Source organism: Prosopis cineraria, unplaced genomic scaffold (assembly GCF_029017545.1).
Source record: "Prosopis cineraria cultivar Desert tree isolate PC_DT_omini unplaced genomic scaffold, ASM2901754v1 PC12, whole genome shotgun sequence".
NCBI classification, from domain to species: domain Eukaryota; kingdom Viridiplantae; phylum Streptophyta; class Magnoliopsida; order Fabales; family Fabaceae; genus Prosopis; species Prosopis cineraria.
The window spans coordinates 8,966,373-9,038,461 of NW_026555343.1; the positions used below are offsets into that span (position 1 = coordinate 8,966,373).

Sequence of the window (72,089 nt, forward strand, 5' to 3'; positions counted from 1 at the left end):
CATTTTTAATTATAAATTTCATATTAACAATTTATTTTTCGTAGGTCTCACATGTATCTCTTTTACTACAAGACACACATTATTCTTGTTCTTTTTTATTTACTATATTATATTAAAAAAATTAAAAAATAAAAGAAAAAATAAGATGCACAGTACCCATCCAATTTTTTTTTAAATTTTTTTCTTCGTTTCTGATTGTATTTTAATGCGGGTTGATCTATTTTTCTTATTTAGGACAAAAAAAAAATCTATTGGTTTTAATTTTAGTTTACACTTTTTTTCTTTTTAAATCATTTTTATTTTAATTTTTTTAAAAATACTTGCTGTTGATTTTGAAATATGTTACCCGTTCCTTTTTTTTTCTTTGTTTCTAGATTGTATTTTGATTTGGTTGATCTATTTTTTTTTATCTAATTCCGATTTGATATTGATTTTGATTTATCTAATTTAATTCCTTGGCTATGATTTATTTTTATTCCTTTCTTTTACTTTTTCTTCATTTTTAATTTTTAATTTTTTAAAATTATTTATATGGTTGTCACTTACGAAGGACAAAAAAGAAAAAATACTGTTCAAACAATTGTTCATCTACAACATCACCAATGCACTTTACAATATAAGTAGATAGACTTCTTTTAAAAGAAGGTGTTGTGACAATTACAAATACTCCCTTCAATTTTATTTATAAGTCATTTTTACTAACATCATTAATATCAATATAATAAAAGTATAAGGAATAAAAATAAGTAAAATTTTAAATATAACCCTCTAGTAAAAAGAAAAAAGTAAAAAAAATATAATAATATTTTTTATTTTCTCTCTCTTACTTTTCAAGGGTAGTTTGAAAATTTTAATTTAAAATAAAACAATCCCATCAATTAACGACTTATAAAGTGGATCATATTATGCTTCTAAATATGACTAATATACAAGATGGAAGGAGTAATCACTAAGTGCTGACACTTCTAAATCTGGTTAAAAAAAAGTAAAGGCCGAGCTACAACAATCAATCATAAATTCATTTCTTATTTAAACAAAAAGAAAAAATCTCCAATACACATACATACACATATATATAATAAAAAATAACTAAAATGTTTTAGTGAATGTAATAATTTTTTCTAATATATAATAAAAAATAAAAAAAATCCAAATCCTTTCCGTGGTAGTCCCAGTTCCTCGCACCTTGTTATTTCTTTATTCCCAAATTGTTATTTGTCTCTGATTTTGTTTTGGTAATGTGCTCCATGATCTCGGCTGATTTATGAAAGGGGGTGCTAAACGATGCTCGTGAGTAGTTGACTGTATTATTCTGAGTTAAAGACTTGGGGGTACATGATTGAAAAAAAAAAATCATATCAAAATTTCATTTACATACCAAATAATAATATACTTTAACAACTCAATTCCAATTTTGATTTGGATTCCTTCAAAATATCTTTCACCATGCAAAATATTATTTATGTTGTTCCTAAATGTGAACGTTGGTGGTTTGTGCTCATCAGGCTCACACTTGGTTCTTCCGGTGCATTTGGTATATGTCATATTCATTATTTATTGAGGATATTATGGTTGGCTGCAAGAGAAGCATGAAGCATGTTTAAACCGTACTATGATTTTATTTATAAATTATTTTTAACATATTTTATTGAAATCAAAAAAACTTTTATTTTCAATAATTTTCTTAAAATTTAATATAGGTATAAAAGAAAAGATAAATATAAAAAAATAAAAATGTTTTATAAATAAAATTAAAATTAATATTTTTTCTATATTTACATACAGAATCAAGGAATAAAGCAATGTATCTTCATTAATAGGAGAGACATTCAGTTGGTTGAAGATGTCAGATAATGCTATGAAAAACCTAATTTTTGAGGTGAATCTCTAAGTCTCATGATAAAGTTGTGGGACAGATGTACGTAGCTAGCTAGAAGCCACATCATGTGGGGAGCCAACAAATAAAAATCACAGGAAAAACATCCTTAAATTTTTTTTTCAAAAAAGGAGGAAAACATTATCACAAGTTTGTGCGGATTCTAAAAGGAGCCAATTGGCTACGGATTAGATGGTTAAAGCTCCATTTTTAGGATATGTATCCTTGTGGTTTGGTGACTTGGCCACCTTTTAAATGGTATTTGGTTTTGCATTTACAAAATTGATGCATTGTTATAAAATATAATTTTTACACTTATTTTTAATATTTATAAAAAGGTGACCAATGACAATTCGATAAATAAATCCTTTGGATGAGTCACTTTTTACATTAAAAAAAAAAACCGGTCTAGAAAGTATCTACTACACCAGTTTTAAAAACAGAACTGGTGTAGTATGTTATCTTTTAAATAAAAATTAATTTTTTCTACATTTGTTGACAGACAAATTAGTGTAATGAGTTATTTATATTTGGTTTAAGAGTAAAATATTCCAATCACCCTATTAGTTTGTTTTAATTATGTAGACCTTCTCTCTATTTTAAAACCATACCATTTAGTCCAATACGTTAACTTCATTAAGAATATTCTGAAAAGATTTTTAAAACTCATTTTTAATTTAAATTTATATTAAAATAGATTTTATTTATTAATTTACCCTTTGCTCTAGTAAATTATTAAATTATGTTATCATTTTTCCTGTTAAAACTTAAATGAATTTCATTTAGTAAAGCAAATAAAAGAATTAAAGAGTTTTCTTTTCTTTCTTTTATTTTTTTCCTTTTTTCTTAATGCTTTTGGCAAATTAGGACAAATGTTTAAGTGTCTTTTCGTTGAAGTAGACATAAAAATTTGATCGAAAATTCAATTTAAATTTTAAATAAATATATTTTAAACTAAATATGTTTGTAAATTTTAAATTATAAATTTAAATGATTTATATTATCTCTCAAACTTCTATTATTTATACCCTAGAACAAAATTGGGTAAAAATGATGGTTATTTTTGCCTATATATATATATATATATATATTGGTTAGAAACCGTTATATATTAAGCAATGTTATAAATATAACCAACATATAAAAAGTAGAGAAGAACAATGCAAGATAAAAGGAGGGAAAGAAAACAATGGAGGAAAATTTCTTATTCACTTGGGTACATATATTTTACACATGACCTCTATTTATAGATTTTCAACCATTAAAGTCCTATCCTAATATTATAAAGAAATAAATAGGCAGATGATGATGCATTATGTAACATTTGAAGTTATAGGGTATTAACTACAATAAACTCCTTCCAAGTTATTCATTATAACATGAATCCTAGGAAAATTATTAGTTTAAGACAATAAGGATAAAATAATCTTAAAATAATCTTAAAGGTATGATTTATGAATATCCATAATATAATATTTATAATACTCTCCCTTAGATGTGTAATAATGCTTTAGATGTATAATACTCCTCCTTAGATGTCTAATAACGCCCTTGTTTCCCTAGTTATATAGCCAAAACCATTAAGATAATCATGGAATTAGTCCAACTGGATTACCAAAACTTTCTATTATAACACCGTTATCTATGAATAAAAGTAAGTCTCAAAAGATATGAAAATGGGATCCCAAGATTTTCAATCCTTAAAACATGGTTAAGACAAAAAGAACAAGTACAAATCATAATCTAAATGTTTTGCGGAAACATGGGATATCAATTTACACTTAAATAATCAAAAGTGGGTTAAAAATATCAAGAAAAGCAAAACAGAGGAGTACGTCACGGCATGTTGAAACGCGCTGCTGCTTGTCCTTGTTGTGCCTTACATCACTGTGCATTGCACAAAATTTGATAACAAGAGTTATCATTTGACAACACAGGGGCTAACTTTAGACATGCCCCAATTCCCTATCCAAATTCCGATTGAGGTGGTCTAAATGTTTGTAGAAAGCTCATTCAAAGCTCTAGCTAATGGTACTAGTTTCAATTCAAATTTATATCTCCATCAAAAATTAGACACTCAAAATGCAATTTCACACATTCTTGCACTTTCAACAACAACTTTGGTGTTCAAAACCTTAACCAAGTGCCAAAAGCTTACAATCACCTACAGATCACATTCAATAGACTTTATAACACCTGTGTAATACACCACAACATCAAGGATACATAGATATCACATTTTCAACCATCAAATCCTTTGTGAACACTGTATTTTGTCCGAACATATTTTACAAAAATAAGTTTAACTAATATATATATATATATATATAAATACAAAAATAAAATTTAATCTTTCTTAAGATTATATTTTCAAAATAAAAAAATTTAACTAATAGGATTTAATATTATAATTAGGATTTTATTTCTTTTAGTTCACTAAAATAACTAAATATATATATGTATATATATAAATACAAAAATGAAATTTGATCCTTTTCAGGATTACATGTTTTTTTAAAAAAATATAGTAATCTAATAAAATTTTAAAAAAATATCTTGCTTAAATCTTGAAAAATCTCTCTCAAATTATTTCAACAATCAGAAAATTATGAGAATCAAATTTTTAAAAATTAAGTATTTTTAAATTCTTGTAGATCTGATTGTCTCCCTTATATGTACATATATAATAATAATAATAATAATAATAATAATAATTAAAAACTAAAAAAAAGAGTTAGGGCTTTTTAAAAAAATATGAACTAAGGGTTAAACGCTGGAAAATCCAGCGTTTAATTAACAGTTCGGTCCTTCATCCAGACGCATAGAAAACACTAGAGAAAGAAAAAAATAGAGATGAAAGCATGCACACGAAACACACAATAGAGAGACGCGGAGAGTAGCTGCAAAAGGCACTTTCCTCGGTACAAAAGACACACACTTACATGAAAGGCACAGAGAAAAGAAACCAAGAGTAGTAGACAGCAGACCTGAATGTTTAGCCACGCGTAAAGTGAAACGCAGAAGAAAAGAAAAACAGAGTAGAAATGCAGCCATGCAAAGACACAACTCACACAAATGCAGAGAAAGAGCACCACACTTTTCAGTCGAAAATGAGGAAGGCAGAAAAGAAGAGAAACATAGAGAGCTAATCTTTCAACCACACAACAAAGACGCACGAGCAGAAGAGAAACATAGAGAGCGAAGGACACAGAGGAAAACACAAAAATATATATATATAGAGAGAGAGAGAGTAGAGAGCAGGTGCATACAAAAAAAGTTAGCCACATAAAACCACAAGAAAAAACAGAGAGAGCAGCTTCACGTACACACACGTGCACAGCAAGAGGAAGAGGGAGCTTTAGCCATAAAACAGAGTAGTCATGCAAAGAGAAAAGAGGACGACGACGAGAGGCAGAGGAGGAGAAGTTTCTCTACGCAAAAAATGAAGGCTACGTCTTGCACGTAGGAAAGATCAGCACTTCGGTTCAAAAGTGGGTCTGGGGCGCTAACTGTGAGCTGAACATTCAAACTCCCCTTTCAATTATTGGTTCTCCATTCTCTTTCACTCCTACGCATTTTCTTTGTGTATGCTAGAGTTGTTTCCATCATTGCAAGAAGTTTGATTTGATGGTTCTTTCTCCCTTCTCTGCTCTACTATTGGTATGCTTTACTCATTTTTGTTTTGTCTCATCCCTATTCTAAATTCTTGCAATAGATATGTGTGTAGGTTTCTATCATGAAACTGAAGTATGATGGTAATTCCTTATATTTAAAATAAGGAGATTTGGAAGTTTTGAAAGTTTAAGTATTGATAAGGAATATTTAGGAAAATATTTGAAGAGGAAGTAACTTTGTATCATTGTGTTTTCTTTCTCTAAATTATGTTGCATATCTTAAATATACTCTAACACGTGTTTATTTGCTTTCACAAATAAGGTTGATTTAGTTGTAATACTTTTCATGATGTTTTCGATTCTAATATTTGAAAAATTATTGTTGAGCTAAGTGATAAGTTAGATTCAAGTTTGTCTTTTAGCATGAAGGAGTATTAATCAACCTAAGTTTGATTTCTATTTCTTTGTTTCTTAAAGTCATACACTATTTTGTGTTTAATTTTTATTTGAGATTAATTGAGTAATTGTTGAAGATAATTTTGATTTTAAATGACATCATTTTCATATGGAGATTTTAAATGTGTGGTTAAATGAACAAATTGTTCTTATTATTTCACAAATATAATCAATTAAAACATTTGAATGGTATCGTGAGAGATTTAAAGAATCTCCATAGATATTCAGCTTAATCTCCTCATTGTGAAGGATAATAAGTCCTCGCAGATGTTGTGGTTATTAATTTATATAATAAATAAATGGATATTATAAATAATAATATAATAAACACTTATTTTTTTAATTATAGTCCTCGTCAGCACATTAAATAAATTTTCAATATATAAAAAAATATTAAAATAAAAAATTGTGTAAATAATCTAAGATTGCATATTGTAAGGAAAATATAAAATTTTAAAAGGCATTAAGGTCATTTGAATGTCCATAAGTGACAATAAGTCTTCGTAGGCATATTAGAAACTTTTTCTTTTAAATTACTTTTCTATATTGACAAAGTAAATCTTTAAAATAAGAGAAAGAATAATAACTACAATATTTTCAAAATATAAAATGGGAGTAAGAAAGTGAAACTAAATTATCTTTGTAAATTAAAACACAGCACATCTTAAAAAATTGTTTTGTTTGCAATTGATAAGTTATTTTCATTTAAACTTCTCTTTTTATGGAAATTATAAATAAAGAAAATCATTGACACTAGTCTTTATCCCGAACTACATAGACTTTGATCCCCATTGCAGTGTACATAGGCCTTAGAGTCTGATTCTAAATCAAGTCCTCCCTCATAAATAAATAAATATTTCTCATTTAATTATTATCATCTTTTATACTAAACATTGAAATAAGAAAGGGATAATTAAAATAACTTTAAAGCCATATTAATTTAGCATAATAAATTTTAGGTAATTGTTTTTATGAACGGGTGTTGTGGGATGCCTAATACCTTTTCCACACTCAATCGACTTCCGAACTTATTTTTTGATTTCGCAGACTATTCTTATCTCCTTTAAACGGTTTTTCAAGATTTTCTTCAAAATTTTGGTGACAACTCCCATTTCTTTGGTCTTCTTTCCGAAGGCCAAAACCTCCACTCTCACGCGCCGTCCACGTCGCATTTTTTAGTGTGACATCTTTAATTTTAAAAACAGAAGGGGAAGACCAATTGCATTTCAATACTTAAGATAATCAAATATTTTCATTGCACAACCATTCACATAACTATGATCACACTTGCACCAGTATTTTGGCTCTATCTAAATCAACCCAGTCATAACACATGCAACTCAGGGCCCAAAATACTATCAAATCTCATGTAACGCAATGGTGCAAGTATAATAAAAAAAATACTCCTAGTTGGCAATATCAATAATTATGCCTTTAGAGCCTTTTCATTATCTTGTCCCGAGCTAATGCATATCAAATGTTAAGAGAGGAGTAAGTACAACTACTTAATAACCAAGGTACATCTATTCTATGCAAATGCGTGTCAATGAATATTAAAACTTATAAGAGATATGGATAAGCATACCATCCATAATATAGCTAAATGTAATTCATAAAACAATTATCACAAAACATCTTAAACTATCCTCTATTATCTTAGTCATTAGTCACCAAATTATCGACTAGGTGACATTTGCATTTGATAGGAGTACATGATTGTTAGAATTGTAACCCCATATGTGTTTCGATATTTATAATTGATGTGAATTTTGTTATATGTTGGCGCCCTGCCACATGGTTGTTAATATTATGGTCGTAGCAACTTTTGAAAAGCTAATAAACTTGTGAAAATAGTAAAATTTCTATTTGCATATATAATTAATTGTTATGCATTTGTATAGGTTAGATTGACTTTGGTTACTAAGTGGTTGTACTCACCTCTCTTTTTTTACTATTACAGAGACTAGCTCATCAAAACAAGATCAGGGAAAATGACCAAAGACATAGGATTTAGCTATGATCCTAATAGTACGCCTTGTAGTTATAATAATGTATATTGTGTTGATAATTTTTTAACTAGTTATCATGTGATTTATTTTGTCTACTTATACTAATTGTGAAATGATTTGAATGTGTATTTTGTGCCCTATATGTGATGAGGTTGTAAAGCATAAATAGGGCTAAAATACTAATAGAAGTAGGGAGATGTATAAATAAATGGGCATTATATATTATTTGATGGTTAAGAAGGATTTGGCTCCCCTTTATGTTTTCGTGATTAAGGGATTTAGCATTGAAAATATGATATATGTGTGAATGATTGACTATGGTGTGTTGTACGAGTTCGTTATAGTCCATTGAGTATAGTCTAAGGGTTAGTGTGAGTTCTTGGAACTTGAATTGTGTAATAGACACCTAAATTGTGTATTATTGCAAAAAGAAGTGAGTTTGAAAATGGGTTCCCAACTTTTGATTGAAAAACAATTTGATTACAAGATTGGTGCCATTGCTAGATCTTAAAGAAAGTTTTCTATAGACACCTAAATTACCTTAATTAGACATTGGATAGAGAAATAGGGCAGGTTGAAAGTTCTCCCTAGGAGATATCATTTGACAACAAGTTGCTATTAAGTTTGTGCAATGCGTTGCAACACATAACATAGAGGCAGATGATTCATGGTATGTCTACAACATGCCACAGCATACCTGTGTTATTTTGCTAAAATGATGTTTTCCTACTTTCTTTGAAAATGCTACAATACAAATTGGATTCCTATGCTCCAGTAAAGTTGTATGACTCTAATTTTTAAAAAATATAAGTGTATTGGAGTGTTTTGAATTGTGAAAACTTAAGATTCCATTCTTGTAAATTTATAAACTTAGTAATTCTTTTAGATTATTTCCACAATTACCTTAAATTTTAAAGTTAAATGCAGTTTAGAAAGGATGGCCTTACAGAAGCCTTACGGCCTTAAATGAAAATATGTTTTAATAAAAAAAGACACACTTGTCCTTGGACATTTTGTTGTCAATTATAGGACATTGTATTGAGAGTTTATGGACATTGTGTTGTGCATTCATGGACATTTGTTTTTCTTTCATTCTGTGCAACTTGTACATTTCAAGTTAAACCATTTCCATTTAACCTTACAAGACATTGTCTTGATAATTTATAGATATTGTGTTATGCATTCATGGACATTTGTTGTTCTTTCATCATATGCAACTTGTTCATTTCAAGTTAAACTACTTCTATTAGACCAATTGTACATTACAGGATATGTTGAGAATTTTAAATATTGTGTCGTGCATTCATGTAGAAGGAGGAAAAATGTAACATCCTCAATTTTGAATTGTGAATTTTAAGTGTTAAAAAGGATAAATTGGTAAAAATTTAAGTGATTAATAAATTAATGATATTTTTCAAATTTCTAATGAGGATATTAGACCTTTGGACAGCTTTAGAAATGAGTTAGGATGGAGTTCCAATCAATCGAGCTTGAAAGGGTGGCCTAAATGGCATATAGGCTTGCCATGCTATGGGCCACAGAGCACAACCAATTTTTGTATTAAATCAAACGCAAATTGCATCTAATCTTAAAGAGCAAGACAAGAGAAAATGAGAGAGGTGACAAGGGAGAGCTCTTAAGTAGCTAAGGCTTTACTTTTGGACCACATTGGAGGCAATCTACATTAGTTTAACACTTGGGTAAGCTTCCTATTCGTCCTCCCTCCTCCCTATGCGAATTTCTATTAATTTAGGTAGAATGAGTATTAATTTTGGTTTTCTCTTAGGTTTGGCCAAACCCATTGGCTTAGTTAAGGCCTTAGGGAATTAAATCAAGTTTTTAAACCTAATTTTAAGGATTTTGTAGTAATTTAAGATTTTTGGTTAGGGTTTGGACAAACCCTAGGTGAAAATTAGAGGATTGAGAGTAACGTGGGTGAAGACTTGATATTATCTAAGTGTTTAGGTGTTAAATGAAATTATTAGAGTGTATTGGTAGTGTTAATTTTACTAAAGAGAGAATTTGAGTATAGTAGGCACCCAAAATTAGGCAAAAAGGGGGTTGAATTAGGGTTATAATTGATTATTAGTGTTTAATAGATTAGATATTGCTCAGGCCCTGTTAAGCTAGCAAATTATTGTGGAGTAACCAAATTGCCAATGTACCCCTTTTTCTGTGACAAAAGGGTTTAAAGTAACTAGATAATCTAATCTTTTTACTTGTGTATTTGAGTGGTTATGGGTTTGTGAAAATATAGTTATATTCTATTATGAAAATTTTAAATTATTCTATTACTAAAATTTTAAATTATGCATGACTTGATGTTTTAGAAAACTCATGTGAAGTGGTATTGAACTAAAATATTATTCTAAGCATAAAACCCTTTTTATGTGTAATTGCATGACTATACAATTGAATAAGAATATGAAATGCTAATATGTATCGTATGACCATTTCCTGTGAATGATATGTATCGTTGATATTGTATGAGCATGATCATTGTGAGAGTGTAAGAGTTCACCCTAGAGTTGTCAGGAAATATTATATGAAATCCATATAGTACACTAGCACTGTGGAAGCTCTAGTGCTCAGTCTTTATTGTTTGGAAGTCATAATACTATCTTGGAGATAGGTTGGGCATATGACACCCCAAATATTTAAGAAAAGGGGCTGGAATCTATTATCCAAAATGGGTGAAGGTGCCTTTGGCCAAGTCTGCCTTCTATGATTGGTAAGCTTAGGCTGGTCCAATCACATAGACTCAGTCATATTTTGCTATTAGACCACATATTTGGTCGAAGGAAATAAGGAGGATATAAGGTGGAGAACGTTGATCATGCATTGAATGGATTGATATATGATAATCATATATTTGTATGCATCCGATAAATGTTTTTACTTTCTGCTTCATACACTCATGTTATTCTGATATATTTGTGAATAAATTAGATTATTTGATTACTGAATTATCGACTCACACTTATGGTTATATTTTACAGTTGAAGGTTCCAATAGGGGCAAAGGGAAGGAAGACACTACCAAGAACTAAGGAGCTTGGATTAGTATAGCTCTTTCCCTTTTGGCATGTGGTGTAACGAACTATTTATAAATTATGCCAACTTAGGATTATACATTGTTTGGGTACACTTGTATGAGAATTTGGTGTGTTAGCTATATCTCAGGCTAGGATAATGTATTGTGTTAAGAATTGTGGTGAGAGGCCAAAATACTAGTATAAGTGTCATTATTGTAGTATTTGTATGTGTTTGGATGACCATGGAATGTTTAAGATAGATTTTGTGAACACCCCTTCATTTATGTGAAATCAAGGTTTTAAAAGCCATATTGTGTTTGGAATGTGTTTGATGTGTTATAACTGTTCAATTAGATATATTGTGGCCCATTTGAGTTGATTCAAGTGGTCTTAAGGTTATTGGCACTTGGTTGGTAGGTTTGGACACCCTTAGCATTGTTTTGAAAAAGATAAGTTGTAATTTTGTGTTCGGATGTCCAAATTTAAAATGATAAAGAGTTTTGTTGTGAAACAGATGTCAATAGCTAGATGGCTCAAAAAATTACATGTGAATACTTGAATTGTTCAAATCGAACGTTGGATGGTGAAATGATGCACTCTAAAAGTTGGCCAGAGGTGCTGTCACGGTAGCAAAATTGTCACAACTGTAGTTATGCATTGCGACGTAGGGCATGTGTGCCGTGGCACACTACACAACGAGAGGGCTTCCCTCTCTATGCCATCAACCACAGCAGATGACGCATGCACTGTGGCGGACAGTGTACTTTGAGCAATGTCCAAATTGCCCTCTTAATGCTTGAATGTGATGATAATGATTTCCATGATTTCGTTAGTCTATTTTGTATGTTTTAAACTATGGTTTAAGCTCAAATATCATTTCAAAAAAGGGTTTCTGGTGATCTCAATTTGAAACTTAATTTTCTTAAACCTTTATATTATGATAACTTTATATAAGGAATTAATTAATTCTGGTTATTATAACGATATTGTGTGCCGTATTCTAGTAATGTTAAGGCAGACATTATAGCAAATGTGTCTTTTCTTGTTAAACATATTTTTACTTAAAATCCTTAGGCCTGCAAAGAGGTTTTAGATTGTATTGAGTTCTAAATGCACATTTATATGCTCTAAGGCCTAAGTGAGATTCTCTCTTTCCTTTTTGCTCTTTTGTCTTTATCTGTTTATCACAAAAGTCCTAAAATACACCTGATGACCTGATTGAAGAATGGATATACTGTATACACATGATTATTCCTCCAAGATTTAAAGTATATATAAATTGTTTCAAACACAAAAATAGTTATCTTTTACACAAACAACAAAATAAAAATACTTATTTTTCCCCATTTTTTGTCAATTTAATTTCTCCATTTTTCATTTGTTCCAAAACAAAAAAATACCCTTATATACAATAGAAGTTCCTATGTTATCTCTATCAACTGTTCCTTTTTCCAGCTAAAATCCGTCATTGTTAAAATAAAGATCACATCATCCAAGAAGTCAAATTGCATAGAGAATTTAATGGACAGCAAGCGCTACTTGCCAATAACATCATTTTAAGTGTTCACTGACACTGTAACTTGTCTTTACATAAAAGGTCTATGGTTCTTGTAGCATATTATCTCTATATGATGTGTCCTTTTTCAGCTTCAACTCAGAATTATTAGAAACGATAATGTTGATTTTATTTAGTAAAATCGATAGGTCAAACTTTATTAAGGTGTAGGCTTCATTTTCCAAATGTGGTAACTAGGTTTAAACCCAATAGTTTGTTGCAGTTCATTAGAGGAAGTGAATTAATTTTCTATCCAATAAATGATGATGCAAATTACCTTTGCAAAATATCAAAATGGTGACTCCCCATTAAAAATACTCCCTCTGGTTTCATCTATGAGTCACATTCTAGAAAATTCATTTAGTCTCATTTATAAGTCATGATATAACTTTTTAGGTAATATTTAAAAGATATTTTTAAAATTATCATTCATGAGAGAGAAAAAGCAATATGACATTACTTTTTAAATTTGTTATATAAGGGCATATTTAAAATTATATACATTTTTATTCCTTATACTTTTTTTACATTAGTATTGATAGAAATGATAAAAATGATTTATAAAGAAGACCGGAGGAGTACATGCTGTGCTCCATATATCTATGGCAAGGGAGTACTGCACGAGAAACTATTTTTTGAAAATCGCAAAAACATAAAAAAAGCAGACAAAAGGAACAGAAAAATCCGTATGTCTATTTTTATGGAGCCAAAACTGAAATACATGCCACAACACATTCGAGGAACATCAAAATGGTGAGTCCCATGTTGACTTAAAAAAAGTATTGCAAATATTATTGTTAATTTTGTCAATATATATATATATATATTTGTTAAGTCAGGCATGGCAAAGAAGCACAAACTCTCAATCCTTAACAGAAGTTAATGCTATTCTTAAATTAAAAAAGAAACATGAGTACAATTTTGTAAAGTTCACGAAGCTAATAACATCTGCCACAACATAAAATTTTTACACAATTGAAGAAACATCTTCACACTTTATTAAACAGATAATTTTGTGTAAAAATAAATTCTTGTACCTGTGAGATGTTCCAGGGGATTGCTTTCGTTCATTTTAATGATCTCACTTACTGGAAGGAAAGAGATAAGGAAACACATTAGCAAGAGGTATGATTTTCTTTTTCAACTTTGGCTCTAATCTGATAAAATAACATTCCTCAATAATATGCGTAGAGAAAAATAGAATAAAAAGAGCAAGGTAGTGTGCAAATTACATTTTCCATTACATAATGACAGTTTTCATGTGGAAAATCTCTTCCAACCATATTTAATTAGAAAAATTACATTAAAGTCCCACACAAGAAAATTAATTATTGTAAGGTCTATTAATAACTGAAATAAATTGTATTAACAATACAACCAGCTATCAATGCAGCTTAGTTTAATTGTCAATGGACCTTGTAATAATTAATTTTTTTTTTCGTGTGAGACCTTCTTGTAATTTTCCCTGTTTAATTTCTTCAAAATCTTTAATGTTGTATCTCTGTACATAGCAAGCTAAAAAGAATTTCTAACAGTACTGTATAATTAAGTGCCTAATCAATAATCACACACATGCAAAAAGAACCTGAAAAGAGTAATATCTCTCCACACTATATTTTAGTGTGTGCGAGTATTATTGAAGCTTATTTAACAACACATTTCATATTGTTGACCAACATACTCTTTCTAATCTTATTTATCAGTCACTTTCAGTAGTTTTCTTGAAACTAAAAAAAACCTTAAACTTTGTTAACTATGTTTAAAAATTCAATATGTTTTCAACTTTATCCCTATTAAATATACCTACTTTAAAAATAAAATAACCTAACATTTAATAAACTTCCCAACTTTGATGGGGCCAAAATGATAAAAATAAATATAATAATGATTGAGGTGTCTTATAAATACGACCAAAATAAACACACACCGTCTCTCAGTGCCTTATAAAGAAGACCAAAGGAGTATATAAAAATTATATCTACATGTATTAAATTATTTGCTCTAGAGCTTGCAAAGCTAGAAAACATTATTGTTGTATCATCTTCATTCCAAATATATTATAAAACTTGCAAAGTCGAGAAACATCAAATTAAAAATATCTTACAAATATTATTGTGCTAAAGAACCAAGGAGCTATTATTGCTAGAATAAGTGAAAAGGAAGGAAGAAGAGAAACTAAAAAGGCAATGAAAATGAGGTCCTAATGATAATGATTGTCCATTAACAAATCAAAACAAAAGGCAAAATCCATCAGAAACTAAAAATACTGATGAAGATAGATATGTTTGGACACTTCTAAAAATACATGAAAGACAGCCAGAAAACCTGTTTGATCTTCTACCCGAATACAAAACCCAAAGGCAGTTGAAAGGAACACTGAACATTCAAAAAAGGGATGTTTAACTCTTCAAAATTTTGTTTTTTTGCAAAAAAAAATCTCTTCAAAATTTTTATTCATGTTCTAGTTCTCTTTTTTCCTTACCTAGTAGCTAAAATGGTAAAAAAAAAAAAAAACAAGAAGAAGAAGAAGACTTTGAAGAAGAAACAGGGAAAAGAATTGATGCAAAATCGGGGGGGAAACAAAGACAAAAGCAAAAGACAAAGGAAATAAAAGGAGCCAAGCAATGCAGCATTTTATTTTGGAGCCAACAAATTTAGCATGAAAGGTGGAAGAAAATTTCTAGAACCCTCTGTAATTTGTCAATCACATGGCGTGTGCAAGTTCGGTTGCTCTTCTTCTTCTTTTTTCTTCTTTTTTTCTTCTTCTCTGTAGAGCACGTAGAATACAGCCAACAAAATTAATTCAGATAACCCTTCTACTGCCCAGAAATTTTCCAAGCCTAAAAATTGATACCAACAAATTTAACACGGAATATAAATTGATTCAGTGATACTTACTTTCTTGATGAATGGACCATAGGTTTCAGCCCTATGGTCATTTATATAAAGCATCAGCCCCTATGGTCATTGTTCAAATGTCACCTTCTTATTCTCACATGAGACTTCCGGCCGACGACTCAGGTAGGTTTCAGCCCTCTGCTTCTGCTTTTCTCTCCGACTATGGCTTCACGTCTGCATCTTCATCTTCTTCTAAGTCCGCTACTTCTGCAGCTCAAGTCCTGGTGTCTTCTGGGGTTCAGTCTCCACAGCGTCGTTGGCTCCTTTGTGGGATTGGGTAAACAGCAAAAGCCATTACGTAAACTATGAAGCGAAGAAGAAATTAACACAAACAAAAACAAAGAACAAAAAACAAAAAGATTAGCACAAACAAACAAAAACCAAACTCAAATCAAATCAAAACAACCTTAGTTCATAAGCTCAGAGAGAACAAAATTTGCGACACAAAGAAAAACAGCGACAATGAGAAAGGGAGTCAAAGAAACGCACATCGGATGAAGTCAATAGCATCTTTCGATTTGAATCGTGACGTAGACCTGAGTGACGCTAGTAGTTGCTCACAAGGTTTGAACTTTTTGGACATATACCACCTAATACCAAACAGAAAAACTCACAGGGATGAAGAAGACTGCCAAGAAGAAGAAGAGAAGCAAAGAAAGAAAGGAGATGCCTCGGGAAAGGAAAACAAGAAGGAGGTGGAGAATGCAGCCACGAGGAAGAGAGACCTTCTTTATTCTCGCATGGACTCCTACTGCCTTGTGCTTATATTGTTAGCCCACCGAACCCATTTGATCGAGAAAATTACAAGAAAGGTAGAATCGCTGAGAGTTATTGATTGATGGGAGGGGAAAAACAAAACAGGTAAATACTGCTGATGTTAATCTATTGTTATTAAAGAATAAAATATATATTTAATCCTTTAATTTTATCTAATATTTTATTTTAGTCCTCTAATTTTATAAAATATCTTTTTCATCTTTTAATTTTAATATTGTTAGTTTTATCCTACTAAATTTTTACAATAAATTTTTAAATATTGACAAAACATTCTCAAATATTGACATATTAAGTTTATTTTTTTAAAATAACAATGATTAATATAAAAAAATAATTATTTAAAACTAATAATATTAAGGTTAAAAGACTAAAAAAATACTTAATAAAATTAAAAGGACCAAAATTAAAACCTTACATAAAGTTAAAGGATTAAAAATATATTTTAGCCTTTATTAAAATAAGATATTATATGATAAAGATTTAAAATTTAAAATTAGGGGAATGATAATAAATTCTTCTAAAATAGAAAATAATCATTTTCTCTTCCATAATGTGACAATCACAATGAAGTTTTAAGAGATTTCTTTAAAATTAAATTTTTATGTAAAATTACTTTAATATCTCTCTACCACTAATTTATATAATTCACAAATTTAGTATAAGTATTTGTAAGTTCGGTTTCATCGATGACAAAAGCAATTTAAAAAAAAACAACTTTCTAAATCATAAAACGGTACTATAATAATTTCATATAAAATTTAATCTCAAAGAAAATCATTGAGATCTCAATGTGATTATCACATTTTATGGGATCAAATTATCATTTCCTTATTTAAAAAGGATTTGTCTATCATTCTCCCTTTAAAATTTAAAATCGTATATACAAGCCTTCAACCATTAAAGTCCTACCCTAATATTATAAAAAAAATAAGGATTAAAATATAAATCTATCTTAAATATTTTAAAAAAAGCACAATTAATATTTTAATATTTTATAAGGCATAATATCGTCCCTACATTCTTAAAAATAGCACAATGTGACCCTCCGTCAGTAGTAATTTTACCGTTACATGTACATTGGAATATGGGTCCCACATAAAGCGCCACGCATGCCGAAATTTTTTGACCAATATCCCACGTCTCAAGCTCATCTCAAACCCCCCTCTCCCTCTCATCGTCAGAAAACAAAGCTTTATCCATCTTCACTCCAAATGCTATCCTCTCATAGCCAGCTTGTCATGAGCAATAATACAGACATTTTAAATTTTGATATTTCATTCTTAAGATATCGATTCCTTATGAGTATAGATTTGACCTAATCCCTTCTTCATGACCTTATAGTTAAACCCCTCCGATCCACCACCCTTCTTTCAACCCTCAAAGTCGAATCTCTTGAAGATTCTGTCTCTCAAATTCAATAAATGACATGTCATTGAAGTCTTGCCCTTCCAGATTAACGGACTTATGTCAAAGCTCCTCCACCTGTCTCTCTCCGTCTCTCCAATGCAATCCGTCTCCAAAATGACGCTGTCTCAAAGTTCTGGGTTGATTCAAGGGTACAATTCCAACATAATTAAGTTATTGTTTGATTTAGTATCATCAAATCACTATAAAAAAAAAGTGACTTTTAGTGAGACTTTAGATTTGCCACTGAAAATGAACAATTTGCAACGATAATAAAAATTACTACTAAAAGTTTGACTTTCTACAGCGATATTTGAAGTTGCCACTAAAAGGGTAACTTTCTGCGACAACAATATATAATCAATGTTGATTGTCAGACTTTTAGTAACGACAAGTGTATGTCACTGCCAAAGATCTAAGTTTCAATGACGACATATAAGTCGCCACTAAAAGTTACAATTAGTGACAACTTTTTAGAATCACAGTAGAAAGTGAGACTTAAGAGTTGCCACTGAAAATTTAATTTTGTATTATCATCATACTTTTTATTTTTTATTTAATCTAATATTTAACATTTTAAGACATTAATTTTATTGTATTACTATAATTTTATAATGAATATATAAAATAACATAATGAGTTTATCATCATAAGTTGTATAAGTTATGATCATGCATAATATAAAGAGTAGATAATAACAATGCATGACAAAATGTGAGAGAGAAAACAATAGAGGAGAATTTCTTATTCACTTGTGTGTGTGTACTTTGAATATGACCCCTATGTATAGGCCTTCAAGTCTTCAACCATTAAAGTCTTACTCTAATGTTACAAAAAAATAAAAAAGGTACTCCCTCCATTTTTATCTATAGAAGAAACTATCACTTTTAGCTTATTTTTTTATATAAACAAAATCATATTTTTCAATAAACATTTATTGAAAACTTCTTAAATTATCTTTCACAATTTTATCATTCATAGTTATAAGAAACAATTAATGAATGTTTGATTAACACAATTAATGAAGAGTATTGCAATATAATTATTTTATTTTCAAACACAATGTAGTTAATCGATTTTCTTAAACTGTGTAATACAATTTTTTTCCCAACAAAAAAAATGAAAGGAGCATATAACGGTACATTATATAACTTTTAAAAGTTATAAGATATTAATTATAAGAAACTCTTTCCAAATCATTCATTAGGACATAACTCTTAGGAAGGTTGTTGGTTCAAGACATTAAGGATAAAAAAAATCATAAGATATTTAAATTATGAACATCTATAATATAATATTTATAATAAGCAACTTGTAATTTATTATTTCATTCTAATCATTTTCTCAAAAATCTAGTCATTCCTTAAAAAAACTTAACAAGAGCATAATGTCATTTTAAAAAAAAAACACAAAAAAAAAAAAACACACAAAAATGTCAGTGTCCACGGACCGAAAAATAACCCTCACAGTTTACAAAACTTGATTGTCATTTGAATATCTCAGGAATATTTTTTGTCATTTCCTCTTATCTTTCTTTACATTGTAATTTTTAAAATACCACGTCAACATTTAATAAATAAGTATAGAAATTTTTTTAAAAATAAAGAAAAGTCAACAATAATTATTTATGACGTATAAACATTGTCAACTTGGCCTGGAAAAAGCAGAAAAAGCTAGACCCTCGGTTAAATCAAAATTTAAATTCCCAAAAAAAAATGCCTATATTTATTATTTGACCATGTGCCAGCCATCTTTTAATAGGAATATACGTGAGCATAATTAAAAAAAATACAACAAATATTTTCCCTCGCTTTTTTACCCTATTCCAGTACTAAAGCAGCCAAAATTTTGACCAAAAGAACAAGAAACCAGAGTGCCAGTGACAGGTGACACGCAGCGAGTTTGAGGGTACAAAATGAAAAATCATATACAAAAATCACCGTAGAAAAGGTTTCCATAGATTTACATACAATCAACCTCCAAACAAACAAATGATCAAGACCAACAGTATCCTACAATTAATCATATAAAAAACAAAATCACTAAACAATTACTAAAGTAAGAATATAAAATAATGTAATGAATCTCTATTAAGCTATAATACAAGGAGATTAAAGATAAAGGGCACCAAGCTCATCGTGCCCATGAAACAGAATCAATTTCATCTCTCGCTGCTTTGTACAGTTCAAGCCTTTTGAAACATTGTTGTCTCCTCTCCATTAATGCAGGGTCTTCATCTAACAATTCTAATAGCTGCTTACCCTGAAAATACATCCCATTGATTAGTATGGTTTGGCTTGGTTCGGTTTGTCATTCAGGAGAGAAGGGGAAAAAACAGTATGGAAATTCACCTTGGTTCAGCCAGAACCAATATTGCACAGAAGACAGCCAAAAAAACAAAGCCAATCTCATACTTGGGATTCAATCCCCAAGAATATGTAAAGAAAGGAAAAAAAATGTACTTCGTAATTTTCTGCTCTTGCACAACTGGCTCAACCCTTACTAGAAATTTCCCACTGGTTCAGTTGTGTCTCAGTTACCAATAATGTCAAACCACACACAATATTGACAGATAGGCAAATAAATAGGAGGGAAGGTGGGGGAGAGAGAGGGAGAGATTACCTCTTTCTTCCCTATTTGCACATAGAAATGGTTTAGCAACGAATGCTTTGCTTCTCTGACCTGACAATAAACAACAGCCTTAGGAATGGTGTTCCTGAGAGTATCTGCCACCAAACCTATGTAGGATGACACGTTTGAAGCAATCCTCCTGAAGTGGCCCTCTGAATAACGATCCACAGTTGGTGGAGGAGCAGTATTTCCATTTCCAATTTTCTCAATATCTTGTGGAAGTCTCCGGAAGAAATCTACAGTAAGGTAAGAAGCTTCCATGTCAACAAGCCGAATAGTACACTTCTTACTCTCTTCACGGAACCTTTCTAACGCCTCATTTGCAGCTGCAGCTATTTCAGCTTGGAGAGTTGGAAAACGCTTCAGTTCCTGTTTTAAATTATCCCAAGAGTACTAGTATTATTATAGATTGTTTTAGCTTGGCGAAAAAAGTAATACCTAATATTTACCTGGGTTTCAGCCATTGATTTTCTCACAAGTTCTTTCAAGACAAAGTGAACCTGCATCAAAAATATAGGGAGAAAGCATCAGTCTTTTATTGATGGCCACGAGACAAAAATTACAACCAGGACTGCTTACAGCATCAACTGAAGCTTCAGCCGGGCCTCTAAAGTAATTAAGAGACCCCTCAATCAAACGCCGATAACCTTGCTCCGGGGCAATTAAGTGAGGCTGATAACCATCAGCCTCTGATACCACTCTCCTTACATTCTGAATAGAAAGATGCCGGTCAAATGGGAGCTTCCGTAAAGCAGCAGGCACCTGATTGTCAAAGACATTATATATCCTATCTCCTCCTGGTCGCCTAAGATGATTAAAGGAGAAGCACATTAAGTAACCAAGGAGACTGATTGACTTCAAAATAATCATTTCAAAATGAATAAAGTACACTACTAATTCACATAGTCGTGTATAGCTGTATAGAGTGGTTTTCTAGAATAGAACAAGTTCAATGCTAGCATGCTTATCCCTCAACTAACATGCTCAAATGAATTTACTTATTAGACGGATAAAAAGCAGCGGTAGAAATAGTTAAATTACAGCCTTAAAATAGAATCCCAAAAAATCAAACAATATTTAGTAAGCAATATCCAAGTAGAAGTGTAAAAGAAAACAAAGTTCATATATTACCCGCCGTCTAAATGCTCCTTGAATATCCGATCAAATGCTCGGCAAAGTTCCAGTATGGTGTATAATTGAGCCTAAAACAAAAGTTGTGCTTCAATAATAATTCAAAGGAAAATACATTTTTAAAAAGGAATTGTATACTTTTCAATCATAACAAAAGGAAACTGCTCACCCCAGCATCAGAAGCAATAGGTCTCCCAAGATGATCCATCTCTGATTCAAGTTCGTCAATGGTTTTGTTTATCAAAGATGTTATACTAGGTATCCGTGCCCTGATTACTGACTCCAAGTGCTACAAAGAAGCTCATAATTAAAATAATACTCTTTTTAAAGAAAAGAAAAGGATATTTTCTGCAAAGGCCAACCTGTGATAGAAGTTTTGCAAGGTACTCTGAACCCATTTTATTGGCTAAGTGCCCATAGTCAGCACTGGTGGCAAAGTACTCACGCTCCTTGCGTCTAGCCACAATCATATCAACATTTTTATTGATATCAGCTTGGGATCGATTCACAATACCAACCCAAGGATGCTGCAAGCGGTAAGATCTTCCTTCTAGGACCTTGAAGAAATAAATGCAATATAGGACTAAGCAACTATACGATGAGAGGCATGCTTCTAACTAAAACATGTACAGGATATAAATCATTAAGGGAAGAAAACGTTAAGAGAGAAGAGAGAGATTACTTCCAATGCATTGGTTCCTTTATCCATTAGGTCCAATTTTGTCAACACCCCAAATGTACGTTCACCTAGCAAAGTACAATAAAGTTCTCAGTGACAGACAGCGACACAAGCAAAGGCCATATGTGAACAAGAGAAGGAAAAATACCTGTGGGATCCACTTCCCTGGAAAGTTTAATAGCATCAGACGTTGCTATGTCTTGGTTGGCTGGAGATATTGCTAGTATAATGCAATTAGGCTGCAAAAAGAATAAAACTATCACGCTAATGTGCAAAGTTGCAAACCAAGAGTAACACTAGCAAACCAATTTATTATTTAAAATGGTCGAACAAGGTAAACAAGTAGTACACACCAAGCAGAGAAACATAAAGGGATGTTGTATTATAATTGATAGCATACAATGTTAACCCCAACTGCGGGTGCAAGCCCAACTTAAGAAGTAAAAACAATCAAAACATCACAGAATCATCAATAAACTTCTCCCAAGTCTTTTGAACGAAAGCAGATATTAAAATAAGAAGTATACTGTTATTTCCCAATTAATTAATTTACATACATTAGCCGTTCATGTTAACTCTTAAAACACATTATTCCTTGTCTAATTGCCTAAAAAAACATAACTGGAATAGGCCGAATGTAGAAGATCCTTGCATTCAAATTTCTATAATTTATTTGATATGAATGAGGCAAAGAGAATGCAACTACAGTGTCGTTATCAGATAGGTCACTAATGTTCACAGCACAAGGATATTGTCCTTTTACCTTCTCAACATAAGATCGAACCATCATTTCAATGTCTTGAACAATAGTCTCAGGCTGTCCTTCTGAAAATAACAAATGTAACTGCTAAATACAAGATAACGAATATCTTTCATCCTAACAATTAATGTATGTTCAGAAATTAAATTCATAACATACCTATAGCAACTTTGGTCAAACCCGGTAAATCAATCAAGGTTAGGTTGACAACTGTTCAAATAAATAGGAGAAAGACAAAAAATTAGAAGTTTGCGCTAAAATTTATGCATATAAAAATAAAAAACATAGAAAGACTACTTTTATTTTAAGCCATAAAATATACTTGAGAGACTATAAATTGCTACATGCTTAGATAATTAGATAATTATTAAAAGGAAAAAAGTGTAAATAAGAAAATTAAGTTATTAATTATAAACAAAATAAAACCACAGACAACTGTCATTCTTATAACCTAATATACAGCAAATTTATAGGGGGCAAAATTCCTAGTCATGAGTTCAACTGCAAAGAAGTTAAATGGTGCACCAACTTAAAAAAATAAGGGAGCACACACTAGAGGTGCCAATGCTTTTTGATGGAAAATGAAACAAAGCACTTGTGAACTAGCATTTGCGGAAGCCTGCAAAGGCTTCTCTAGGATAATAGGTAAGAGAACAGAAGAAGGAAAGAAAGCAAACATCAAGGAACATTTGGAAAACTATTATTAGAAACCCTGCAAAGGCTTAATTCTGAGATCAGTAACAACACTGGGCATTATGCATTCAGAATAAGCACTATATTCGTTGATTTTTAGTTAGGAGGTTCTGAGTAGGATTCTAAACTGGCAATCAGTTCCAGTCACTCTTGTAATTGGTAACTCAAAACAGAAGGTACCATCCTTTTCTCCCCCTGGTTTGATTGAGGGTCAGCAAACACCTCACATGAGTATGGATTCAAAAATTATGGACTGGTGAAATTTGTTAATTGAGGCTTTCCCATATTATTTTGTATTAATTCTCTGCATTATTCCCCAATCCACAGGTTTTACAATTTTGACGGATTTTGCATGTTTTAGGAATCATAATTATAGGAAAATTCAGATTTTTATATTGCTTTTATTCTGCTCACTTTACTTCCGGGTCTTCTAGTAATGCCTTTCATTATTCGCAGAACTAATTAATTTTAATTAATACCAATGATTTGTCATCAGTAATGAATGCAGGAACCCATAATGCATTAGCTCCTTCTGAGCAACAAATGTCTCATATAAGCTTTTAAAGTAGGTGTTTCCATGTCAGGTGGCTAGAATCATGTGGAGAAGGCTCTTGGGAATTTTCTAAAAACCTAGGGCTTCTATGGGCAGATTAGGAGGATTTCTTTCAACATATTGCACATCGTCTAGGCAGAGGAAAGCAGGACAAATGATGTCTTAAGATGGAATGAAATGTAACGATTTTTTCCGATGCAACTTTGCATAATGCAAATGCAGGCTTCCATATGAAGTTCAGCCAACAGTTGCTTTAAGGACCTTCTATCTTAGACTTGGCAAGAAGATACGTCACATACTGTACTGAGAAGTTTGTTTAACTATTCTTGCTCGGTTCAATTTTGGTCTGGTATCATGTTCTGTATTCTCATATCAATCCACTCAATAATCATTTTCCTAGGGCCAAAAATTTATTTTAAAAAGAAAAAAGAAAGAACATGCATACATAAATATATAAAATGGTGATAGGGCTCTCTTTCTAAACTACCACAACATTGGACACATCAGATAACAGCCAGCTGTCTACAAGAAAATTTGAGACAATGAAATTTGAAGCTCACCATTTGGAGAATAGATGCTAAGATGAATTGGAATAGGAGATATTTGTTTGTTCTTTCCTGTGACTCTATCAGTTTCATCTTGAATTTCCTGGCGAACCAGGGCTGCACCAGATCATAAAATATACACCAGTGTCAGCACCATTTGTATCTTCAACAACGAGAAAATATGAAAATCAATTGCACAAAAGCTATTGTGACACTGCTCCTACAAGTTGAGTAGTGAGCACCAATGTGATGACATGATGAATTTAAGCTAACAAATGATGAGTTAATATATAATGACTAAATCTCATACAATTCATCAACCAACCAATCAATCAACATCAAATAAAAATCAATAGAGAGCCACACTATTCAAAAGCTATGAACCATGCAACTTCTCTCAACCTCCATGCAACCTTTTTATTTGTTCAATCTTTCTCTACACATTTCATGAGTATAATATTTGAAAAACTTCAAAGCCAATATTTCTAATGTGAATCGCATGGAAAAATATAGTTACAAGGGAAAAAATGAAACTCCAGTAACTAACGTTGGCAGAGCCAAAACATGCACATATGTGCCCGATGCACAAGCATAAAAATTTACAACCAACTTAAATGGACATGCAACTTCATCAGAACCAGAAAGAGGAAGATAATGCAGGTGTATAACTCATTAAAAAACTCGAGGGTGAAGCAAGGCAAGGATAGGCTTCATATTAGAAATCTCATAGCCCAGAGCATACATTTTTTTGTTTTTTTTTTGTTTTTTTGTTTTGTTTTGAAGGGAGCTCCTTACAAGCAATAATCAAATTATAGAATGCTTCTCGTCCCTAAGTTGCTGTTAATCTGGACAAAAAATTTAAAATAAAATTAACCAGTTTAGTAAATGAATTTATTGGGAAAATTTTGAACCAGCGTACTTGGTCAACCACACAGAACCAACCTGTATAAGCTCCCACAAATTTTTTATTATAAAATAAAATGCAATATGTCACATGACAGAAAGGACAGGTTCACAAACAAAGTTGCTTAGTGAATTTATGAGCCAGCCTAAAAGTGTGATGGACATCCCCAACTCAATTTTATCACAAAGTTCAATTTCATAAAAGCATGGGTAACATAATCATAAACATAAGAAAGTTAAGGGGCATTATGTATAGCAATGTGGTTGATAGTTAAGTATACAAATATTCGTAGTACTAACTATAACATTTTCTTACAGAAGAGATGAAATATAATCAAATCTATCGTCTGCAGAACAGGAAATGCAAACAGGGTTATAACTCTGTTATAAGAAAACTAAAACAGAGAAGGGGGAAAAGGCCCCCTCTATAAGTAATGAATATGCATGCGCATTACAATATAGGATTATATTAAACTTAAATCAAAGCAACACAGCATCAAAAGGGGTGAAATCAGCTCGATGATTATCATGAATGCAAAAGCGAGAAGAACAATGGATGAAGAACACGTACAGAAGTCGGTGAACTTTCTCCTAGGCAAGTGAAGGAATTCGGCATATTCTTGCGATCCTTCATCCGTTTTATGAAGCTGCAGCACCAAAGGACGTCTAGTCACAATCCCTACAGTTCACACAAGAACATCGTAAGGCAAGAAAGGAACCTCCATCGAATTGAGAAGAAATAAGTACTTAGTAAACCACAGTAGAATTAAGAAATGAAAAAGAAGAGAGAGGGAAAACCAAACCTGACCCTCTGGGAAGAAAGTCACGACCAACAATACTCTCCAAAACGGAAGACTTCCCGGAACTCTGTTCCACGTTTCGCAGAAACAAAACAGAAAAAGGAAAATTAAGAACCGAGACAACAAAAATTGGGGGCGGGGGACAACAGAATTGAAAACGACACGACTTTGATCATCTAATTTCTTTCTCCAACCCAAATTTTCACATCATAACCTCCAACTGGTGAAAAAAATACTTGAACGACGGTAGGATATGATATTAACAGACCTGACCACCGACGACAGCAACGGAAGGAAGGGCTTCCCAGAGAGAAGAAAACGCGTTGTCACCACCTCCATAGTCACCGAGAACAGTACAAGCCCTCTGGATACGGTTCACCAACCCAATCAAGCTCTCCATGGTCGTCATCTTGAACGTTCTAGCTAGCTCAAGCTCTCTCTGGGGCCTCAGAAAACCTAAGCTTCCGGGACCAGCTCAAAGGGGGAAGAAGAAGAACCAAAAGAAGAATTATATCCTCAAACCGTCAAACGAACGCTAATTCTCGAGAAAAAGAATATACGACTTCAAAATTACCGAAGAGGAAAAATCTGCCGTTGCGAGAGAGAGACAGAGAGTGCGTGTGGGGGAGCGCACCGTTGTTGTGATGGGTATTGGTTTGGCTTTTGGCTTACCTTTTTGATTTGTAGTCGTAGATACGAGGAAAGTTGCTTCGAAATTTCAAATTTTGAAATTCGAAGAAGTGGTGTCTGTCATTAGCAATCGCCTCGCGTCAGTGGGACCACAAGTCCATGATATAATAATATTTCTGGCGGCTCTGATTCTGACTGTAGAATACTGGTCGGCGAGAAGATATGAAACCGCCCGTTAAGAAGACGCTGTTCTACACCATGAGCCAAATCCACGCATTCCTATCTTAGGTTATTCTGGGTTAAATTCATCAGTTAATCTCCATAATTTGTAGTCAATTTTAAGTCAGTCCCTTTCTTTTGTACTTTAGGTTATAATCAATTTACAAAAATACCCCTACAATGCACACGTGGCATTAATGATGCTAATGCTTATGTGGCAAACATGTGGAAGCTAAGATAGCATAATTACGTCGACTCATAATCACCTCTTAAAAACTTACCTTGTTCATGTTGCAGACCATTTAATTAAAGTTAATAAATAAATGATTTTTAGGTAGTTTAAAAATTTATAAAAAAATTATTAAAAACATTAATCTTTTAATCCTCCAACTTTTAACTCACTTGTAACTCAATCCCTCAACTATGACTCGTTGCAACTCAATCCTTTGACTTTTGATTCACCTATAACTCGATCCTTATTTTTTAATTTTTTTAAAAATTTCTTATCAAATAAGAGGGATAAAAAAATGCTCATATATTATTTTAAAATATTCTCCTCTTGTTCATTGATGTGAGATATAAGCTAATATGAAAAAAATTAATAAAAGTTAAGGGACTAATTTGTAAGTGATTCAAAAGTTGAGAGACTGAATCAAAGGCGTGTCATAGTTGAAAGATTGAGTCACAACGAGTCATAATGAGGGACTGAGTTGCAAGTGAATTAAAAATTGGAGGACTAAAAGAGATTTTTTTCAAAATTATTTCATAGAGATTTATGAAAAGTAAATATTATTTATAATTGATTATAATAATAATAAAGTGACTATTAATTACTTATTTAAAATTTTATAATATCTTTTTTATTTTTATTTGATAAAAATAATTTATCATTATATTATTTTAAAATCTTGTAATATTTTTATATATTTCGTCTTTTTAAAGTACTCTTTCTTATCTATCATATCAAATTATTTTTAAAAATTACTCAAAATAGCTTTTTAAAATAATCAGAAATAATTTTTTTTAGAATTTGATTATTTTTAAAAATTTAAATAAACATGAAAAATATAATAAAAACTCACAAAATAAATTTTTTTTCAAACAATCATAATAAAAACTCACAAAATATATTTTCTCAAAAATAAGTGTTTTTTTTATGAAATAAACTGAAACAAAACAGACTTTAAATTTGTAACTAATATAGGTATTGATTATTAGAGGGTACTAATTATTAACATTATCATTAGAACTTAACGATAGCTAATTATATATCCATAAACATTGTTATTTTGTGTTGAGTTGTTAAAATTATGTTGATTTGTATAAAAATAAGTGCGAAGAAAAAACAACAACATGTCGGACATTAAATCAAATTTCACTTAAACACGATATGGATGAAATTTTAGAAAGAATTTATACGACAACTAAGATAATTTTTGGTTCATACAATATTCACTTCATGTTCTAAAATCTAAATAAGTAAGATGTTTATCATCTCAGCATTTCGTTGACTCCGCACCCAGACTGGCTGGAACAAGTTAACTTAGTTGTATGGTTTAGCAGATTTTGTAGAGTTTTAGGATGAAATACACAAACAGCCCAAATTACAGTTTTGGTTTCTAGGTTTTCAATTTATATCGAATAGGGACCTGCCTGAGAGAAATACAAGCCACTGGGGACAAATTTATCAAGTTCCCACTTTTTATATACGATGAGTTTCTTATTAGCTAAGTCAAATAAAGCAAATTACTGATATGCAAGTATTAAGAATACACGTCTGCATATGCAATATAAAAACTTTAAGTTTTAACTATAAATCATGCAGATTGTTTCTCAAATTTTTGATACACGGCATGGGTTTAATTAATATCAATAATAATTATTTTTTTAGAATTAGGAATGTTTTATTAATAATAGTGACCCAACGAAGGGTAAAATTTTCACTCCATAGATATATAAATTAAGTCCTAATCATTATTTACAACATAAATAATTGGTTTATTATAACATCCTAAAGTAACATTATTTAATATCAATTATATTTATTATTTTAAGTAAATTTTTAACCCACCTAACCCTTCTCCATGATGGGGAAAAAAGATCTTCAAAAAATGGATTAAGGGCAAAAATTCCCTAGATATTTTCTCTAAAAACACTTGACATTTTAAACTTTTTTTAAAGTATTTTTTCTTCAAAAGTTTTTTTAAAAAAGAGTATTTTTATCCCACCGTTAAAAATCATTAACATTGATCATTAAACTCAAGTTTGACATAAAATATTTTTGTATTTTTTCCTCTTTCCTTCTATATGTAGTCTCTAAATTTGCAATGAATTCTTTAACTTTTTTTTTCCAACAAATGAAAACAGAGACAAAAAAATGTAAAAATAAAGGAGGGTAAAATTATAAATATCCTGGTCAAATTTTAGTTAATAGTTAATGGTAGAAATTTTTAACGATGGGAAAAAATGCTCTATTTTTTAAACTTTCAAAGCAAAAATACTTCAAAAAAGTTTAAAATACCCGGCACTACTTAAGAAAAAGTTTTAACATATTTTTTCCATTTAATCCTTAAAAAATCAATATACCATTTTAAAAGCTAAATCAATTCACATGACATTATTTATCTGTCCTTTTACCGTTTGCATGGAAATGCTTGCAAAGCTGACCAAAAAAAAAAAAAAAATTGGCCAACAACTAAGCCAGCAAAAAATTTAAATGTATACAACACATGGCACTGCTAGCTTGAAATATGCTGTATATTACATTAGTAATGAAAGAAATTGAAGGATACATAAGTCCAGAACGAAGCAAAACAAAACCAAACAACAAAAAGCAGGTTGAAAGAGTAAATATTTGTCTTAAAAAGTTTTAAAAAAATGAAAAAATACTATTTTATAAAGAAAGTTTAATGTTTATAAAATTACAAAAATAATTTTGATCTTTATATTAATCCTTATAAAGATTAAAAGCTTTAGTAATTTAAAATATTAGTCCATAAATTTTAAAATAATTTTAATCTTTATAATTTTATTTTTTAAAATATAGGAATAACATTTTAAATGGTTAAAACTATAGAGATTGAGTTACATTGAGTCAACATTTAAGAAATAAGTTGCAATTTAATTAAAACTATAAAGACCATATTACAACAAGTCAAAATTTACAAACTAAATTATAACTGAGTTAAATTTACAACAACTTAATGATTAATTTTTTTCTTTTGAAAAACTATAATATAATTAATAAACCAAACTCTCATTTACTGTGTCAATTTGAAGGTGTATTTGAATTAAAAAATTCATAGTTGAAGTTAGGAATCAATTAAGATTGTATATGATTCAAATGTGATCTATATTTAGATATTATTTTTAAAAAGTTAGTTGGACAAAATAAAATTTATTTGTATAACTTGATTTAAAAGCTCGTTGACATATATGATAACAAAAATAGACATAAGTTTTCTTGTATATTTTTTTGTTACTAATTTGATATTTTTAAGAAAAAATATTAAACTTAAAATTACATTTGTTTTACAAAGTATTCCCTCTGTTTAAAAATATAAAGCATTTTTAACTGAATCTCACCCTCAATAAAATTATTACCTACTTTTAAAATAACTCTATCTTTTCATATTTACCCTATTAAATACTCTACAATAAATATAAAATTATTATCAATAGGGATACTTTTAAAAAAAGGTAATGATTACATCTTAAAAGATCAAAAATACCTTACATTTTTTAACATCTAATTTTTTAAAAAATGTCTTATATTTTTGAACTAAGGGAACATATTACAAATATAAAATGCATTGATAAATTAAAAAAATAATTTTTAAAAGATAAAATTCAAAATTCAAAATATTCAATTATGAATAGCTAAAATAAACTCATAAATTTCAAATTATTCAATTCATATGATCTATAATTTGGTCTCTAATTATATCACAGACACAATGCATCTGTCTTGTGATCTCGGTAGATTTGACATGAATATTTTACCAATATCCATACCTACTCATGGTCATCTACACTTTCATCTCTAGTTCATATGAATTGCGCATTAGATTAGCAATTGATTTTTTTTCTAATAAAGTTATGTATTGTCATTGTTGCACAATCTATTTCAACTTGTGTTTTATAACTTAATTTGGGCATATATTTAGTAGAATTGCAAACATATTCTTCGGCACCCTAAAAGTCCTTTCTATAGCATCTCTCAAACTTGAATGACAATAATGTCCCAATGACATACGACTATGACATTCTATGTCACATATATCTTTCTTCCAATAATTCTCAATTGATCCCCATAGTCATTGACTTTGAAACACAATAAGGACAGGGCTCCTCTGACATGCCTAGTTCACACAAGGAGCACGACGCTTGTAACATCCGAATTTAAATTTTAATAGTTAATTTAGATTAATAAAAATTAAAAAAAATATTTAGAGGTAAGCAAATTAGTAGAAGATGATTATTAAATCTAACTTAAGATATAATTCTAAATTAAAAAAATTAATTTAAAATTTATTTATTAAAAAAAATATTAAATTATTATTATTATTATAAAAAAAAGAGAAGAAAAGGTATGAGAAAGAGGAAGGAAAGAAAGAAGAAAATGAGATGGCTTTCGGTGCAATCATTATGTATGTAATAATAATAAAAAAAGGGGAGAGAGAAAAGAAAAAATAATAAAAAAATGTAGAACCCACTGAATTTTTATAAAAACTCACCTGTTTCCTTCATTTCTTCATTCATTTCTTCGTGCGCGAGCTGAGGCGGAGTGAGCGTGAGTCGCCGGTGCGGTAGATCTAAGTTTTTAAGGTAAGAGTTTTTAATAGGATATTTAGGGTGTGATTTTAAGCTTTTCAAGACTAAATAAGTATTCTAAAAATTTTTCTTAGTCATCCTTCCTCTTTGGTTTCTAATTTTGTGGTGGTAGAAAATTTAGAATCTGAAAGAGGGATGAATTTATGTTGAATAAATATGATTTATGAGGTTGTTAGTAGTATAATAAATATTCTAGAGTATAAATTTATTGATGATCTTTGAATTTGTGGCTTATGGATCAAATTCTAAACTAGATCTGAAATATATGTTAATTTATTGAGGTTTAGATGATTATTTGGGATGAGAAATGAATTATTATGGCTATAGGATTATGATTCTAAGCTAGAGATTTAATTTTTAATTTTTGGATATTTTAGGTGCAAATTTATAAAATAAAAAGAAAATTTTGATAATAGAAATTAGTTTAGAAGTTGATTTTTAGATTATTAATGTTTATTGATAATTAAAAGAGGAGTTAAAAATTTTACTTAATAGTATTAACTTTAGATTTGTATTAAGATTGAGATTAGGAATTATGTTATATTTTTAATTCTATTATTAGAATTATTTTATTAGTTTCAAAAATTAAAACTAATATTTATAAATAATATGTTATTTGTAGATTGTATTATTAGTGAAGATTGTAGTGGAAGAGAAATTATAAGGAATAGTTTACTGAAAAAGCCACGAGGTAACCATGCTTTTAATTTGTGATTAATGTTACTTCATGTTAATTGGGTGATTATTGAGAAAATTATGAATTTTGTAATATTGTATAATTGTGCAATATTATTATGAATTTGTTTGATTATTGTGGGAGGTGTTGGGAGACTTGCTATTGTTGTTGTATTTATGTACCATGTGGTACGCCCCTATTGGAACTCAATAGGTGGCTTGTAAGGGTTCGGGCTAATCTACCTTTGGTTGGGTAATTTAGCACCGAGTGAGGGTGTCACACCCCAAAAATAGAGGGTGACCGGCACGGGTGTGAACCACTCTCACATTCCTGTAAGCCTCCATGTGAATATTTATTCCATTTTTTTTAGAAAAGAACAAAATTCAATCAAATCATATGAGAATTAAAATAACTTCTTTAAATTCATTATCATAAGAAAGTGTCAACGTTTTTTTTTTGTAGAAATTTTGACAGAACCTCCCCTGTAACTAGGATCTTCCAAAAACTCTACAACAAAAATTTCTTTTACAAATACCAGTATAATTCAAGAGCATAGCTCCTTCCAGCCATCAACCAATATGCAGACCAAAAATAAGATTTATCAACAACCTATGTGGAGCATCTACCCTTTCTTTCAAATCAAAACGACATACAAATCATATATTTACATTAAAGCAACAATACCAATCAAAAAGGTCCACCCACTGTAGCTAGTTGCCCTTTTGAGGTTGATGGTGGGATCAGCGTCAGCTAGCAAATCTGATGCCAAAATAATTTTCAGTGAATAGCATTCCCATGAGGAAAATTCTTAAAATTTTAATCAATAATCTCTAATAATGGTGTCAACTAGTTAAAAGCAATTCCACCAAAATTTATAAACATGTAAGTCATAACCATATTTATAAAATAAAAGTAAACTGAAAGCAATTTATGTTATCATGCTTCAAGAAAACAATCTGCTCTCATATAACTCAAAGTGATACAAATTACTAGTCAAAATTAAGTAAATTTCGAAAACATATTAATCAACATTTAAAATTTTGAGAACTCAACAGAACAGGTTACAAACGTGGACACTCAGTCCACGAGGGTAAATAACCAAACGCAGCTTATGCCATGAAAACAAACGTGGACACACCAGTCCACGAGGGTAAGTAACCAAACGCAGCCGTAGCTACGAAACAAACGTGGACACTCAGTCCACGAGGGTAAGTAACCAAACGCGGCTCAGGCCACGGAATCAAATGCGGGTACGAAGCCCACGAATACCAAACGTGAGAATCAAACTCACGAAACAAACTAGCTAGTATTTAACCACAGCGCGCTACGGGCTAACGGAACTGCCATTAGCAGCAGTGTTCTGTTTAGAGTCCTCTCAAAAATCGTGTTTCAAACATGCGAGAAAAATAATTATTTATGAAATATAATCTGCGTTTCCAATACCAAACTCGCATGCATCACTTTAAATTTCAATTTAAGACCTGTTGAAAATAGTCTTTCATAAAATAATATACGAACTTGCGTTATCTATATAATCAAGGATTTCAAGAGTTTAATAAACCAACTCATTCTATAACTCTTTGAAACACATTCCCTGAGGAAACAAATGCATATACCTTTCTTTAAACATCTCGTATTGATATCACAAAGTTTCAATACTAATGTAATTCACAAGAATAAAATATCTCAATGAAAATTTTTATTGAAAATAAAAATACCAATAAAATAGATTAAAGGGAATACTATTCACTTACTTGTTGAAGCTTTAAATTCTCAAAATGTTCCTTGCCTTTAATTTTGGTCAGGGTCCCGTTCTTCCTCGCACCCTAACAGAATATATATATATATAAATAAATGAAATTTTTTTTAAACATAATTCCAAATCAATCACCATCATATTTAGAATTGGTCCAAGTGTTATCGTTAACATCACTAGTCCCCACCAATTTGTTTTAGCTAAACCATCCATTCATGATTCCATAGCTTGCACACTATAAACTTCTCCCACCAAACATTATCCTTCATACTTACAACATTTCCCACTTTTGAGGTAAATTTTTTTAACCATATTCAATTCAATTCAAATCCATTTAGCTCGTAGGATTATGACCCACACTAACACACATATATTTAGCAAGTCTTTAAACAAACTTCCAACTTAAATTTGAATCTTCTCCCTCCTATAACAGCATGACATAACAGTAACAAAAGACATGCATAATATATATATTCCTTTTTTTTTTCTCAGCCACGTACAGCCATACACAGTCACAGGGAAGCCAAATTCTTTTCTGCCACTTTAATCACCAGTTCACATATATACAGGGTAAAAGAAGCCTAAACGTGAAGCCTTCTCACCTTAATTCACCACAACAGAAAACCAAGATGAAGAAATTGCAACAGCCGGCTGAACAGGGGAGATATAATCCGAACACTGTCACGATGTACAGTAATGAAAGGAGCTTGACTCCACAGCACCGATACAAGCTTACAATAATAACTCTACTCTAGTTTTGATGCTTCATGATTTTTCAGCTCAGAACACCCGGACCGAACAGCATACAGGGAGAACGCAGAAACAGGGAGCACGTAACAATAATGCAGAGCACAAAGCTCACGGTTGAGCTGGGAAAGGAAGAACTTACGAGTAGAGTCCTCTAGCTCTAACGACCTGGTCCTTCACTCTAACAGCTGCTTGAACGTGAACAGCACAGGGAAACAACAGACCAGAAAAAAAGAAGAAAAACAGAGTCTGTCTGCGTGAAGGAGCGTCTAACCATCACTGAGTAGTGGTGAACCTTCTCCGTCGCCGATGATAGCCAGAAGTAAAGAGGGGAGAGATAGTCGGTTATGGTAGAAGGTTGGAGAATAATATTGCACAGTCTCGAACTTTCTCTGTGTGTATGTGTACCGATCGGATAAGAAGAATGAAAGAAAATTTATCAAATGAGAAGGAGGGCAAGATGGTAATTTTATATAGATAAAAGAAATAAAAACTTCTCCTCAGTATTGGTTCGAACTTGAGAGCCAATATTTCTCCTTACTATACATATTTCCAATTAATATAACCACTATTAAACACCAACTTATAAATATACACTTATTATTATTATTATTATTATAAATTTTTTTTCTTGGCTATTACAGAGGGCTACGGCTCGAGATTAATGGAGGGATATAAGGATGGTTGTTTGTGTGTATTGTACTATTTCTTATATTTGTTGGAATTATATTATTTTTAATTCTCACTTAATAAACACACACTTAACTGTTGGTATATACTATCATAAATTCGCTTTGGTTATTGGGACTTTTTAATCTCATTATGTGGTTAACAATTTTGAAGAGAAGAGCCACGAGTGACATGTGAAGGAGTCCCAGAGGCTTAGTGGCATAAATCCACTGTCTCTTTTGGGTATTTGATTTATGATTTATTATGTTTTATATTGCCAATTTTAGGATTTTTTGTTTATTGTCAATTATATAAATATATAAATATAATCATGCCTTTCAAACTATTTCTAATTTTGGTACAATTTGGATGACTGTAATTTTAATATGTGGTTTACTTTGGATTGGTTAAAATGGCATGATTATAAGGCCAAATAACTGGCTTGTGTTGAAAATTGACTAAATTACTTATTTTACTTGTTGGGAGTATAAGGATGGACAAATGTGATTTAGTTTACTTGTTGAGAGTATAAGGATGGACAAATGTGATTTAGCCTAATGGCATGTGGGAGGTAAAAATTTATCTGAAATGTTATATTATGTGAGTTGAAGCCAATTATAAAATATTTTATTTTAAAATTATTGATATAAAAATGTGTTGGGTGGCTGTAACCCAACTATGGTTAAGTTAAATTATTTTAAAAAAAATTGATGTGTTACAACACTCCAGAATTAAGCTAAACAAATTTGTTATTAGGTTTTAATCATTATTTGTTTAAGAAAATATTCATTCCCCATTCTTAAAAAGTCATTATTCTCCATCTACTGCATATTACTGCATATTTATTGATAAAATGGGCAGAAAGATTTATTTGTAATTTGCTAGATTTTAGTCATTTGCTTAAGAGAAGTTGTCATTAATTCCGTAATATGCTTAAGTAGTCACTTCCTCCAAATGTTACATTTTGCTAATGATAAAAATGTACTTATAATTTGCCAACAGGTTTTAGTTATTTACCCAAAAGAAGTCGACATTTTTTATTCTTAAGTAGTTAATTAATACTTTCATTCCTATATATATATATATATATATATATATTTCATTTCAAATTTTAAATTGGGGGTAAATTTGTCATTCTGCCAAAAACCAATATGCTTGACAGATCTTTATTAGGAACTACACAATAATAATCCCATTTCGCGATACTTCTTTGTCATTCCTTTTTCTTTTTTTAATAAACAAAAGAGTACAATAATCCAAGGAGCATATTAAAGTATCAGGTTACACCAAAAGTCCTATTCTTTTTATCATCCATCACCTCTTGACATAAAGGGAGTGAGTGATCAAAAGCACAAAAATTCCCGGCAAGATTTGTAGAGCACTCTGAGCTAAAAGATAATACAAGAAATTCAAAGAAACTAATCTAAACAGAGACAAGCAGAATCTGGCTTGTCCAACAATGTCTATGAACGGATGCTGACTAACATCAGATTTCAACACTTGACAACACAAACTGAAACCTTGAATTATACCAATAATCCCTGTAATGGCAGAAGGAAACTGACCAACATTTGATGAAAAATTCCAGCAATCCAATTGACATTCCTGTCTCGGATCACACCTCCATATTTAGATTCCATTATGGGAGCCATCAATATCAAGTTGCAAGCCATTATCTCCAGGCCTAAACCATTGACAAGTAGGCCTCGAAGGCGTAGAAAGAGTAATGGATGGGTAGAATATAGTCTCTTTTGAGCAACCTCTCTCAGCATCTTCTTCATTGAATAGACATTTACATTTCACGCACTAGATGTCTCAGCATGTACATCCAAAAATCACATCCCAAGTTACTTAACAATCCTTTATCAACAAGTTTCTTGCATCGAAAATAAGATTTAAACTCATAAATTTATGGATTATGAACTGAATTCTTATCAATTAGATTAACCTTTGTTAGTTAAATTTTTTTATCTTAATTGAAATATGCTATATATGACCAAAAGAAATTCAAAGATACACAAAATCCTAACAAAGCAAAACAAAACCAAACAACAAAAGAGCAGGTTGCCAGGAGTAAATATTTCTTAAAGTATTAAAAATATTTTTAAACAGAAAAATACGAAAACCAAAAATCAAAGCTTAAACTAAAAATAAAATAAAAAATATGAAAAATAATATTTAAAATATAATTATTTATTAAACTATAATAAACCAACCCCGCGTTTACTGCGTCAACTTGAGTCATCTTCTCTTACCGTCCAAAGGTTTCCTTGAAAAGCTCCGACGAAAGAAAATAGCCAGAGAGAGAGGTCCATATTCATCGATCTCTCCCCTCATCGTATGTTCTTCTTCTTCTTCTTCACTTTCTATGGGAGATAGAAAAGACGATGTTAGAATCTACATAATCTTCTTCTTCTTCTTCGTCTGCAGCACCACCGGAGGAATCCTCCTCTGCCTCTACATCTTCCTCCCATCTACGCACAACCCTGAATCATGGTTCGCCATTCTCGGCCTCGTCCTCGTAGCCATTCCGTGGATCGTTTGGTTTCTCATTTATCTCTATCGATGCTTCAAACCCATGATCGTCGATGGCGGCGGTGACCGGAACATTCAAGATAACAACAACAACAAACCCTCCAGCCCGCCAAAATCTGCCGCTGCACCATCGTCAGATGCCGCCGCCGTTGCCCGGCCTTCCGCCAGCAGCTACGAGTCCGCCTTCACTCATTCCCAAAATAATGGTGGCCCGCCGGATCAGGGAGCCGGCGGGGAACGCCACGTGCATTTTGGAGCCGTCGTGGTGATGGAGAACGGATCGTCCCGAGGTAGTAATAGCAGCCAAAGCCAAAGATCTCATCACCGCAAGACGGCCGTGGACCGTCGTAAAGAGTTTTCCGGCGAGTTAGATTGTCAGGAGGGTGAAGAAGCAATGTTAGAAAGTGAAAGACCTTTAACCTCAGTAACAGATCGATCATCGTGACGTGCGTCATGCCTTGCGGTGTTGATTTTCTTAATTTCTAATATGGAGGCAAAACGGTACACTTAATTTCCAATGTGGCGCCATACGCGTACGCATGCATGAGATTAGATCGTAGAGAGAGACCTTAATTGATTGATTGATTGATCAATCAATCACTTAATATGTGATTTGAAGGAGAAATTAAGGCCCAAAGAGGGAAGTTCGTACGTGGTATGTGTTCTGGGTTCTGCATGTTTAAGCCACAAACAACGATGATAGTAGTAAAAACAAGAATGTAGTTTAAGCAGTACTATTTGGTTTGCATGTCTTTTTTCTTTAATCATCTCTTTAATTCTGATAAAAAAAATCATCTCCTTAATTTTCTGATTCATTACTTTCTTTTAAAAAATCACTAGAATAAAATAGCAAATTACAAGTTGCTCGGTGGAAGTTTCTTTCTTTCTTTTCTATTTTTATCAATGAAGTCCAATAATTAAAAATTAATTATTACTACTTTTATTTGAAAAATAACTTTTTTTTGGGAAAAATGACTAAAATAGAACAACATATTACAAGTTGCTCTATGAATTTTTTTTTGTAACATGCTATATGAAAATTTTTTTATCAATGAAATTCAATAACTAAAAATCAGTTGTCACTTGTTTTTAGAAATGACTAGTTGTTTTTTTTTTTTTGGGATAAAATAACTAGAATGGAATCATAAATTACAAGTTGTTTTGTATAAATTCTTTTAGAAAGGTGAAAAAGTCTTTTCACATTAAACATTTTTAGTTGACAAGCTAGTCTTAAGGATTATAAAATAATAATCACATTTTATGATGCGTAATTTCAATTATATATTTTTTAAATATTTTTTGTCGTTTTTCCTTATTAATATACAGTGATTCATTTTAAACAAATTAAAGCTGCTCCTAAACATAGATCCAAGGAAAAAATAGATATGCTCATCCATATCACTCATTCTTTAAAACCTACATGGTTGAAGAACTAATGCCCTATTTAATATATTGAAAACCATTTTGATAAAAATGAAAATAGATGTAAAAATTGATATGAATATAAAATTTAAAAATATATTTAATATTTTCTTGGCAAACTGAAAAATTATCTTTATTTAATATTGATATTTAAATATAGAAAGACTAAAATGCCCTCATCCATTAATTGCAACCCAGATTAATTGCCAAGTGTACTGTCAAAAACAAGATCCCTTTCTCCTTCTCTCTTGCTTATGCCATTCCTCACTCAAACTCGTGAAACGACCTTTGGATGATCTTGAAGCTTTAACCAGAAGAATGAACCTAGCCTAGATTCTTGTATGTGACTTTAATGACATTCATGGGGCTAAAGAGAAATCTGGAGGTGCCCCAGTCCACTTTGATAGGTGTAATAATTTCAAACGCAGAATTCACGCTTGCGCTCTCTTTCCCCAGCTTAATCTTCGGAATTGAAGGTGAAGGGTGCCATAGATTGACCCACCATCGGAGTTTTCCCTAAGAAGTTGTTCCGCGAGAATTTGAATAGGTGACTGGTATATTTTGTAGAATCAAAGATGAAGAAAAATCGAACATCTAGATAAATCAAAGATGAAGCAGAAAAGAAGACGAATTGAAGATATGGAGAAATCGAAGATGAAGCAGAGAAGAAGACGAAGATGGAGTTCTGGGAAAAGGATGAGTCATCGTCATCAAGCTTCAGCTAGATGCAATGGAGAAGAGGAGACGGAGGTGGCTGAGCAGAGGAGGTCTGAAATTGAACGTTAGAGCGAGGTTGATCCTGACCACCAATGCTGAGGAGGACGCCGTCATTCACAGACCTAGTTCACCAGAAGATTCAGTGGGACGAGAGGGAGGAAGAGAGCTGATAATCCAAATAGGCTGAGTTAATTTGGATTGGGTTTAATTTAAGCTGGCTTATTTAGATGTGGTTCAAAGTATCTTGCCTTATTAAAAAATTTTATATAGTCAAGTTCGATCCTAATTTTTTTTTTTTTTGATTGTGCTTGGGCTGGCCTATTGAGTTTGGCTAAATTTACCTACTCTACATACACATAAAGACAAAAATTCTAAGTACTGGGTTTATTCAAGTCGAGCTTAATTCTACTTGGACTTATTCAGATTGGGTTTAAAGTATTACACCTCTTTAAAAAAGCCGATATAGCTAAGTCTAACTCTAACTTTTTTTAGGCTGGCCCGTCGAGCTTGATCTAAATTGCCGGCTTTAGGGAGGAAGGGTAAAAAATGAAAAAGAATATATCAAATTGTAAAAGTGAGTTTTTTTTTAATGGAACATAATTCATTAGTTTTGATGGGAATGATTTCCATGTGAAAATTAAATTCAATCTCATTTTAACCAATTAACTGAACATGACAAATTTTCAATTCTATTTTCATATCTATTTTCATCCTCTCAATTCCATTATACCAAATAGGCTTTAAAAAGTAAAATAAAAGAAGTCATTGCAATTAAGATGATGGTAATTAATTAGAATGGTGCTCAATTCCCAGGGCCAGGAATGCTAGCATATTAGAATGTTCATTTGCTCTCTGCGCCTACCCCTCCGGCCAAAAAAAAAAAACCCTGCTAGGGGCATCTTCGTTGCCATACGTATAGCCAGAAAAAATTCGCATTGATACATATGAAATAATTTCCCTTTTTTAATTAATTGAAAATAGTATTAAAAGTTTTCAATGTGAAAATATGTTCACAAATCTATATTCAAAATTTTTCCAAAGACTTGGTAGTTTAAAATATTTAAAGGCTTAATATTATCCCAATATTTTTAAAAATAGAATAATTTTGTCTTGTCTAACAGTTTGACTATATTGACGGTTTATTTTGACTTGCCAATGCTAATGTGGCTTATCACATTGATGTCCAAGTATGATTTGAGAGAAAGTTTCAAAGTAGTGGAAATTTGTTCCCACTTCGATCACTTCTCCCCTACTTTTATTATTTTATTATTTTTTGCTCGTTTAAAATTTCTGAGAAAATTCTATGGTGCCCAGAAAAAAGAGCAATGCGGGCGAGGAAGAAGAAGCTGTTCCGATGTGCCACACCTTGTGTTCACTAATTTTCCAATAATAATCAGCGAGCTCTTCACAATCCAGATCAATGAAGTTATTAACAATGAGGCTGCAGTTTGTTTTCATAGCAGCGTTTGGTACACATTTGAGATCCTTAAAGAACCTCCACAGAGATTGGAGAGTGAGGGAAATCAAGTGGGGAAGACCCGAAACCACAAACGAATTATCCAATTGATTATCATCTTGAGATTCTAAAGGTTTAGTTACAATGCCGAAGGGATTGGTTTTATGATCAACAAATACAAGAGAAAAAAGTATACATAAAATGTCTTTTTGTTCGCAACAACTGAAACCAAAATTAATTAACCATTCCCTACTACCATATCAAACCCATCCTTATTAGGAATGCTAAGGAGGTTGGGGAAGACAATCATGAATATATAAATACTAGGTAGAGCATCCAATCCTTGCTTAGCTAAAAAGTTTGCTACAGCATTTCTTTCTTGCAGCACATGTTGGATTTTGACATCCCAAATCCCTATTAGGATATTTCTTTTTTCTTTTTTGAATATGCAATGGAAACTTCATTCTAACAAGAACAACAACTAGAGAACAAACAACTTATAAGGCAAAAGGAAATAGCAAACGAGAAAAACAAAGGAAAAAAAACCCAAAAAGCACCCAATCCTAACTAATAGGTGGTTGGTTTAAAAAGGTTAAAATCACAAGGGAACCTATAGGCCAACTTAGCAAGAAAGTCAGCCATCCTATTATCCTTACGATATATAAAGTTGAAATTAATGTTCCAATTCTACACAGTAATTGCTTTGTTGAATCAATGATATCCATGTAAGGATGGAAGCTAATGGAAGATAAAAATGAATTTAGTTGTGGATAGATAACCACAATGAGATTTTTAGGTTTTAGGCTTTGATAAGAGTTAATTAAGGATAATTAGTCATTAATAATTGTTGATGTGTTTGATTGTAGATTGACCGTTATTAGTGTTATTGAGCTTATTGGAGGCTCCATTTGATATTCATGAGTACTCTTGATTGGTAAATCAAGAGTTGAGGTAACCAAGAATTGAAGTATAGTATATCATTGTGTCTACATTTACACTTTAAGCATTATTATGGGTGGGTTGAAATGAGCAAAATGAGGTTATAGATGAATATATTGATTTTGAACTATTATCCAAAAATGAAACATGATTTATTATGATGATGTGTTTAGTGATTATATTTATATAGATGCTATATAATATTAAAACATAAGATGTTAAGCCTAAATTGCCTATGAGATAAATGTGTTAATATAATGAGTGGTCATAATTAATGATGTTGCAAGAGATGTGGTAAGCATACATATTTATGATGAAATGCTTGATGATTATAATTATATAGATGTTATTGGGTATTTGAAATATAAATTATGGGCCTAAATTGGCTATAAGTTGATTATATAATGAGCTATTATAAACTATAAGGTGTATAGTAAACTGTGATAAGCATGCAAGTTTTAGAAATTATAAGAATGATGAATTACTATGATATGTATGAGCTTATATTTGCATTTGTTGATTGAACTTGCATGATTAAAATGGGTGGGAGTTCACCTTAGCATTATAAAAGGGTTTTGATAGAAAATCCACGTGGTATAGCTTCTACTGAGTTTGCACACAGTAGTTAGCATACTTCATTATTATATATGCTTAATATTGCCAACAGCCTATGGGTGTCACATAGGTTGGGGACGATGCTTAGTATCATCGGTCTTGGATTGGATAGCATAAGTCAGATACTTATGACACCTTAAAATTTGAGTAGGGAGAATCTATGGTCCAAGAGTAAGTGTGAGAGCCTTTAGCCTTATGACCTTTCACAATTAAAGAGCGAGGCTAGTCCAATCATATGGGTTAGACCTATATGAGATAATAGTCCATTGATTCGGTCAAATGATATAAGGAGTGGTAAAAGGTGGTTGCATTTTATCATGTGAAACACATTATAAAGATACATTGTGAATCATGTTTGTTTAACTTATGTGATATTAAATACTTAATATGCTTGAATTCAGGCCTCATCTTATCAAGAAATAGCTCAGCCTTCCAGTACTCATCATCATGATGACTCAAGTAGGTAAAGTACTTAGATAGCTCGTTGAACTTTGCTATAAATTCCTCCTTATTCATATTTCCCTGTTGGATTCTATGAAATTTTGCCTCTTTCTCTGCTTAGAATGAGGCTGGGAAATAATGGGTGAAGAATCATCTTTTAAATTCTCTCCATGTCAACTGTGAGCCATCTACTTGCCTCACACTTTACCACCATTGCTTCGTTGCATCTTCTAGCATAAATGTGGCTAAGAAAACCCTCTGCTCAGTCATACAGGTCATAACAAAGAAGATGGTCTCAAGCCTGTCAATCCACTTCTCAACTACTCAATCCTCCACATAACCCTTAAAAGAAAGAGGATTCAACCTCGTGAACTGCTTCAAAGCCATATCATTATAGCCTTCTGACTCACTCGTCCTAAGCATCACCAGACGCATTAACCTCTTAGGAATACTTTCCTTATAATATTATTCATCTCTATGTCCATATACCTCAGCATGCACATCATTTCAAGCTTCCTCTTAGTCAATCCTAACTCTCTTAACTATCCTGCTGCTCTCCCTAGGTCTCTTTCTAAGAATCTCTTCATACCTATCCATTCTTCTCTAGATGTCTATCATCATACGCCTCAATTTATCTAAGGCATTATCTTTATTACCCTGTTGAGGTCCTGGTTGTTGCTCTTAGTTTATCAGTTCTTGTTTCAATCTTTATACATTCTCTAGTGCATTTCCAACATTCTTGGCTCTTGTTTGCACCATATTCTCCCCTCCTAAGATGGAAGCAATTCCAATAAGAAAAAAGGGAATTAGCACTAGCTCGGTGAGGGAAATAACAAGTGTAATGGGATATTGCCAATTGTCTATATGCAATGCACAACAATCTCAATCACATATTTAAATAAACTATAGACCAGTTCTCAAAACTAGAGAAACTGATATTAAGTTGTAATATTCTCACTTCACTAAATACAATTAATTAATATAACTCATGGTAATCATAGCATTAACTCAAAGAGTGATTACCAAGGTTTAATTTAAAAGTAAGGGATCTCAAGTTTTTCAAAATCTAAATGAGTTTAAACTATCATAGCTTCTTATACCAGAGTAAAAATAAGATATGAAAGTAAGGAATATCTCAAAGGAGTGAAATAAATAAAAAACAAGTGAAAAACAATTCTTTAAATGTGTGATAGGGCAATGCATCGTGGCTTGTACACGTTGCGCTACGGCGTGTTGCTCTCTGTGCCACACGTCATGGCTCAGGTGCCATGCGCCATGGCATGTTGCATGAAAATTTAGCAAATTCTGCTGTCGTTTAACAGCAGAATTGGAGAACTTCTAACACTCTCCAATTCTTCATCCGACATCCAAATGATGTGATCTAGGTGTTTATGAAAAACTATTAATATGAACTAGCTAATAGCATAGGTTTTACTTTTAAAACAAGTCACACTAGGAAGTTAGATACCCAAACTCATTTTGACCACTTTTCACAATTTTCACAAAAAATGGTGTCCAAAACCCTCAACAATTGCCAATAGTCTTTCCTGACACCTAGACCATGTCCATTAGACTCAGGATTACCAGTACAATACGTCACACACACTTAAACCACAGTATAATAAAAATTCACTCTTCAACCCCTTTTTTATCAAAAATAAAAGGGGAGGCAAATTGTCATTGCATTACACTCAAATCAATCAAAACGTATTCAAATCATCATTTTTACACTTGCACTAGTATTTTAGCATTATAAATATATATATCTCAATATACACAAATGCCCAAGGCTTAAAATACAAATCAGACATTTCTAACAATAAGATAGTACAAATATAATGGCATGTAAACTAGAATTGGCAATCGTATGCTATTATACAAAATAAATCTAAACCAGAGGCATACAGTAGGAATATGTTAATTCTTAACTTCCTGAGTCTTCTCCCTCTCAGCACCAGAGCTAGAGCCTGAAAAGTATTAAATAAAAAGGGTGAGTCTAGCCACTCAGTAACCAAAGTAAAACCTACCCTATACAGTTATATAGTAATTATAAAACAAGCACATGCATATAAAACTAAGTACACAAAACACATTTACACATATATAACTCATCATTGCTCATTCTATAACATCTTTGTCTCACATATACAAGGCATATTGTCACCATATTCTCATATATGTGACCATGATCCCTTATTCATGCAACTTGCCACAACTCAACACGTGTGACATGTCATATCTCTATTTACGTAATGATCAACCAACTTTATATCCTCTTTATTTCCTTAGACTAAAATCATAGGCTATAACACTGATTAGGGCTCCATCCACATGATTGGACTATCCAAGCTCACCAATCATGAGGTGTGACTTGGCCAAAGATCACATGACTTACTCTTGGACCACAAGTTCCCCTATTCTCAAATCTTTGGGGTGTCTCATACCCTAGGCTATCCTCCTCATTGAATCGGTAGAGATAGTTGGTTTTAGTCCCTCAACAAACTATGATATAGTCCCTCGACAAATCATGGGGTAAGGCTATACCCCCATGCACCTGAAGGCAGCCTAAATACCATATGAATTTTCTCTACTCTTAATCCTTAAGCGAATTCTTGTCCACTAATCATGTCATAAACAATGCTTACTCTTTTCACACTTTCATTTATGTTTATCACAATCACATATTAGGTTCATAATCATGCGCTACCCAAGTGAATGTTCAATAATATTTTATCACATTCTCCTCACTTATTACACTAATTCATTTCTTCATTTACACACATTTACCTCAATACAATAACGCATTCATCTTCCTAAAGATATATGCATGTTCATAGTTCAAAATCATCTTGATTTCACATTTTTCATTTCAAGCCAAAAATAACATTATACACATTCAAATTCTCATACATTTATTGAAGATAATACATGCTTTTACATTAAAATTCAATTGATGCATACAACATTCACAATTCACAGTTAGAAATCAATTTACAATCAATTGACATATAATTACCTAAAGTAGAATTTTCCCTGGTTACCTCAAACTTTTGAGAGGTTAAAGGTTTGCCTCTCAATCTACTTACTTTCAAGCTTGAATTTTCAATCTAATAGGTAACCAAGAGCCAAAACTACAATCAACTATGTTGAATTCTCATCCACATTACTAACTCAAGTATTAAACCCTCAATCTCCACTTTTAAATTGCCCAATATTCACTCCGCAAAAGTTTGAGCCTATTCCTTAGGTTTATTAATTACCTTTGGTCCCCAATAATATCAATGAACTATTAAATTTTCATTAATGGCATTACAAATCTTCCAACCACCCATAATAAATGAAATTTTTAGATATTAATGGTGTCCAACAACTCAAGACACTAAAAATTCATTATACTAGATTTAGATACTCTAATTTACTCTTGTTAACTCTATTTGAGTCAATAAATTCAGATCCATAACCTATATAGACTGAAATCATCATCGTCATTTAAACCCTAACTCAAATCCTTGAGAAAATAGAAGAGAAAAGGAGAGAAAGGGTTTAGGAATCTTACCTTAGATGATTTTGGAGCTTCAAACCTTCTCAAATCCTCCCTTAGATTGTGCCTTAGTAGATCTTAGTGCATCTCTTCCATTTCCCTCTCATTTCCTTTCTATTTCTGTCTCATTTCGTGACTACTATTTGCAAAATTTGCACTGTGCATTGCGGTGCCTCTTCTTATGCGCCGCAATATATGGTATAGAGAAGGAAGTTCTCGCCTAATGGCCCCATGCACTGTGGCACATTACGGCATGTGGCATAAAGGCTTTTTAACTTGTTTTTCTCCACTTTTTGGTCCCCAAATGACCTCATTTCACTTTGGACCTAAATTATACTTGAAATTCTAACTAAAAACACTTATTATTCTCCTTTGACTACATACCACATTAAATTATTTAATTATCCTTATTAATCTTAATAAATCAGGAAATTAAAAATTGGGATATTACAGGTTGTGGCTTAATGTGCTCTAGCCACGGCTAAGTGCGTCTGTTGAGCAAAAAGGACCCTTTTGACCCTATTTGACTTGTTTTCTACTCTAAATGTTTTCTGTGCTTCCCAAATACTTTTTACTTTGATTTATAATGGTTAAATGACATTCTGAACTTAGTTTTGAGATTAAATGATTTATAAGATTTCTTCTTTACAAAGTTTTCTTACTTAACTTTATGAGTTTTCAAACAGCCAAGGTTGATCCTTTTATGCCATTATATTTTTTATTGTTGATTAAATTCATTGTAATTACTATGGTAGTTCTACTTTAAAGTTAAATGTGGGCTAATTATGTGTTTAAGTGGAGGTTTTGTAATTTAGTATCAGATTCTTGAGTTTCAATATCTAGTGCTTGTGTTTATGCATTGAGTATTTAGAAAGTTGGTAAATGTATTCTATACACATATCTTCCCCTTTGCATAGTTAAAGATTTATTATTTGTATTTATTCTTCTAGGTTAGCCTACATTCTTAGGAGGGGAGAATGGATAAATTAGCATATTTATCCTTGTGGCAATGAAATTTTAAGACAAAAAAAAGAAAGAAAAATACAATTAGATGTTAATAAGAATGTACATAATTGAAAGAGGATATATCTAATTGAGTTATGGAAATCACATTTTCTAGTTATATTGTATAGATGTGTGGCCAAAATATCTATATGTTGATTGAATTCTCTCATTGTTTCTCCAACAAACTTGATCATTGAAGGAAGTTGTTTGAATACTTATCTAAAAGTTCCTCTTTAAAGGGGAGGTTTATACACATAGTGTGGCAAGAAAATGGAATTTAAGTAAAATGAAGAATTCAAAGATCTATAAATTAGTAATGGATGATATGTTTGAAAATAAAGGTTAAAAAAAAATAATCGGTGACAATTTACACTAGTTAGGACTTGATGAGAGGAAATGATTGCAATGTAGATATATTATTGAATCATGGATAAATTTATGATTTTATGCATTGATATATATATATATATATATGCTATTGGGAAGTTTTACTGGTAACAAAGAAGTCAAGAAAATATCAAATCCTAAGGGCATTACTGTATAGTTTAGTGCTAGAAATAGATTACATAATTGACAGGGTGAATTGGAGCCGCAAGTAACAATCACCCTATGAACCATTGTTATGTGGATAGTGGATTTTTTGAGAATAAGAAATTTAAATATCAATTAAGGTGATGGGTAAATGAGATTAATTTGAGGAAGTAGGGGTTAATTATTAGGAGTAATGATATATGGAAGGATTTACATATATAATGACGTTAGGTGCTTTATAGTGAGAATAAGGCCCAAATAGGAGCAATGAAGACACTCTATAATGTGAGAATCAAGAATGTTTAATGAATGAAGAACTTTTTATTTGAAGTTTAAATCTATACATAGGGACTTATTATACTTAAAAATGAATATGTATGTCTTTTGAAGATTTCTTCACATTAAAGTTTGCATGAACCTTTGTTCTCAAGACAAATGATTTGGTGAAAAAGATTATTTATTTGGTGATTTAAAGTCTTATGCCAAAAGCACTTTCCAAGTGTCTACTTGAAAGACTTATCCTTTCAAACAAATTATGACAATTAGATACTTTTTCATAAACAATTGAACAAAATATTTCTCAAATTTTATGTTTAAAAATGGAAAGTTTGTCCATTTTTGATCTCTCTCTCTCTCTCTCTCACTCACGACCAGGAATGAAAAGGTTTGAGCAAACATAAAATCACAAGGTATATTTCTATATGCAGTGGTGGAGCCAAGACCCTGAGTTAGGAGGTACGGACTAATTTAATAAAAATTATTATTTTTTAAAATAGTAATAATTATGCTAGAATTAAAATTATAATAACATAAATAAATTTTTCATTATTTTTCATTTTAAAAAATTATATTGAATAAATTGATATGGTCTTTTATTATAAATATGCTATTGACATTTTATTTAAATCATTAACATATTATATATTTAATAAGTTTTTAAACCTAACTATTTTTTATTTAGTTCAAAGGGGGGCAAAATATTAAAATAACGAGTGCAAAGTTGTAAATTTTACATGTTCACTTGTAATTTTCTCCAGAGTGAGGGGGTGCACTCCAACGTGGCTCCGCCACTGTCTATATGTATAGTAATCTATTTGTGAAATAAAGTCTCAATTGTCAAGTCTTATATGTTCAATGCCCATTTAAAAAAAAAAAGAGAGTTATAAATGAGCGAACATGAAATATTAGCATTTATGGATAGCTAAATGTGGGGCATCAAGGATTATTATTATCAAATTATCATTGAAAGTGAAGGATTCATAATAGGTACTAGATTAACTCTAGAGGGTATTATACAAATTTGATAAAAGTATTGCAACTAATATTGATGAATAGAGGTAAATTAGGTTAAGTCATTAATTCTAAAATTTAAGGAAGTTGTGAAAGAAATGAACTTGATGAGAGGATCGAGCTTGTGTCCTAGGGGATATAAGGATAGTTATAACTTTGAGTTAATAAGGGTAAGGAACTTTAGTTTACAATGGAGAATTGTAATAACATTTGATTTTTCCCTTATTATATTGCGATATCAATTGTGGATGTGTGTGTGTGTTGTGAAAGAAATGGACCTGATGAGAGGATCGAACTTGTGTCCTAGGGGATATAAGGATAGTTATAACTTTGATGTTAATAAGGGTAAGGAACTTCAGTTTACAGTGAAGAGTTGTAGTAACATTTGTTTTCTCCCTTATTATATTGGGATATCAATTGTGTGTGTGCACGCATGCACATTTGTAGATGCACTGTAATTGTATAAGAATGGCATGGTGCTTCATTAGAGCTTGTTGGTTGTTGTTTTGGGAATGAAATTAAAATTGCATATTATACTTATTGATCTCCATAATTAATTATAATACAATTAATTATTTTCAAATATACTCATTGTTGTGAAATGTTAGATAAAATAAAAATTTCCTAGTTGAGATAACTACAAATATATTTAAACATGTTTGGATATATTGAACTCTTATGAAATGAGTCTTACCCTTTTCAAACATTATAAAGATGAAATCATATAAACTATGCTCATTTCATATTTTCAAACATACTTGATCTTTGCTTGCTCCTACCAGATAACCTTTTATCTAAATTGGAAAAAATTTCTAAAGGTTTTGTTTGGGATTCGACTAATGGGAACAAAAAACTTCATCTTTTCTCTTAGGATATAATTACTATAAATAGAAAAGATGGGCGGCTTGGTCTTAAGAAGCTAAAGAATCAAAATATTGTCTTCATCATGACGCTTTGTTAGAGCTCCATTAATAAGCCTAACTATCTTTAGGTACAGATTTTCTGTGATAAATACAAATGCGATAAACCTAAAATTCCAATAGTAATTAAACCAAACAATTGCTATCTCTACCTTGTTGTGATCAAACGAATGTCACTTATGCAACCTTTTAACCAAGAAGGTGAAGAAGATATCCTTTTTAGAGACCATCCTCTAATGGCAACTTTTCCATCAAATTTGCTTACAGAGTTATGAAATCCTATAAGGAACAACATTACTCTAATATATGGACTAAGATAGGGAAATGGCTTACATATAAAAAAATAAAATATTTTCTATGGAAGGATACTTCGAATCGTCTCTAACTCAATTACGAGCAAACAACTGGAAATATTATCCATCAATGTACCTGTCCTCATGGTTGTAACTCCCCTGACTCTTCAATTCATATTTTACATGACTGTGAGAAAGCTAAAGAGGTTTAGTTAAAATTATTTAATCCAACAAATCTTAACACCATCTTCTCTCTTGATGTGTAGGATTGGATAATCCGGAATGCAAGGATTGAAGCAGGTAGCTTGAAATAAGAAGAATGCCTTAGTAGAGACTCTTTACACAAGCTAACTGGAATATCTGGAAAACTAGATGCAAGAAATAATACTCGAAAGATGAGGTCCCGGACAACGATATTGGCTTCTCCACCACCCAACAAATAAACAATGATTTGAAACTTCTATCCAAAATCACTCACTTGGGGAAAAAAAAGACTATACAAATGGCACTAAATGAAGCCCACCTGAACTTGAATGGATTAAACTTGACACAAATAGCTCTGTTAATACTAATAGTGCAGCAGCTTGTGGAGGCATTATCAGAGATGATAAAGAAAATTGGATCAAATGATTTTTCAAATATTTAGGATGTCAATCTAGCATAACAGCATAACTAATGAGAATTTTTGAAGGTCTTAACCTTTGTTAGAATGCGAACTTGCCCAAAGTCAATGTTCACTCTAATTCGATAAAGGCTTTGTCACTCATTAACTGCTCCTATTCTGAAAGTCATCTATTATCAAACACTATAAAAAAAAAAAGAGAACTTACCATGAGAGATTGGATGGTCACATATTATTACATTTATAGAGATGTAAATAGATGTGTTGACCTTTTAACCTATCAGTCGAGTTTTGATGTCTTCAAATCATCATTTTTTATGTTTCCCCACATGACTGTAGTAACCTTATAGTTTTAAATATAAGTAGATTTTAGTCTCTTTACATAGTTTTGCCGTGACTTTATAATAAAAAAAACATTTTGTACTAAAAATATCTATTTTTAATATTCAAATCATAATATTTTAAAAATTTAAGTAACATAAAATGGAAAGAATACACGATAAACTAAGAAAAAATAATACACATTTAGTTTTATATATTTACAGTATTTTTTAATCAAATAAAGGCATGCAAATTATTTATAAATTATTTATGTTATAATAGATTCTTGTTATAAATATTATTTTTTTACAACACTTATTATTAATATTATTAAATTAATTATTAATCCATTAAAAAACCATGAATAAAAATATATATATATATATATATATAAATAAGACAAAGTGACAAGTTTTTATTTTACCATAAACTCTTTGGCAAAAAAAAAAAAAAAAAAAAAAACCCATAAACTAAGTACGTAATCTGGTCCCCAAAAAAAAAAAAAAAGTACGTAATCTCGCGTAAATTTGAGTCAATTTTGAAATTTCCGTCGGAGTGAGCATTCCTTACGCGTAAACCCAAATCTCGAGGCCTTTCCTTAACGCGGATCCCCGGCGTCGTTGTCTTCCCCTTCCTCTTCCTGTCACTCAACTCCATCGCATCAAGTTTTCAAGCGAAGCGCATCTTCTGTGTAGTTTTCTGACTTCGATTTCCTCAATTTCATTCAATCATCGATACAGCACCCAACCCTATTATCATGGTGCAACCGGCGGCTAATTCCCAATCCAACCAGCAGTTCTTGAGCTCCGTCCTCTCCCAGCGTGGCCCATCGGCGCTTCCGTACACCGAAGATACCAAATGGCTCATCCGTCAGCACCTTCTTAATCTCACCACCAACTTCCCTTCTCTTGATCCTAAAACTGCTACTTTCACTCACAATGATGGACGCTCCGTTAACCTCCTCCAAGCCGATGGGACAATTCCGATGACCTTTCAAGGCGTCACGTACAATATCCCAGTCATTATATGGCTGATGGAGTCATACCCTCGTCATCCACCTTGTGTGTATGTGAACCCGACCCGAGACATGATCATCAAGCGCCCTCATCCCCATGTCAGCCCATCCGGTCTGGTTTCTGTGCCTTACTTGCAGAATTGGATATACCCAAGTTCCAATTTGGTTGATCTTGTGAAAAATTTGAGTGTTGTTTTTGGTCGCGATCCACCGCTTTATTCCCAGCGTAGAGCACCGCCACCTTCATCGAACCCTAATTCGAATTTCGGGGTTAATCCAAGTGGCAGTTTGTCCGGTATTTCGTCGAGTTTGGGGTCTACGGCTGGGTATGCTCACCCGCCGATTCCTCCGAGGACCTATCCGCCTTCTCCTTATGGTAGTGGTGGGGCAGCTGCTCGGGTTCAATCACAGACTCACACGGAGGATCCAACGGAGGTTTACAAGCGGAATGCCATCAATAAGCTAGTGGAGATGGTACATATTGATGTTTCTGGACTGAGGAAGACGAGGGAGGTTGAAATGGAAGGGTTGTTCAATTTGCAGGTGGTATTGAGGCAGAGAGAGGAGCAAATTAATAAGGGTTTGAAGGAAATGCAGGAGGAGAAGGAAGCTTTGGAGCAGCAATTGCAGATGATTTTGATGAATACAGATGTTCTAGAGGGATGGTTGAGAGACAATCAAGGGAAAAAGCTGGGAAATGTAGAGGACATTGATGATGTTTTGAATGCGTGGATGTGCTTTCAAAGCAAATGCTTGAGTGCACAGCAGTTGATTTGGCTATTGAAGATACTGTCTATTCACTGGATAAGGCAGTTCAGACAGGCGCCATACCATTTGATCAGTACTTAAGAAGTGTGAGGGCTCTTTCAAGAGAGCAGTTCTTTCAACGTGCTACAGCTTCGAAAGTCAGAGCTGCTCAATTGCAGGCTCAGGTTGCTAATATGGCTGCCCGGAATTCACATTATGGAAGGTAGCGGAGGGCACATGGTTGCTTTCATGTCTGATGAAGGTATATCATTAGGTCGGAATCCTTCATTGTGGGCTCAGTATCAAATTTGTTGATTACGTAGAGTCAGTGCTTCTTGCCAATATAGCATAAATTGGTGAGTACTTCAAGAACTTCGGTTGAGGTCAAAACTTGTTACGCAGGACATGACGCTGGTCTCCTGTTCTTATACAGACATAAACACGTTTAACAATTTTGGTGTCTGGGCTTGTTAGCGATTGTTTTGAAGTAAACCTATAGATTGTAGATTTGGCTTTCTTTGTATCTGTTAATTCGGAAAGGGATTGGTATATCATGATATATATTTTTTGTTCTTTAAAAATAAATTCTTGCATCTATTGGTTCTTTAATTGCATCATATAACTTGTGCAATAAGTAAATGTCAAGGCTCTGTTTGCTTTGCTGGGGTAATTTTTCTTAATTACATTTGATTTTTGTGTTGTTATTTTTTAATTATGCTTTCTCAGGCTGTATTTGGATTCATGGATTCAATAAGCATTCAGGTTTACGTTTTTCTTATCATAAAGTTAGACTAGCAGGGGAGTGTGGTTTTAGACTAATCTTGGAATCAATTGTTATAGTCTCGGACAAATTTCTCCATAGGTTTTTTCTAGCACCCCCCCGGTTTTTTTTTTTTTTTTTGAAGTAGTATTGAGAGTTTATATAGAGAGGCTTGTTATTTGAAATATGCTACTCATCAAATATGGTTGCAAGCAACAAAGTGATGTGCCTTTATTTGCAGAAGTTGATGAAGGTAGCTTTTCAGTCAGGGGATTTTTGAAATCCTACTTTATACATGCTGCATTCTGTAAAGATTCCTTCAATATATTAAAAGAAAATTTATTGAAAAGGGAAAGAAGTTCGTAGTAGGATAGTTGTTCTACTTGATAAAGGCCCCAATGCAAAAAATGACTGGACTGAAGTACCTCATCACCCAAATAAAGTTTTCGTTCCATTCCCAAGTTCAAAGGGGCTCCCTAAAAGAAACCATGGTCAACTTTATAGAGAATTGTTTTATATCTTGTCATAGGAGGATTCCTTGTCCTATTCCATTAAAAAACCAAGAAGCCTTAATGACAGTGGCAGGAGCTTTTCTGTATAGATGTGACTCAGTTGTATGTTTAATGAAATGTTCATGGCAGCAGGTTGTCTAGTAAATTAATTGAGTTGTAATTTTATAATTCCTGGGTCTTGGATCCTGCATTGTTTATGTTCATTAGAAGGCAAAGTATGTAATAGCCATATAAGGGCAGGTGAGGATGAATTCTTTTCCAACAGGAATGTAATTAAAAGTGGATGAGGTTTTGTAGCTGTTTAGACGTGGTTCAAGAAGAGTAAATTTCTCTTCTGGATAGTCATCATCTAAATTTGATTTTTTAACCCTCTTGCTTTGTGGATTTTATTTGTTAATGCAATATAGTGATGCTTGGTTACAATGTTTCTTCAGTAGAAATTTAGAGGTGTTGATGGAATTGAAATGGTTGTTGATGAAGTGAAAAGGTGCAAATAAGGCAGAGGGGCCTTATTGCGTCCTGTTAATATGGGTAAGTAGTGTTTTGGTTTGATTGCATGTTTGTTGGGGGCTTAGTATGGGTTGCTTAAGTTTCACATCGAGTACTATGAGCTCTTGGTGTGGTACTTAAGGAGAGATTCTTTTCCATTGGGTACGCATTTTTAAGGGTGGGTTATTCATGCCTGCTTGGGTCCTTTTGATCAGTGAGAAGGACAAGTGAATTGACGTAGATGTGGCCACTACAACATTAACTCCTTATGATTGGTGCTACGATAAGGCCGATGTGGTATGAAATGTTTAAATTCCACATCAGATGACTGTTGTGGTAGCTAAGGAGAGTAATACTTCGACCCTGATAGTTCTTTTCACAGGTGGGTTTGTCATACCTCCTTGAGTTCTTTTATATTCAATATTTAATATTCTGTTTAATACCAAAGAGGAAAACCAAAAGAACTAGAGAGTTTTGAAATTGGATTAGTTTGGTTTGTTTAACAAATGTACTGATGTCTAAAACATTTAATTGGCGAGAGAATTTTTTGTGACTAAATTCCTGTTCAAGAACATCTAAGCTGAGAGAAAATTAAAGGAATAAATGAACTGAACAAATATCTTAGTCACATGTTTGCCAATCCCCATCTGTAAATGCTAAAAAATAAAAGAAGAATCCTCATCAAAGAACAGGATAGTGGCAGGTGGTGGCAATCGAGAGAAACTGTCAGTGATGCTGTCTCCTTGATATGCAGAATAACAGAGACATGACCCAGAGCTTGATTAGTCTGAGACACACCAGATCAATAAAAGGCTGTTATAAATTATTCCCTCCCTATTTAAATATAAGAGAAAATAATCAATTCACATAGTTTAAAAAATTTAATTAAATATAATAATTATGTCTGAAATTAAAAAAATTGGACTAAATTATCCTTATAATCAATGATACAAATTTGTTTAGTGAAAATAAAAATTATTTTATGAGAGACAATTTGGGAAAATGTGATGAATGTTTCTTGAAATTTGTAGTTTTGTTTCTAAATAAAAACAAAGAGACACATGGTAGTTTCTCTTATATTTAAAAATGGAGGGAATATGTGACCTAGGGAGAGACATAAGGGGCATGTATGATATGCTGACTTGAATGAAAAGCCGGGGAGGTTGGGTATGATGATCAGACTACAGTAGTATGGAGTTGGGATCTGGAGGTCCTATTCATATAAAGATACATCAAAATATTTTGATCAGTCAACGAACGAATCAGCTAAATTGACTAAACATTTCTTATATTTGTTCTATGTTTGACTGGATTCTTAGTGGTTGAACATGCTTTATTAGGAATCCTAAAATTAGATTTTGAAGACACCGGTTTTGGTTTTACAGTAAGTTATCAGTTCTTAGGTTTTCGAAAGCATTTACTTTCAAATTTTGAAATGATGTTTCTAGCTTTGTTTTTCTTGCGTTACTAGTGGTTTGATGCATCATACTCTACAGTATGGGAAACCTATATCTTGGGTAGTAAAAAGTAAGAGGTTCTGAAGAAAAGCCCATGATTGCTCCCTTTTGCAGCTGATGTAGTGAACTTGATGACTGCGTGGTTAAGATTTGATGAGCAGCAGTATAAGGAGGATCTTGTAAGTCCATGCTGTAACTGAAATTGAGGCATAGATCTTAAAGCGCTTATAGATAGCAGTTTGAGGCTAGTGCTTGAATTGTGAATGTGATCAAAACACAGGATTCATGAACAAAGGCGAAAATATGTAATAGCCCTATCCCTATATCATTTGCTATGAGCATCCGAATCTTATATCTTCACTCTTTTTTCCCCATTACTTATCTCAGAAACTAATGGCCTAAGTTGGTAGTTTTGGCTGCCCTGCTAACTCTGAATGACTAATGGCTTCACTTCTGCGTCACATTCAGCTAGAGATAATGAGGCAGAAATGATGCAAGCATGTGAATAAATGCATTTATTTAGCTAGGCTATGTCAATGGACTGAGGCCATGTGTTTGGTTTGGTTTTTGGGCTTCCAAAGCCATGGTTATCAAACCCAAAATCTGGTTGGAAAGGAAAAAACTTCTGTTTGGAAAAAAACTTAGCATAAATGGCGTTCCAAAACCATGGTTGAAGTCAAAAGTTACTTTTTCTTGTTTTGGGTCCCAAAACTAAGCATGTTTAAATAAAATATTCAAACATAAATTGTACAAGAGTAATTTCCTTTTATGGGATAATGAAATTTTCAATTTATTACATTTGTTTCAATTATCCTTGAAGTTTAATTATTGTTAATCAAGTCCCTAAAGTTTCGAACCCATACAAGTAGTGCTTTTGGTTTGTAAGAAAAATTAACTTCATAAATGACTAATTGCATATGGTTTTGAAATTTCAGAGACTTAAATAATAAAAATTAAATTTTACAGACTAAATTGATAATTAAGAGAAAGATTAAAAATTTCTTAATTCTTATTTTATCTTAATGTCAGTTTACAAATTATACTTTACAGAAATATTAATTTTTCAAACTTTAAATCAAGCGCACACTTACTCCCTCCGATCTCAAAATATTAGTAGTTTTTAATAATAATTCACATCCTAATAAAATTTTTATTTTCATAAAAATATACATTATTTTGTAATCCTTAATCTCAATGTAATAAATTTATTCAAGAATCAATGTTAATAAATATAATAAATAAAATGAGAATTTTTTTTTTGTTACAACTACTTAAAAAGGAAGCTTATATTTTGGAGCAAAGGGAGGAATTTGTAGAGGCACATGAGCGAAGTTGTGTGGTTTTTGCAGCTAGCCTTTGTTGGTTTTCTTCTTTGGGTTATTTGTCCTTTTGGGAGGTATAAAATTGTTGTAAGCTAAGCCATCTTCCTTACAGAAATAAAATAAAAGTCAAAAGAAATAAACAATTTAATATTGCAACGTGGGTTTAAAAAAAATACTTAAATTATTTTTATATTCATCTTTAGATAAATTAATTCATGTCACTTTATCGGATTACTATTAACATTAAAAAGTGAAACTAGTTCAAACCCAGTACTAAAAAAAAATTGCATAATTTGTTTATGGGAGTAACAGCGACCATGTGATTGCAATTTTAAGAAAAGACATTTTAAGATGTCATAGTAACCCACTAGAACTTCTAAATTTCTAATATCATTATCAATAATTTACAAACATCCTTTTATTCCTCCCATCCAAATTATATTATATGACCTTCGTAAAAAAAAATAATAATAATAAGGAGAAGAAGAATATCATAGCATATGACTAGAGTTGAACATGGGCAGAGTTGGACTAAGCTAACAATTAACTTGAAGCCCGACCTTAAAAATGGATGGGCTTTGCTTGTTAACTTGATGCTCGACCATGCTTGAAGATTGCCCAAAATTTGTAGGGTTAGGTGCATAGGGTCAAGCATTATGGTAGGGTTGAGCGAGTGTGTTTGTCCAGCATGTCTTAAATTTTTTTTTTTGTCTCCAAATCTTTGTTGCTTTAGGCCTTGGACTAATAATGTAAATGGAAACGAAATGGGCCAATACATGCAATATTCATATTGGAAAGAAGGAGCAGACAACCAACAACCAATATGAAAAAATATAACAAAAATTTGTCATATTAACTTGAAAATTCAAATCAATATCCTTGATGAGAGGAATAAAAAAGGCAACTAATATGAAAAAAAAACAAAAATCTAAACTTATAAACGAAAAAAATTCAACAAAATAACACGTTAAATTTCAAATTTGAAGCAATAAAATTCAAACTTGAAGCAAAACAAAATAACAAAAATTCAAACATTGAATCAAAGCAAAATGGTTGAAAATTCTGACCTGAAGGAAAAAAAAAACCACCAAAATACAATTATCCATAAACTCAAGTCTCCAACTACAATCATATATAACATGATATTACGAAAATCATAATTAGATGTAATCATCTGGATGAACATAATCATCCACAGTTCCAGCAAAACATAGTCCAATATGACCACCCATAATATCTAGTCATCCATCAAAATATAGTCATTAACATCTATACTCAAAATAAAACATAGACATAAAAACTAAAAAGAGGGAACCAATCAAATAGGACAAGTAGACCACCTATATGACCATTTGACCTCAATCACCAATGTTTGTGACTCATTTGAGTTGCTCCCTCATTAACTGTGACAATGGTGACAGTGGAAACATTTAAAAATATAACAAGAACAATCAAATTATAAAACACTAAAAAATACATAAAAATCAAATTAAATAAAAAACATTACTAGATTGAACAACATCTTATGTCTCCTCAAAGTTGTCAAACTCATGCAATACAATAGTAATTTTTGAGACAGATTGCCCTGGGTTAAGCTAATTTTGAGCATATATAAGTGCTTCAATCATGTGAGGTAATAATGAGCTTCTATATTGATCAACAATCCTCCCTCTGGTGCTAAATGCGAATTCAGATGCAACTATTGAAATAGGGATTGCTAATAGGTTTTGCGCCATCAAAGACAAAATTTTATACTTTGTGGCATTTGCTTTCCACCATGACAATATATTAAAATCCTTGATAGAGCTAGAGGGGATATTATTAGCTATGTTAGCTACTAGATATTTGTCCAACTTAGATTTTTTAGGATCAAGAGATGTCGGTTGGGATAGAGATTCTAGCCATTGCACACTCGGGTCGTCATCATCATCATCATTACTCACACGAAAAGGCAACCTAGCAATAGAGCCTACACTACTAGACATAGAGGAAACACTTGATTAAGCAAAAAGACTTGCTGAATACTCTTAAAAAAAGGCAATAAATGCAATCTCTCAAATTTTTTTCATGTTCTCCCAAACTTCAAGGTTAGGTTATGGAAAATTTGTTAAACACATGATTCAGATAAACCAATTTGTATCTAGGATCCAAAACCACAGCAATTATTAGCAAATGATTCATATTATCTATCTTCCCCTAATATTTGTTATATTTATTTTGCATGCTCATGCTCATTTCTCCAAGAAGTAGATTGGCATTAACAATATTACTTTGTAGCAAAACCTAGATACAAGCAATTTGGTGGAGGCACAAATTGGATGTGATAGTAGTTATACCTGAGAACATTAAAGTTATATCATAAAATACTTTTAAGAACTTGATAAATGTATAGGTATTAATCCAATCAAGGTCCTTTGGATAAAGATGCCTACAAGAGCGATGTTCAACTTCCTCTCATAATCTTTTATCTTGAAGTGTGCACGATGATCATCATCTTCATAATGCATCCTACTAAACACTTTCAAACTTTAGGGCAGCTTCTAACATCAAGTAGGTGGAATTCCAACAAGTATGAACATCCATGCATACAAGACTTTTTGTGTCTATTTTTTCCCCTTTAGCCCACTTCTTAAATTTAGAGAATTAAGAAGGAGAGGAATGCACATATCTCATTGCATTTTGAATCGTATCAAAGCTATCCTTCAACTCCTTGAAGCCTTCAGTAACTACTAAATTTAGTATATGTGCACAACACCTCAAATGTATCTAATCACTCCTACATACTAAGCCTTTCCAAGCTCTTATCCTCCTCTTCAAATAAGACAAAGCTATTTCATTAGAGGATGCATTGTCCATAATCAACATGAATACTTTTTCAATTCCCTAATCCATTAAACATTCTTCTATTGTCTTCCCAATAGTGTCCCCTCTATGATTTTCTATCATGCAGAAGCTAAGGATCCTCTTTTGTAGATTCCAATCTAGATCAATGAAATGAGTCGTGACACACATGTAATTAAAGTTTTGGCATGATGTCCAGCAATCCATTGTAAGGGAGACTTGATTAGCACTCTTCTTTAATAGCTACTTTAGCAACTTCTTTTCACTAAGATATAGCTACCAAATATCTCTTGCAATGATACAATTAGAAACTATGGCTCAAATTTATGCAACATTTTCTTAAACCCTTGTTTCTCAACAGTTTAAAAATGCTACTCATCATAAATAATAAAATCAACAAGAGCTCTTCTGCATTGTTTCTCATTGTAAACATGAGGGACTAAGCCCCTTCCTTGCATATTATTTGTCCTACCAAGTGCCAAGTAATTCAACACGCTTTGCTTTCTATTTGATTCTACATTGTGAGGGTTTTTGGTGCATTTTGGTAAATGTCTTTTCAAGAATTGGTTCCATGCTTGATTGAATCACAAGCATAAGTGATGCCATAGTGTTTACAAGTTTCCTTGACCTCTCCATTTGTTTCTTCTAATGGTATTTTCACAAAGAAGTCCCAAACTATTGAAGATTTAGGTGGCTTCCTCTCAAATTCTACACTCTTTTCTTGTTCTTTTCTCTTTTTACCTCTAACTTCTACCTTTTGAGGAGCTTTTATTGTATTAGTAATAAGAGGAACATTGGATGGGGGAGGAGGTGTTGGTCCACTTGGAGTAATAGGACTAGGTGTAATAGGTATAGGATTCAAGTCAATTGATATATATATTGAGATTAGGGTGTAGGAGCAGAATTCTTTTCATTATCACTGGTAAGAGTAGGAGTAGAATTCACAAATTCAGATTGTGAAGGTGTATGAAGACTAGGACTAGTTGTAGCAGCAGAACACTGGTCTTCCATTTTTTTTCTATGCCAAAAACTAAATATATCTAAACAATGGTGCCAAAGAAGCCAAAAACATATATATCAAAGCAAGAAACTTTAAGAGGAAAAAAATTCCGAAATGAATAGCATTGATAAAGAATTGAAATAAAATTTCAGAATGAATAGTCTAATAACATATTTTTAGAAAGCCAAAAAATATATATATATATATATATATAAGTAAATGACATCTGACAAAAGAGTAATGTGTTGGAAATTGTACCATATGGCCAATCATTATACTATACACATTATTATTTAATGAATTTCTCTTTTGCTATCATATCAATTACATGTTCACTATGATTACTGTATTCTTAGACAAACTATAGTGATTGTTTTAAATGTCTCTGGTCAGTCATCTTTGAAGAATCATAGATGAAATAAGACTAATATGATTTTAATTAATTATAAAGATATAAATCAAAGTCATTGACACTTGAAAGAGTACAACGTACTGGATTGACCTACTGAGAAAGCTGCATAGTACAAGTCATAAGCTTATCTCATATGTAACTATATTACTAAACCCTTTGACCTGAGATCATCATGGGTTTTCTCCATGATGACTACTGAACTTTGACCTAGTCAAAAGTCACCTTTGACCAAGTGATCATAAAGGCTTGATTGAATTTAGTGATATTCATACAGAGGAATATGCATGGTTAAGATAAAATTTATCCCTCACATCAATTGAGAGATATTATTAGGCCCTTCGATGAGTAAGACTAAGAAAATATAAGGCCATACCATAATAGAAAGGGTTTTTTTTCATTATTATGTTAGTTCACTTAAAGATTGAGAAAGTAATGGTTAGATAAAGGAGAATGACAATTCCATGTCTCACATTTGACTGAAATATTACGGAATAAAAGAAATGTGATAAGGTTACATGATAGATTACATTAGATCATTAATTTCCATATGAATTGGATAGTTGCAATGTTTTGTTAGAGGTCACTTGTGACTTATGGGTTAATAGCATAATTAGCCTATTGCCAACTTCATATGGGCCTACAGGGTTGCATAAAAGAACAATCAAACTTGAGCTATAATGTCTAAGTTCATTAAATTTGAAATATGTCTAAATTCAATAAATGCAATATAGGGTGAATGAATTATATATATGTATTTAAATATTTATTTAATAAATATTTATAGATATTTATATGAAATATAAAATATAAAATATAATTATATATACATTTTGAAATATATATATATATATATATTCACTATGAGTGTGTATCTGATATATATATATATATATATATGCATGTATGTATATGTATATGTATATGATATATGAAATTAAATATATATAATATAATATACATACATATATATATATATATATTTGTAATATATATATGTGTGTGTGTGTGTGTGTGTGTGTGTGTGTGTGTGTGTGTGTGTGTGTGTGTGTATTCGTGTATATACATAATATAATATGGATATGTGATTTATATTGCGTTGGTTTTAAATTTAATTTTATATGATATATTAAATTTAATAACTACATGATATGAGAGAATATCATGTCATTTTTATAATTTAAATTTATAAAATAAATTCAATTTAGATATGATATTGTAGATTAAATTTATGAGATAAATTTAATTAATTTTTATGGGCTCTTCAAGTGGAAGATGAAAACCCTAATATATATATATATATATATATTATATAATATAGACGTGCATGATGGATGTATGAGAGTTAAAAAAGTTCTAATGGTTAAACACTTCGAGAGTTACAAAACATCCTAGAGAAAGGAAAATCAATATTCAAAGAAGAATGAACGTTGAAAGTATTAACACACTGTTTGAGTTAGAGAGATGTTTGGGTGGATACTAGTAGAGGGAGCAAATCTATATTGTCGACTCATAAGATCTAGACTCTTAAAAAGAACACATGTGAAGCAAGAAAAGAAAAAAAGTAACTCTTCTTTCCACCTTGACTTAAATGATTTCATTCGATCCACATCAGAATTGTATATGCAAAATATTATAGGGGGAAGAACAAAAAATTCTTAATTAGGATAAACAAGAAGAAAAAGAAATTCATATCAAGAGAAGCCACACAACATGAACTCAAAGAAGAAACAAGTTGTGTTTGATCTAAAGAAGAAAAGCAATAACCACCAAGCCACGATTTTGATAAACACAATATCAAAGAAGAAAAGCAATAGCCACGAACACTATAGCTTATTAGAGATAGAGTTCTTGAGTTTGAAGAAGAAACCAGGATCATCTTTGAGCCACGATCATCCATAAATGCAAGCTAAATAAATGCTACATCCAGGTCAATGGCATCCTTGAGTGTTAGAGTTGTCGGAGCCAGAGGCTCATAGCGAGTCGGGGACTATTGAGTGTTGACTAGAATAAGAGCAAAAGGGTTTCAAATGGAAGAGTGGAGACTTTGAGACACATTTCAACTCGAGAGTGTAGAGAAATTAGGTTAGGGTTTCTACTATCTGCAAGCATTTCTTCTTTCTTGGAATGAAATGAGAAGGCAGGGGCGGACAATATTGAAATGGGTATTGGGTAAGTTAAAAAAAAAATAAAATAAAATTTACACCCACTACTCGGCGAGACAGGTGTTGGTAGCTAGCTGCACATTAACATAATTTTTTTTATTTTTTATTCACCTAGGGTCCGGTCGGGCAACACTGTCTAACAGTTCAACCTTGACCCTGGTCTTGCCCGATTGTTTAACCTGGCCCCACCATGCCTGATATTCTTCGGGCAGCTTTTTCATCCATCGGGTTAGGCATTTTATGGTTGGGGTCGGGTCGGGCATATCGAGTTTTCGAGCACCCTGAACAGCCCTAATTGAATTTACTTAAATGTTTATAGAAAAGTATTGTTTTCCAATGTTCAGTGTTGAATTTTAGAAGATCAATTAATTTTTTTTATTATTAATTGTAAATTTGGGAACATGAGTATCAAATATCCTGTAACATTATAAATGAATTAAAAGTTTGTTTTTAATGTTTTATGTTAAATTTTAATAGTGTAGTTGCAATCATTCTATCGTAATTTATAAATTATATTTTATAAAAATAATTTGTAGATTATTAAATTTTAATAAACAGTTGGCCAAAAAAGTTAAATTATAATAAATCACGCCTCTCTTTTTTCCCACTAGGGACAATTTTAGGAAGCATGTCTTTTTCTCCAAAATCTATCAAGCTTTGAAGAGAGAACTTTTCATGTGCTTGCCTTTCTTTATTTTCTCTCGTTATCTAAACAAATAATATATACTTCTCTTCCTATTTTCTCCTTTAAATTTTCTTTTTACCTATTTTTTCCTTTCCAAATGTAGGAATAAAGTAATTTTAGGTTAAGTGAGGAAAAAGATATACGTATGATGGTAACTTTACAAACTGTAAACTTGTTTGTTTTTTCGTTTGAAAAGTGCTTTGTAAAAAATTATGATTTTTTCTTCTTACAAACATTGCCTCGAATTTTTTAAAAAATCACATTTGAAAATGAGTATGATAATTCTAAAAAAGAAATATAAAAATTGTAACTTTCTCTACCTCTGTGAAACTCTAGTCCCTTGCGCTTTTATAAATGAAAGAATTGTCTAAATATTTTAAATAAGTTATAACTATTCTAAAACAATTGAGTCTCACGATTTAATATTTTTTTTTTCATTGGTTCGACTACTTGCTTTTTTTTTTTTAATTTTTATTTGAAACCATATTACCAAGCAAAGCAAGCTTGAAGGAAGCATATAGTACTCTCCCTCAAGCTTGTTTGCTTAAGTAGTGAAGCAAGGTTATTATAATTGCAAATTGCAATGATGATGTAGTATAACAACTTTTTATTGTGCGATGTGAATGTAATGGACCGTTCCAGATTTCAGTACAAAAATAGTATTTTAAAAATTAGTAAAATTGCTAAAAAAGTATATTATATTATTTATATTATATATATATATATATATATGTATGTATGTATTAATTTAGTTGCCATAAGTTCCATTAATTATGACTTTTGGACTGATAAATTCTGAACGAGTATTTAAACTAGGTTCAGTGATGCGATTAGTCGCTAATGCTAATTATTAAAACAATAGTTATATATCATGAGTGCATTAAAAAAAGACTTCAACTCTTTAAAGTTGAGATTCGTGAAATTTTATTATGTTTTTATATCTTTATTTATTGTATCATTTTTTAGAAAATATAAAATATTTCTTAAAAAAGTAAAATTTGTCAAATTCATGTATTTTTAATTAAATTTTAGAATATACATTTCCTTCAAAGAAAGTATCAATACAATGTGAAGATGGGTTTAATTGAATTTTTTTTGAACAATGGCTTTGATTGAATTATTGTAACACGTATTTCCTCAAATGTGTACTAGCTGCTAAAAGAATCAACCCTTTTTCTTTACGAACAATAAAAGTTATAACTCATCTCAAAGGCAAGACATGTGAATATCGTGCTCAATCATTCACCCCCACAAACATATTTTTGATGTGTATATATAAAATATATAAGAAATCACAAAAATAATAAATAATATATTTTAATATTTCAAAAATTCTGTACAAAATATGAGCTCATAATTTTTTAGATTAAGAATTATTTTCGCCCTCAAATTTTTTACGCAGGGTTTGCAAGTTTCCTCATGGAGATTTGAATTATTTTTATTTTTGAACTGATAATATTTAGTGCCTATTCTGGTCATTCACGTGCTGTTTGTTAACCATGATCTACTCAGATGGATGTGTTCAAGTGGCATCCCAATGGATGCATTTCAAGACATTTCTAGTTTGGTTTTTGTTTTGAAGTTTAAGAGGAGAATTGACCCAAAAAATTGAATTCATGACACTCGTAAACCATATGCAAAAAGTTTGAGAGCGAAAATAATCTTTAATCTTTTTTTTTTTGTTTGCTCATATGTGTTTTTTTAATGAAGGTAATCCTATTTGAGATATGATTAAATACTAAATATGAGCTCATAATTTAATTAGATAATGAATTTGTTGGTCTTACATGTTTGATAAAATTTTGGGAGAATAACAACTAAGAATCTTTTAATAATGTTAAAACTAAATCAGGATTTTTTTTAAAAAACAATTTAGTACTGAAATGTAGGAAGACGAATACTTATAAATTTGAAAACCTAAGTTATCATAAAAATCATGATTATTTGACATTAATTTTTTCATAAGGTGCTTAAAGTTATCATTCTCCCTTTAATTTTTATCAATTTGGTCAATCAATTTTATTTTTTAATACTAAAATCATTTAACCGTGTCCACATATAATATTTTGAATGCGATCTACATATACGTCCTGCTTAAACCACAATTTATCCCAAACATTGCTGTCCTCACCCCAAAATTTAACAAAGAGCAACCAGATTTCCCATTACACACACATCTATATGTCTTTACATATACATATACATATATATATATATATATATAGTATATATATAACCTTGTGAGAAAGTGGAGGGAAATGTACTGCAGAGAACAAACAAAGAAATGAAACCCTCATCTTTATTTTCCTTCTCTCTCATATTAATCCTCTCTCTTAGTTCTTTCTCCTCCATAACCGCAAATAATAACCATGTCGATCTCATAGCCCAAACCTGCAAGAATCTCTCAAAAACTGATCCAAACATAAGCTACAGATTCTGCAGAACTTCTCTCCAATCAGATCCTCATAGTCGCTGTGTTCGGAACCTTCGCGAGCTCGGCTTCATCTCTCTCAAACTTCTCAGGCACAACGTTACAGAAACTAGGGTTCATATCAAGAACCTCTTGAAGACGGCGACAATGAAGAAGAAGAAAGTGGACCCGTTTATCAAAGAATGCTTGGATGATTGCTTTGAGGTGTATTCTGATGCCATCTCTTCCCTCAGAGACGCCATTAAAGATTACAAGGCCAAGCTTTATGCAGATTGTAACGTTAAAGTAAGTTCAGTCCTTGATGCCTCCACGACGTGTGAAGATGGGTTCAAGGAAAAGGACGGCGTCGTTTCGCCGTTAACGAAGAGAAATGGCGATACGTTTCAGCTGTCGGCTATAGCACTGTTCATCATCAATCCGCTCAATAAATAAAATATTTATTTTCAAAGTGTTTTTGGGTTTCTCGTCTTGTTTGGGTTTGCAGGTTATTTGGTTCTTCATTAGATTTCTTATATATTTATAATTTATAATATAATTATGATATAATTATATGATTCCACAGTCTTGTGGTGTATATATGCTTGAGATTATGTATACGTTTTTCTCTTTATTTGTTTGCTTGAGCTATGGAATAAGGATAAAGATTGGGATTTCTTGTTATCACATAATTTTCATTTCACAAGATTTAAGGAAATTTTTTCGTTTTTACTTCGATGCCAAGTCACCATCTTTTCCAAATATGTCAAGTATTTATTTTATTTAGGCAATTATATAACTTCATTTTCTTCCTTCATACTTTCTCTTGTTCAATATACAATCAATTTTTAAGAAAAATTTGCAAACCATTAAAATCCTCGTTCTTAAAAAAGTGTAGATTGTTTTTTATTTTTATTCTTACACTCAATTACCACTGTTCATGATAAATAATATATAACTTTATATTTAGGCAATTATAATTGTTTTATATTTACTACTCATCTATCCCTATATATAAGAGGTATTCTAAAACCTTTCTTTATCCTTAAATATAAGAGATTGTTAACATATTTTTTAATAAATGGACCACATTTTACCCTTTTTAAATTGAAAAAAAAAAGATAAATACTCTCATTAATTTACTTTAAAAAAATTATTTTTTATTCATAATAATTAAGAATAAAATTGGAATGTTGCTTTGCTTTTACTTAGATAATTAACTTTTATTAGTTTGTGTAATTTAGTTAAAAACATCTTATATATAGAGAAGGAGGGAGTAAGTTGTTTATATTTTGAACTAAAATTAATTAACAAAAATAATTATATTTTAAACTAGAGGGAATGCTTTTTATTTTTTAGTTTTTCAAAATGCAGTGTATACAAATACTTTGGTGACTACAAAGTTGAAATTTGCGTCTGTCCTTCCAGTTTTATCCAATTCACCTACAACTTCAAGAATTATTTCATTAATTAATATTATTTAGAAGATACTTTAATTTAATTAAAAATGATTTGTTTTCTTGCTCCTTCCATGTTGATAGCAAGTTGCCTTATTAATTAGTGGGAGAGCAATTATAGATCAATGGAATATAATTTATTGTCCATTAAGGACAACTAAGTTGGAGTTAGAAAGAAAAATGAAACCCAAATAATATTGCGCCACGTGGCTTTGTTGCCTAACCTCATGGAAGCTGAAGCGCCATTAGGTAATTAAAATTTTAAAGACCTAACGGTAGTTAAGTCTAGCCACGGTTTGGCCAAGCGCCTAACTGGATGTGATACGGCCCCTAATAATAATAAACCTAAATTAACTTTGAATCTTTTTCATGAACTATATCCAGTCCTTACCATACATCAAACTCAATCAATTCCCGCTTGTTAAAAAAAAATTAAAATTTTATTTTTAAAATTGTTAAAAGCACATGTCCAGTTTCTCTGCTGTTTATTTTAAAATATAAGGCAAACTTTGATTATTTTTTTTTTTGGTCCTTAATACGAGAGGGGGCTAGAATAATGAATATTTTCTAATTTTATCCCTTATTTCTTTGTTTGTTATCATTTGAATTCTTGGACAACAATTTGAGAAAAGATCTATATACTTAACCTTATATATTTAATATATTTTTGTCCAATTAAATCAAAACAAATAGACTTTAAAATATTAAAACTATTAATAATAAGGAAAATTTTTTAGGTACACCAAGTATAAAATCACCTAATTAACTCCACATACTTAATTGAATAACCAAACATCACCATAGTAATTAGAGGTCAACTACCTTAATCACCTTACTATGGTAAATAAGGTTTAATTGCAGTTAAAAAGAGCTAACCATGTTAGAAAAGGAAAAACACAGGTTGAAGATCTATTATGATTAAAATGAATGTATGAATTTTTCAAACCATTTGGATCCCAAATTTAACCACTAAAGAAAATATTAATAAGCCCCAACCAAACATAAATCATAGTTGGAAAGCAATTGGAAGCGTGGAATACCATTTCAATTAAATCCAATTGGGAAAAAGGATAAAAATGACATTTTGACAATTTTAGGAGAATTTGCCATGGCCAACACACATTCCACCATGTCTTAACCTCCATCATGCCGTGCAACACGATGCTAGTGCCATACACCATGGCATATTACACAAGCACAAAGATATCATTGTGCTATCTTAACTCAAACTTGGGGACAAACTTCTAACATGCTCCAATTCTCCGTCCAACATTCGATGGGGGTGATTTAGGTGTTCGCATAGGGTTTTAACAATGAACTAGCTATGGGTATTGATTTCATATTTAATTTATATCATACCAAAACAGTTGGACACCTGGACTCAAAATAACTCCTTTTTCACATTTAAAAACTTTCAAGATGTTCAAACTCTAACCAAAGTCCCAATAACCAAAACAACCACTTAGGCCAAACCCAATTGTTTTAGGACAACTTGTACCATGTATCACAACAGACATATCTAGTAAACTTTTCATTTTCAATCCTCAACTCCATATTCAGCAAAAGCAAGAGGAGGTAAATGGCATAAGTTCATAACGTAAGATTCTAGTATAGCATAGTTACAATGAACAAAATTATCATCAACATACTTGTACTAGTATTTAAGCCGTAATCAAGTAGTGATAGCTCATACAACCAAGCTTAGGGCACCAAATACAACCAATCAACACATGTAACATGCAATGGTGCAAGTAATCAAAAGAATGACCTTAGTTGAAAATTTCATTATCAAATTACACAAATGATTAACAAAAAGAGAGGCATACAGTGGGAATAAAAAATTCCTAAGCCTCAAATGTCTTTCCCTTAGCCTGCTGGGAGCTAATTCTTGCAAAATAATGAGATAAAGGTGAATACAACTATTCAATAATCAAGAAAAAAATCTAAATCATGCACATGCAAGTCAAATTAATTAGGGCATGCAAAGTGGACAAATGAAAATCAACCAAAGATGTATCTCTATGTCATATTAATTACATGATAATATAAATGCATGATCAAATATTTCTTATTTCCTCCATATATTGCCAATTGAATTAGTGAGTTAAAAATTTATTGGGACTAAATCCATGTAAATGGACTAGCCTAAACTCACCAATCATAAGGAGTCACCTGGCTACAAGTGCTATGCTTACTCTCAGACCACATATTCTCCCAATTCTAAAGTCCATTGGGGTGTCGCATATCCCACCGTTCCCCTAGTCCAAGGTGAGGTTGAGGACAAGGTTTAGGTAATCTATGCTTATACCTATTTCTAGGTGAGATTC

The 72,089-nt window shown here is 31.6% G+C and overlaps 4 protein-coding genes across 4 annotated transcripts; 3 read left to right on the forward strand and 1 right to left on the reverse strand.

Moving 5' to 3' along the window:
• Positions 1-19,524: 19,524 nt before the first annotated feature.
• On the reverse strand, positions 19,525-26,965 carry LOC129287571 (phragmoplastin DRP1E). Its single transcript, XM_054923776.1, has 15 exons — positions 26,587-26,965; positions 26,322-26,385; positions 26,090-26,197; positions 24,631-24,732; positions 22,984-23,034; positions 22,828-22,889; positions 22,213-22,303; positions 22,068-22,132; positions 21,748-21,942; positions 21,555-21,674; positions 21,386-21,456; positions 20,834-21,059; positions 20,704-20,754; positions 20,246-20,623; positions 19,525-19,885 (listed from the first exon to the last, which is right to left on the reverse strand). Exons 1-15 carry the CDS (start codon positions 26,725-26,727, stop codon positions 19,757-19,759), a joined length of 1,854 nt encoding a protein of 617 aa, XP_054779751.1. The 5' UTR covers positions 26,728-26,965; the 3' UTR covers positions 19,525-19,756.
• Positions 26,966-38,183: 11,218 nt separating this feature from the next.
• LOC129287827 (uncharacterized) lies at positions 38,184-40,750 on the forward strand. The gene is made up of 2 exons (XM_054924075.1): positions 38,184-38,846; positions 40,373-40,750. Exon 1 carries the CDS (start codon positions 38,217-38,219, stop codon positions 38,826-38,828), a length of 612 nt encoding a protein of 203 aa, XP_054780050.1. The 5' UTR covers positions 38,184-38,216; the 3' UTR covers positions 38,829-38,846; positions 40,373-40,750.
• Positions 40,751-53,028: 12,278 nt separating this feature from the next.
• Positions 53,029-54,817, forward strand: LOC129287951 (protein ELC-like). Its single transcript, XM_054924242.1, is given in 2 exon segments — positions 53,029-54,226; positions 54,229-54,817. Coding segments are annotated over 2 exon segments (1,230 nt in total). The 5' UTR covers positions 53,029-53,253; the 3' UTR covers positions 54,486-54,817.
• Positions 54,818-68,157: 13,340 nt separating this feature from the next.
• LOC129287456 (putative invertase inhibitor) lies at positions 68,158-68,977 on the forward strand. The gene has a single exon (XM_054923618.1). It carries the CDS (start codon positions 68,183-68,185, stop codon positions 68,759-68,761), a length of 579 nt encoding a protein of 192 aa, XP_054779593.1. The 5' UTR covers positions 68,158-68,182; the 3' UTR covers positions 68,762-68,977.
• The last annotated feature ends 3,112 nt before the right edge of the window (positions 68,978-72,089 follow it).

Coding starts and splice junctions, on each gene's coding strand:
- LOC129287827 (XM_054924075.1), top strand. CDS start 38,217: ATGGGAGATAGAAAAGACGATGTTAGAATCTACATAATCTTCTTCTTC.
- LOC129287456 (XM_054923618.1), top strand. CDS start 68,183: ATGAAACCCTCATCTTTATTTTCCTTCTCTCTCATATTAATCCTCTCT.
- LOC129287571 (XM_054923776.1), bottom strand. CDS start 26,727: ATGACGACCATGGAGAGCTTGATTGGGTTGGTGAACCGTATCCAGAGG. Junction 22,133..22,212: donor CAGGGAAGTGGATCCCACAG/GTATTTTTCCTT, acceptor GTACTTTGCTAG/GTGAACGTACATTTGGGGTG. Junction 20,624..20,703: donor AATCAATGGCTGAAACCCAG/GTAAATATTAGG, acceptor AATTTAAAACAG/GAACTGAAGCGTTTTCCAAC.